General features: G+C 41.3%; 2 protein-coding genes across 8 annotated transcripts; both read right to left on the minus strand.

Moving 5' to 3' along the window:
- Positions 1–3,398: 3,398 nt before the first annotated feature.
- Positions 3,399–20,746, minus strand: abcc10 (ATP-binding cassette, sub-family C (CFTR/MRP), member 10; the record flags this gene model as incomplete). 6 transcript variants are annotated; one of them, XM_034205578.1, is given in 10 exon segments in its annotated part: positions 3,399–3,478; positions 4,271–4,428; positions 6,390–6,546; positions 9,095–9,322; positions 9,973–10,311; positions 16,831–17,097; positions 17,193–17,467; positions 18,647–19,137; positions 19,572–19,783; positions 20,685–20,746. In XM_034205578.1, coding segments are annotated over 9 exon segments (2,171 nt in total), but the record flags the coding sequence as incomplete, so codon positions are not given.
- A 6,073-nt stretch (positions 20,747–26,819) lies between these two features.
- Positions 26,820–50,939, minus strand: sp2 (sp2 transcription factor). Of its 2 annotated transcripts, XM_034205554.1 has the most exons (7): positions 50,656–50,933; positions 48,896–49,627; positions 47,436–47,654; positions 46,017–46,308; positions 33,535–33,712; positions 30,775–30,968; positions 26,820–30,307 (listed from the first exon to the last, which is right to left on the minus strand). In XM_034205554.1, the coding sequence occupies exons 1-7, from the start codon at positions 50,716–50,718 to the stop codon at positions 30,207–30,209; spliced, it is 1,779 nt and encodes a 592-aa protein (XP_034061445.1). In that variant the 5' UTR covers positions 50,719–50,933; the 3' UTR covers positions 26,820–30,206. The 2 variants fall into 2 exon arrangements, with proteins under 2 accessions (XP_034061445.1, XP_034061455.1); XM_034205564.1 differs by lacking the exon at positions 30,775–30,968 and having other exon boundaries at positions 50,656–50,939.
- Positions 50,940–52,284: the final 1,345 nt, after the last annotated feature.

A 52,284-nucleotide genomic window follows, 5' to 3' on the forward strand; every position in this document is an offset into this window, starting at 1 on the left:
ATAAGCAGGGAGAGGACTCTTTAAGTAGAGACACTACATACTGATATACACCTGAACATCAGCAGGAGAGGACTCTTTAAAGTAGAGGACACTACATACTGATATAAACCTGAACATTCATCAGGAGAGGACTCTTTAAGTAGAAGACACCTACATACTGATCTTACACCTCGAACCATTCAGCAGGAGAAGAGGACTCTTTAAGTAGAAGCACTACATACTGATATACACCTGAACATCAGCAGGAGAGGACTCTTTAAAGTAGAGACACTACATACTGATATACACCTGAACCTCAGCAGGAGAGGACTCTTTAAAGTAGAGACACTACATACTGATATACACCGGAACATCAGTAGGAGAGGTACTCTTTAAAGTAGAGACACTACATACTGATATACACCTGAACATCAGCAGGAGAGGACTCTTTAAAGTAGAGACACTACATACTGATAATACACTGAACATCAGCAGGAGAGGACTCTTTAAAGTAGAGGACACTACATACGGATATACACCTGAACATCAGCAGGAGAGGACTCTTTAAAGTAGAGACACTACATACTGATATACACCTGACATCAGCAGGAGAGGACTCTTTAAAGTAGAGACACTACATACTGATATACACCTGAACATCAGCAGGAGAGGACTCTTTAAAGTAGAGACACTACATACTGATATACACCTGAACATCAGCAGGAGAGGACTCTTTAAAGTAGAGGACACTACATACTGATATACACCTGAACATCAGCAGGAGAGGACTCTTTAAAGTAGAGACACTACATACTGATATACACCTGAACATCAGCAGGAGAGGACTCTTTAAAGTAGAGGACACTACATACTGATATACACCTGAACATCAGCAGGAGAGGACTCTTTAAGTAGAGACACTACATACTGATATACACCTGAACATCAGCAGGAGAGGACTCTTTAAAGTAGAGACACTACATACTGATATACACCTGAACATCAGCAGGAGAGGACCTCTTTAAAGTAGAGACACTACATACTGATATACACCTGAACATCAGCAGGAGAGGACTCTTTAAAGTAGAGACACTACATACTGATATACACCTGAACATCAGCAGGAGAGGACTCTTTAAAGTAGAGACACTACATACTGATATACACCTGAACATCAGCAGGAGAGGACTCTTTAAAGTAGAGACACTACATACTGATATACACCTGAACATCAGCAGGAGAGGACTCTTTAAAGTAGAGACACTACATACTGATATACACCTGAACATCAGCAGGAGAGGACTCTTTAAGTAGAGACACTACATACTGATATACACCTGAACATCAGCAGGAGAGGACTCTTTAAAGTAGAGACACTACATACTGATATACACCTGAACATCAGCAGGAGAGGACTCTTTAAAGTAGAGACACTACATACTGATATACACCTGAACATCAGCAGGAGAGGACTCTTTAAAGTAGAGACACTACATACTGATATACACCTGAACATCAGCAGGAGAGGACTCTTTAAAGTAGAGACACTACATACTGATATACACCTGAACATCAGCAGGTGAGGACTCTTTAAAGTAGAGACACTACATACTGATATACACCTGAACATCAGCAGGAGAGCACTCTTTAAAGTAGAGGACACTACATACTGATAATACACCTGAACATCAGCAGGAGAGGACTCTTTAAAGTAGAGACACTACATACTGATATACACCTGAACATCAGCAGGAGAGGACTCTTTAAAGTAGAGACACTACATACTGATAACACCTGAACATCATTCAGGTGAGGACTCTTTAAAGTAGAGACACTACATACTGATATACACCTGAACATCAGGCAGGAGAGGACTCTTTAAAGTAGAGACACTACATACTGATATACACCTGAACATCAGCAGGAGAGGACTCTTTAAAGGAGAGACACTACATACTGATATACACCTGAACATCAGCAGGAGAGGACTCTTTAAAGTAGAGACACTACATACTGATATACACCTGAACATCAGCAGGAGAGGACTCTTTAAAGTAGAGACACTACATACTGATATACACCTGAACATAACATCAGCAGGAGAGGACTCTTTAAAGTAGAGACACTACATACTGATATACACCTGAACATCAGCAGGAGAGGACTCTTTTAAAGTAGAGACACTACATACTGATATACACCTGAACATCAGCATGGAGAGGACTCTTTAAAGTAGAGACACTACATACTGATATACACCTGAACATCAGCAGGAGAGCACTCTTTAAAGTAGAGACACTACATACTGATATACACCTGAACATCAGCAGGAGAGCACTCTTTAAAGTAGAGACACTACATACTGATATACACCTGAACATCAGCAGGAGAGGACTCTTTAAAGTAGAGACACTACATACTGATATACACCTGAACATCAGCAGGAGAGGACTCTTTAAAGTAGAGACACTACATACTGATATACACCTGAACATCAGCAGGAGAGCACTCTTTAAAGTAGAGACACTACATACTGATATACACCTGAACATCAGCAGGAGAGGACTCTTTAAAGTAGAGACACTACATACTGATATACACCTGAACATCAGCAGGAGAGGACTCTTTAAAGTAGAGACACTACATACTGATATACACCTGAACATCAGCAGGAGAGGACTCTTTAAAGTAGAGACACTACATACTGATATACACCTGAACATCAGCAGGAGAGGACTCTTTAAAGTAGAGACACTACATACTGATATACACCTGAACATCAGCAGGAGAGGACTCTTTAAAGTAGAGACACTACATACTGATATACACCTGAACATCAGCAGGAGAGGACTCTTTAAAGTAGAGACACTACATACTGATATACACCTGAACATCAGCAGGAGAGGACTCTTTAAAGTAGAGACACTACATACTGATATACACCTGAACATCAGCAGGAGAGGACTCTTTAAAGTAGAGACACTACATACTGATATACACCTGAACATCAGCAGGAGAGGACTCTTTAAAGTAGAGACACTACATACTGATATACACCTGAACATCAGCAGGAGAGGACTCTTTAAAGTAGAGACACTACATACTGATATCAACCTGAACATCAGCAGGAGGGGACTCTTTAAAGTAGAGACACTACATACTGATATACACCTGAACATCAGCAGGAGAGGACTCTTTAAAGTAGAGACACTACATACTGATATACACCTGAACATCAGCAGGAGAGGACTCTTTAAAGTAGAGACACTACATACTGATATACACCTGAACATCAGCAGAATATAGGACCTTTAAAGTAAAAGTATTTACTACGCAATAAAATACAGTTTGTTAATATTAAATATGATGTTTTAGTGTTAATATTGCTGCTATATTATTGTATACTGGGGGCAGTTTACCTGTTCAGTTCTCCAGTCAGAGCAGCCAGTAAGGAGCTCTTCCCACAGCCGACCTTCCCCACCACAACCACCAGGGAGCCCTGAAGACACAATGATATAATCAGACTCATTAACTCCTCTGATGTATCTGGTGTGCTAAGTGAAAGGTGTCCTATCATGCAAAAGTCACTTTTTTATGTCTTCTCTACATCAACATGTGTCCCCGGTGCGTCGGGGAACTCACGCAGCGTCAGAAAATAAAACCCTCTCTCTTTTCCTCTGTACCCAAATCTCTAAAAACGGGGAACAACGGAGCTGATCCAGATTTGCGTCCGATATGACGTAATATCTGAAATGTGGACCCACGGCCCAATCAGAAACGTTGCTATCAGAAACAATGCCTGACTGTTTTGGACGAAATATGGTCGGTGTTTACATTAGCATCGCTAACACTCAGAGCTAACCTGTACTGGAGAGCATGTGTGTGAAGAAGCAGGAAGTAAAAAGGAACTCATTGTGGTATAACCGGCAAGAGAGAAAGCCTTTGAGCTCCAAATTGTTTCAGAGAGAATCCTTGAAGTGGTTTTGAACATGATATGGTGTTTAACCATTTAGCTGAGTATCTTTTTTTCAACAAAAAAAATGTTAAGCTAAGGACCCAGAATCAGCAGTTCTCTAACAGGGCTTATATAGAGGGATATGAGGGATGTCTAAAATGCACGATCTGTTTGGTATTTTGAGCACATACTGTAGGACATGTTTTTATAGATCCCCATAATATATGCCTAACAATAGCCTGATAGGAGATCTTTAAGAGCTGTCAGCATGAAGGCAGTACAGTGCGTGCGTGCGTGCGTGCGTGCGTGCGTGCGTGCGTGCGTGCGTGCGTGCACCTTGGTGATGTGCAGAGAGAGGCTGTGCAGCCGCAGACTTCCTTTGGACTCTCCAGGATCAGTTCCTCTGTCTTCGTTCTGGTCCGGACCGTCGGGGTCCTGCCAGGAAAAAGTCCCCTGGCTCATCAGGACGGACGTCTGACCGTCTTCAGGAGACACTACGACAGATGTGGAAGGACATTTTATTATATATAGTGATAGGTAATTGTAATAATAAAAACTTATATATTTTTGAAAGACTGATTAGTTTTGACTCTGATCGACAAACACATAATGGATAAAGGCTTTGAATCAGCACTTGCAGAAGTTTGTAACTTTCAAATTAGTTTTTTCCAGGAGCATCACTTCATACAGCTTTAAAATAACCACATTACTGCGTAGATTCTGGTGTTGGTGATCCATAAATGATCAATCAAAAGTGATGAACTAATGTGAAACTTCCTGAAAACTGCCTAAAGCAGGGGTGTCAAACTCAATTTCATCATGGGCCACATTCGCATAAAGGTTGCACTCAAAGGGCCGGTTGTAACTATATATATATATATATATAAAATAATGTATTATATGACATTATTGCCTCTGAATTGGATTATTATCGGATAGGATAATAACTTAGTAATTAACTACGCCTGAAAGCAAAAGTCCAGGGCAAATAATTGCAAGTCTCTTCAGTGCGCATGTCACAAAACAAGATGCATTGTGGGACATGTAGTTTATGGGCAACCTGCTTCTGTAAAGTGGCATGTAATCGTATAATAAACTTATTATATTCTTTGCTAGCTCTTGCAGGGCCACATAAAATGAAGTCGCGGGCCTGATTTGGCCTCCGGGCCTTGAGTTTGACACCCCTGGCCTAAAGTGACTTAAGAGACTATTATCATCATGTATTCATTCAAACCTATATAACCAGTCAATGATTAAAACACAATTATAGAGATGAGATATACCAAATGATTCCATTAGCTCATTTCCATCTGCAGTCCCTGGTTCACGTCATTCATCTAAACTCAAAACATGACAGAGTCTCTTTCACACTGACATTTATACAGACATGTTCACATACACATTATAAACTATAAATACTAGCACATTTATCAGTGCAACCAAAATATAACTAATTCATGTATTAGTTTAATTAATTTGAGCTCAAAATACAGTTTAAGTTGACGAGACAGGTTGCTCAATATCCATTACATTACTGCACATATTTTATTCCATTCTATTTCAGTGTAAATATTGCTATATTTTACTATATTGTTTTAACGTTATTATTGTTTTCTTAAAATAATTTTCTATCTGTGTTTTACATTTTAGTTTTACTCTCTTATATTGTACTTCTTAAATATATATGTTCAAATATATAACACAGTTTTCATGTGTTAATAAGCCCAATCTTCAAAGAAATTCAGTCAATTAAAGTTGAAAACATGTTCAAGTTGATAAGAAAAAGCCCAATAATAAATGTACATAACAACCTTCAAATAAACCCTTCATATCTCCTCTTATTGTAATCAATCTGAAGCTTCTGTTTTAAGGAATGAGCTGCTAACTAAATAAATAAAACCCTATTTGATGTAGGCTGTTTTTTTCCTAAAGCATTTTCAAGTATTAAGCATAACTGACCTACATTGGATTGATTTAGTTAACTTATAACTGAACTTATAAGGCAGTATACCTCTCGTGCAGTGCTTCTCAAAGTGTGGTCCGCGGACCACTGGTGGTCCGTGAGCGCCCCCAAGTGGTCCGTGAGTATATTGGTACAATTTCACATTTTAAATAAATTAATAAATTAAAGTTTTACGCACTCTCGCAGGAATATCTCCGCAATGGAGCGAGCTTAAGTTTCGATTGTAAGGCGATTTGTAATCTGTTCTAGAAAAACGATGTGATTTTGGATATTTGTGGCGTTAGGTGGTCCGCGAGTGTTTTTTTATTGGTTAAGTGTCCTTGGTATGAAAAAGTCTGAGAAACACTGCTCTAGTGAGTGGCCCAGCCCTTCGTATATTTTTCTGTATGTGGCCCTCTGTGAAAACAGTTTGGACCCCCCTGGACTAAATAAATACTACATTATGATCTATTTGAGGTAACCAAGCAGCACAGAGGTTGAGACGCAGCGCACCCAGAGCGTAGTACGCCTGCAGGTCCTGGTTGGTCAGTTTGAAGAAGCGCTGGATCCTCTCCAGAGACACCTTGGCCTCCAGGATGCTGTTCAGCACCCAGGGGAACGAGTTGAGGGGAATGATCAACATCCCCACCAGAGCCAGCGTGGTGAACACCTGCAGGGAGAGGACGTTTACTGCTTTAGGGTTTATTTGTACGATTAAAATACAAAGAAAGATATACAGCGCAGGGAGAGGCAGAAAGAAAAGCCTCCACCTTAACTACCCAAGAGTTCACAGTGTTATTAAGGCCATTCAAATGTTATTCTATGCTCTAAATATATATCCTTCATTATTGATATGTATATATTCACTGTTTTGCGTAATTTGTTTATCTTCTACTGTTGATGTGTATATCTTTATTGTTGTTGTTTTTGTATTTACCTCTTATTCATGTGCAATGCTTTTCTATGCTGACGAAAAAAAGTCCCAATTTATGACCAATAAATTATATCTTATCCTATCTTAGTTTTCGGTGATTATTTACTTATGAAATCATAAATATTACAGTCTATTCCTGGTAATAAATACAATAAATCCAACAAACTGGACCCTTGACAGCTTACAGGGTAAACCATGCTGCTAATGTACTTATTGTAAGTCGCTTTGGATAAAAGCGTCAGCTAAATGCAATGTAATGTAATGTAAATCCTAAAAACGGTAAAGTCACTCCCTACTCAAAGTATCTATAGTGTCCTATATGTGTAGAAAGACAGGTTAACTTCACTTTATGCATCAAAGCAATTGCAGTGTAAAGTTTCCCACCTTGGCTTCTTAGATTCAGGTGATTATTTACTTATGAAATCATAAATATTATATCCTATTTCTGATCAAATAATAAAAAAGAATCCAACAAACTGGACCCTTGACAGCTGTTTCATGGTAAACACTCACAAATCTGTTCATTCACTCCCTACTCAAAGTATCTATAGTGTCCTAAATGTGTAGAAAGCCCGTTAACTTGACTTTATCAGGGTATATGCAGGAATCCTGAAGTCAGATGTAATTCCTTTTAAGACCCTTTCCATACATTTTAAGACCTCATCGCCACTTGGAGTTCTAACCTTGGCGACACACTTCACCTCACATTGACTATACACAGTATTGATCGTCCTTCCTCCTTATCTTCCAACCATTTGGACGCAGACTTGCATTTCCCCATAACGATGTTGCTTAATAATAATAATACATTTAATTTATATAGCGCTTCTCATCTGCCAAGACAAATCTCGAAGTGCTTCACAACAAGGGATACTAATACACTTTGAGAGATTAAACAAATAATTGTAATAATAATAAGAAATCAAAAAATAAAATATAAAATATAAAATATAAAATAAAGTACAAAAATAAAAGTCGGTGATAGCGATAAAAATGGCAGTACTCCAGGTGTACCATGCTCAAAGTTTATTGGAAGGCCTGCCGAAAGAAGAGGGTCTTAAGGCCGGTTTTGAAGACCTCGGTGGAAGGGGCAGATCTCAGCTGATCTGGGAGGGAGTTCCAGAGGCGCGGGGCGAATGAGCAGAAGGCTCGGTCTCCCATTGTTCGGAGACGTGTGCGGGGGATGTAAAGAAGAGGAGCGTGGCTGGAGCGGAGAGAGCGGGTAGATGTCTGGGTATGGATGAGGTCACAGAGGTATTTTGGGCTTTGTCCATTCAGGGCTTTGTACGTGAGGAGCAGAACCTTAAACTGGATCCTGTAGTGGACTGGGAGCCAGTGTAGTTTTGCAAGTATGGGGGTTATGTGTGCGGACCTTTTTGTACCGGTGAGAACTCTGGCTGTGCTGTTCTGGACAAGTTGCAAGCGGTTCATGGATTTGGCTGGGAGACCGGAGAGGAGTGCATTGCAATAGTCTAGTCTTGAGAAGACGAGTGCATGAACCAGTTTTTTGATGTCATCAGTTGAGAGTGAGGGCTTCAGTCGGGAAATGTTTTTCAGGTGAAAGAAGGAGGTCTTGGTGATATGTTTGATGTGGGCTTGGAAAGACAGAGTGGGGTCAAACCTTACACCGAGGTTGGTGACAACGGAGGAGAGAGGAATTATTACTGTATTACTCAAAGTATCTATAGTGTCCTAAATGTGTAGAAAGCCCGGTTAACTTGACTTTATCAGGGTACATGAGGAATCCTGAAGTCAGATGTAATTCCTTTTAAGACCCTTTCCATACATTTTAAGACCTCATCTCCACTTGGAGTTCTAACCGGTTACCTTGGCGACACACTTCACCTCACATTGACTATATACAGTATTGATTGTCCTTCCTCCTTATCTTCAACCATTTGGACGCAGACTTGCATTTCCCCATAACGATGTTGCTTAGCAACCGGCGTAAACGGAGCTTCTCGCGCTATCAAGCAGTGAGCGTGCGATGTCCTGTTCAGATGACGTCAAGTCCAACGGGATGCCATCAATAAACGACACAGAATCACACTACACACCTACGCAATGATTACATTCAGGCAGACTGTAGAATACAACCTCTTTGGACCATTTATATACTTATTGAAAACAAGCTACAAAATGTAACACCTTGGAAAATGCCCTTTAATACTTTTTAATAGCCTTCATTTTCGCTAGATTGATTTATCAACTTTTAATACTTGTTAAGACCCCGCGGACCCCCTTATTTATGCATCAAAACAGTGTAAAGAGTAAAGTGTCCCACCTTGGCGGCAGTGAGCTGGTGCCCCAGCAGGGTGTAGGTGAGGAAGGTGAGGATGGAGATGACCACAGGTAGAGCCGCCCAGGTGTAAACACACATGGCGTCCAGGTACTTCAGAGCCTTCAGGTGGGACAGCTCCTCTTTACGGCAGGCGTTGATCTTCTGCGTGAAATGAGGCTCCCAGTTGTAGAACTTGATGACCCGAATGCCGAAGAGGACCTCCGTCATTAACTGGGAGAGAAGAAAGACACATTGTTAGGAGAATATTGTGGATCTCGAAAATGTTCTGGGGCAAAAACTGCATGAATCCTGCCTTGGATACAAAAAATGTTCCTTTATTATCTCAAATAAGCTTTTATTTTTACTATGAGGGTTTAATATTTCAATTGTCAATTATTACATTTCAAATTAAACCACTTTAAAAAGGTATTAAGTGTTGAAAAATGTGATTATATAATAACAATTGTCTGTTTCTTTTTATACAATTGCATTAACATTCGGATCCCTACAGCATGAGATAACTATTGATAAATATATATTGGCAGATATTTCCTTTCTACACACAAACTTCAGATTGTTGATGCTCAATTTATCTTCATTCTAAGTATTTCTTGGGCTTTTTTGCCGCCGTTTAATCCTAATAAGGTATAAGGGGATTAAGCAACAACAAAGGTCCCTGGTGGGCATCTAGCCAGTCCACATTAGGAGATCAAAGTACATTTTATAAAGTTCATTTCACTGGAAATCAATATATGTCACCATGAAAAACTAATTAATATTATTTTAAGCTCAAATTTAAAAAGAATTACAAGAAATAATTAAATGCATTAACATACACTACTTCTCCTTCCACAGCACTAATGAAAAACATCTTCTCCCACCTTCACGCGTGTGTCCTTGTGTCGGAGCATGTGTTGGTTGTTTCTGAGGAGTCTTGAGGCGAGGAACTTGTTGAAAGGCACGAGCATCAGAGCCACGCTGAGCCCCCCGAGGAACGACACCCCCACCTGGAGGTACAGCAGGTACAAGGTGATGATCAGCCTGAAAGGGAGGCTCCACAACTCGTGGAAACTGTTGAAGAAGTTGACCACTCGTCCGGTGTCGGTGCTCATCAGATTCACCACTTCCCCCAGCGTGGCTCCGGCCAAACTGCTGCCTCTGATCCGCAGAGATTTACCGTAAACCGCCGACATGAGAGCAGCGCGGGCCGAAAGAGACACCTGAGCAGAGAGTACACACATCCTTTACTCAAGTAGAAGTACAGATACTCGTGTTTACAAATACTATGGTGAAAGTAGAAGTACTGACTGAACTTCTTTACTCAAGTAAAAGTAAAGAGGCTTTGAAATGTACTTCAGTAAAAAGTACCCATAACTAGCAGCTGCTTTAAAGAGTACCTGACCTCCCTTTATATTAATAGAACAATAATGTCATTGTTAGCTAATGAATGTTTCCATGCTGAACAACGGCAACATGACAACGTTTCCATTGGTCCCTCTTCTTTAGAGAAGACCAGGAAATGATGGATACACGGATCGTGTTCAAATCAATAGGCACGCAATGACTCTAAAGAATAATGATCACGCATCAAACACACATTCAGACTAAAGGAACCAGCTGTTTGGGAAATGAGAGAAGTAGAAAGTACAAGTATTTGTGTTCAACATGTAAGAAGTAGAAAGTACAGGTATTTGAGTTCAACATGTAAGAAGTAGAAAGTACAGGTATTTGTGTTCAACATGTGAGAAGTAGAAAGTACAGGTATTTGTGTTCAACATGTAAGAAGTAGAAAGTTCAGGTATTTGTGTTCAAAATGTAAGAAGTAGAAAGTACAGGTATTTGAGTTCAACATGTAAGAAGTAGAAAGTACAGGTATTTGTGTTCAAAATGTAAGAAGTAGAAAGTACAGGTATTTGTGTTCAACATGTAAGAAGTAGAAAGTACAGGTATTTGAGTTCAACATGTAAGAAGTAGAAAGTACAGGTATTTGGGTTCAACATGTAAGAAGTAGAAAGTACAGGTATTTGTGTTCAACATGTGAGAAGTAGAAAGTTCAGGTATTTGTGTTCAACATGTAAGAAGTAGAAAGTACAGGTATTTGTGTTCAACATGTAAGAAGTAGAAAGTACAGGTATTTGAGTTCAACATCTGAGAAGTAGAAAGTACAGGTATTTGAGTTCAACATGTGAGAAGTAGAAAGTACAGGTATTTGAGTTCAACATCTGAGAAGTAGAAAGTACAGGTATTTGAGTTCAACATGTGAGAAGTAGAAAGTACAGGTATTTGAGTTCAACATCTGAGAAGTAGAAAGTACAGGTATTTGAGTTCAACATGTGAGAAGTAGAAAGTACAGGTATTTGAGTTCAACATCTGAGAAGTAGAAAGTACAGGTATTTGAGTTCAACATGTGAGAAGTAGAAAGTACAGGTATTTGAGTTCAACATCTGAGAAGTAGAAAGTACAGGTATTTGAGTTCAACATGTGAGAAGTAGAAAGTACAGGTATTTGTGTTCAACATGTGAGAAGTAGAAAGTACAGGTATTTGAGTTCAACATCTGAGAAGTAGAAAGTACAGGTATTTGAGTTCAACATGTAAGAAGTAGAAAGTACAGGTATTTGTGTTCAACATGTAAGAAGTAGAAAGTACAGGTATTTGAGTTCAACATGTAAGAAGTAGAAAGTACAGGTATTTGAGTTCAACATGTGAGAAGTAGAAAGTACAGGTATTTGAGTTCAACATGTAAGAAGTAGAAAGTACAGGTATTTGTGTTCAACATGTAAGAAGTAGAAAGTACAGGTATTTGAGTTCAACATGTGAGAAGTAGAAAGTACAGGTATTTGAGTTCAACATGTGAGAAGTAGAAAGTACAGGTATTTGTGTTCAACATGTAAGAAGTAGAAAGTACAGGTATTTGTGTTCAACATGTGAGAAGTATAAAGTACAGGTATTTGTGTTCAACATGTGAGAAGTAGAAAGTTCAGGTATTTGTGTTCAACATGTAAGAAGTAGAAAGTACAGGTATTTGTGTTCAACATGTAAGAAGTAGAAAGTACAGGTATTTGTGTTCAACATGTGAGAAGTATAAAGTACAGGTATTTGTGTTCAACATGTAAGAAGTAGAAAGTACAGGTATTTGTGTTCAACATGTGAGAAGTATAAAGTACAGGTATTTGTGTTCAACATGTAAGAAGTAGAAAGTACAGGTATTTGTGTTCAACATGTAAGAAGTAGAAAGTACAGGTATTTGTGTTCAACATGTAAGAAGTAGAAAGTACAGGTATTTGTGTTCAACATGTAAGAAGTAGAAAGTACAGGTATTTGTGTTCAACATGTAAGAAGTAGAAACTACAGGTATTTGAGTTCAACATGTAAGAAGTAGAAAGTACAGGTATTTGAGTTCAACATGTAAGAAGTAGAAAGTACAGGTATTTGAGTTCAACATGTAAGAAGTAGAAACTACAGGTATTTGAGTTCAACATGTAAGAAGTAGAAAGTACAGGTATTTGAGTTCAACATGTGAGAAGTAGAAAGTACAGGTATTTGGGTTAAAAATGTAAGAAGTAGAAACTACAGGTATTTGAGTTCAACATGTAAGAAGTAGAAAGTACAGGTATTTGGGTTAAAAATGTAAGAAGTAGAAACTACAGGTATTTGAGTTCAACATGTAAGAAGTAGAAAGTACAGGTATTTGAGTTCAACATGTAAGAAGTAGAAAGTACAGGTATTTGAGTTCAACATCTGAGAAGTAGAAAGTACAGGTATTTGAGTTCAACATGTGAGAAGTAGAAAGTACAGGTATTAGAGTTCAACATGTGAGAAGTAGAAAGTACAGGTATTTGTGTTCAACATGTGAGAAGTAGAAAGTTCAGGTATTTGAGTTCAACATGTAAGAAGTAGAAAGTACAGGTATTTGTGTTCAAAATGTAAGAAGTAGAAAGTACAGGTATTTGTGTTCAAAATGTAAGAAGTAGAAAGTACAGGTATTTGAGTTCAACATCTGAGAAGTAGAAAGTACAGGTATTTGAGTTCAACATGTAAGAAGTAGAAAGTACAGGTATTTGTGTTCAACATGTGAGAAGTAGAAAGTACAGGTATTTGTGTTCAAAATGTAAGAAGTAGAAAGTACAGGTATTTGTGTTCAACATGTAAGAAGTAGAAAGTACAGGTATTTGTGTTCAACATGTAAGAAGTAAAAAGTACAGGTATTTGTGTTCAACATGTGAGAAGTAGAAAGTACAGGTATTTGAGTTCAACATGTAAGAAGTAGAAAGTACAGGTATTTGAGTTCAACATGTAAGAAGTAGAAAGTACAGGTATTTGAGTTCAACATGTGAGAAGTAGAAAGTACAGGTATTTGTGTTCAACATGTAAGAAGTAGAAAGTACAGGTATTTGAGTTCAACATGTAAGAAGTAGAAAGTTCAGGTATTTGAGTTCAACATGTAAGAAGTAGAAAGTACAGGTATTTGTGTTCAACATGTAAGAAGTAGAAAGTACAGGTATTTGAGTTCAACATGTAAGAAGTAGAAAGTACAGGTATTTGTGTTCAACATGTAAGAAGTAGAAAGTACAGGTATTTGAGTTCAACATGTAAGAAGTAGAAAGTACAGGTATTTGAGTTCAACATGTAAGAAGTAGAAAGTACAGGTATTTGAGTTCAACATGTAAGAAGTAGAAAGTACAGGTATTTGTGTTCAAAATGTAAGAAGTAGAAAGTACAGGTATTTGTGTTCAACATGTGAGAAGTATAAAGTACAGGTATTTGGGTTCAACATGTAAGAAGTAGAAAGTACAGGTATTTGAGTTCAACATGTAAGAAGTATAAAGTACAGGTATTTGAGTTCAACATGTAAGAAGTAGAAAGTACAGGTATTTGAGTTCAACATGTAAGAAGTAGAAAGTTCAGGTATTTGTGTTCAAAATGTAAGAAGTAGAAAGTACAGGTATTTGAGTTCAACATGTAAGAAGTAGAAAGTTCAGGTATTTGTGTTCAAAATGTAAGAAGTAGAAAGTACAGGTATTTGAGTTCAACATGTAAGAAGTAGAAAGTTCAGGTATTTGTGTTCAAAATGTAAGAAGTAGAAAGTACAGGTATTTGTGTTCAAAGTGTAAGAAGTAGAAAGTACAGGTATTTGAGTTCAAAATGTAAGAAGTAGAAAGTACAGGTATTTGAGTTCAAAATGTAAGAAGTAGAAAGTACAGGTATTTGAGTTCAACATGTAAGAAGTAGAAAGTACAGGTATTTGAGTTCAAAATGTAAGAAGTAGAAAGTACAGGTATTTGAGTTCAACATGTAAGAAGTAGAAAGTACAGGTATTTGAGTTCAACATGTAACAAGTAGAAAGTACAGGTATTTGTGTTCAACATGTGAGAAGTAGAAAGTACAGATATTTGAGTTCAACATGTAAGAAGTAGAAAGTACAGGTATTTGTGTTCAAAATGTAAGAAGTAGAAAGTACAGGTATTTGTGTTCAACATGTAAGAAGTAGAAAGTACAGGTATTTGTGTTCAACATGTAAGAAGTAGAAAGTACAGATATTTGAGTTCAACATGTAAGAAGTAGAAAGTACAGGTATTTGAGTTCAACATGTGAGAAGTAGAAAGTACAGGTATTTGTGTTCAACATGTGAGAAGTATAAAGTACAGGTATTTGGGTTCAACATGTAAGAAGTAGAAAGTACAGGTATTTGAGTTCAACATGTAAGAAGTAGAAAGTTCAGGTATTTGTGTTCAACATGTAAGAAGTAGAAAGTACAGGTATTTGAGTTCAACATGTGAGAAGTAGAAAGTACAGGTATTTGTGTTCAACATGTAAGAAGTAGAAAGTACAGGTATTTGTGTTCAACATGTAAGAAGTAGAAAGTACAGGTATTTGAGTTCAACATGTGAGAAGTAGAAAGTACAGGTATTTGTGTTCAACATGTAAGAAGTAGAAAGTACAGGTATTGTGTTCAACATGTAAGAAGTAGAAAGTTCAGGTATTTGTGTTCAACATGTAAGAAGTAGAAAGTACAGGTATTTGTGTTCAACATGTAAGAAGTAGAAAGTTCAGGTATTTGTGTTCAACATGTAAGAAGTAGAAAGTACAGGTATTTGAGTTCAACATGTAAGAAGTAGAAAGTACAGGTATTTGAGTTCAACATGTAAGAAGTAGAAAGTACAGGTATTTGTGTTCAACATGTAAGAAGTAGAAAGTACAGGTATTTGAGTTCAACATGTAAGAAGTAGAAAGTACAGGTATTTGTGTTCAACATGTAAGAAGTAGAAAGTACAGGTATTTGAGTTCAACATGTGAGAAGTAGAAAGTACAGGTATTTGAGTTCAACATGTAAGAAGTAGAAAGTACAGGTATTTGGGTTCAACATGTGAGAAGTAGAAAGTACAGGTATTTGAGTTCAACATGTAAGAAGTAGAAAGTACAGGTATTTGAGTTCAACATGTAAGAAGTAGAAAGTACAGGTATTTGTGTTCAACATGTAAGAAGTAGAAAGTACAGGTATTTGAGTTCAACATGTAAGAAGTAGAAAGTACAGGTATTTGTGTTCAACATGTAAGAAGTAGAAAGTACAGGTATTTGAGTTCAACATGTGAGAAGTAGAAAGTACAGGTATTTGAGTTCAACATGTAAGAAGTAGAAAGTACAGGTATTTGTGTTCAACATGTAAGAAGTAGAAAGTACAGGTATTTGTGTTCAACATGTAAGAAGTAGAAAGTACAGGTATTTGGGTTCAACATGTGAGAAGTCAAAGTAAAAAGTCGTCAGAAAAATAAGTAGTGGAGTAAAGTACTGAGAAACATGTACTTAAGTACAGTAACGAAGTATTTGTACTCCACTACTTCCCACCTCTGTACCTTAGACACCTCGAAGACGAAGATGTTATTGAGATAACTATTGAGTTTTTAAAATTCTGATAAATACATATTGGCAGATATTTCCTTTCTACACACAAACTTCACATTGTTGATGCTCGATTTATCTTAATTTTAAGTATTTCTTGGGCTTTTTTGCCGCCGTTTAATCCTAATAAGGGATAAGGGGATTAAGCAACAACAAAGGTCCCTGGTGGGCATCTAGCCAGTCCACATTAGGAGATCAAAGTACATTTTATAAAGTTCATTTCACTGGAAATGTATATATGTCACCATGAAAAACTAATTAATATTATTTTAAGCTCAAAATACAAAAAATAAACAAGAAATACATATAAATGCATCCTCTCAAATATGAAGTGCTTGAATGAAGGACTTTATTAATTAATGTTTTATGGCTGTTGATATCATTATTACTATCACTACTATCTTTGTTGTGTTTGAGTTTTGATCTAATTTGATTCTATTGTATAGAATATATATATATATATATATATACAGGGTTTCCCACACATAGACTTTACTTGGGCGGGCCGCCCAGGTATATTAACGGCAACCCATTTAGGTTTTTTTTTCGTCCGCGACCACGACGCCATCTGCGATCGATTAACTTTTGGACAATGTAATAGTAAATAGTGGGTAGTAGATTTAAACTAGGGCTATCACTATGGGCCCTGCTTGCACCTGTTCGCTCTGCCATCGCGTGAAGGGTCTGCTAACAAGCGACCAACAGAAAGGTTAATGTTGTTGCACGTCACCTCAACCCCCCCCCTCTACCAGCACCCCCCCAAGTATATTTCAGATCTGTGGGAAACACTGATATGTCTACCTTTACTGTTATTATAGCTTGTACATGTATTTTACTGTACCTTAGACACCTCGAAGACGAAGATGTTTCCGAGGAAGGAGGTGAGGAGCGTGGTGATGAAGAGTCCCACAGAGCACCAGACTCCCAAACTGATGGGAGCCTCCTCGTCCTCCATGAAGTTCACGAGGCTGCTGAGCAGCAGCGGGCCGGAGAAACTGAGCATGTTGACCACGACCTTCAGGACGCCCAGCAGGTAGTATCGCAGCCCGAAGGCTTTGTGAAGAACCTTCAGCAGGCGGACGTCTCCCTGCAGCTCCAAGGGTTCCTCCTGAGGAGAGAGGACAGAATAATATGAAATACTGTACAGTGGATAATAATTCTGCTTGTTGTATAAATAAATAAGTGCATGAGCTGCAGCCCCACCTGGTAGTTTGAGCTCCAGGTGCCGTTGAGCAGGTTCCTGCTGAGCGGCGGGGGCCACTGCTCCTCTCCGTCACCGACCTCTGCTCCGCGTCTGCAGGACTCCCAGCACTGGTGGAAGTTTCGACAAACCACAGACGTCCGAAGCTTCCTGGGGAGGTGATAAACATCTGCTGGTCTGCACAGATCCCCTCGTTCCCCCCGTCTGAGAAGAGGGTTCAACCAGAGGAAGAAGAGCCAGGAAACACAGCCGCTCCCATCCTCCGCCACCATGTCACCTGGGAGAAATGATCAATATATTGTGCCGGAACTTTAAGGGACATAATTTACTGTGAAAATACTGAATGTCCTCTTCCAATATGAGAGTAACATGATAACAAAGGTATCCCAACTGTAGCTGTGAACATGACAGGATGTGTGATTACCTAGAAGAGCATCAGGACTGTTTGAGGCATATGATAGCTATGTGATTAACATGATGATTCAGCCTCTATGGAGAGAGACATATGACAAGCATGCTCATTTCTGACGTGGAGCTAATCTGGAGTAAACATTGAATACTGCTTTCTATTCCTCCATCTTGTGACGGTGTAACTCCCTCTCTTGGATATCAGCATGTGAAGGACACTGTTCAGGAACTAGTTGATGCTCTGTATGTGATGACTACTTTCAGATTTTGAGAAAAAGTAAGAATTTCGAGAAAAAGTCATTTTTTTAAGAAAAAGTCAGATTTTGGAGATTTTGAGAAAAATTCAGAACTTTGAGATTTTTTGAAAAAAGCCAAACAATTTAGAAAAAACTCAGTATTTTGTAAATGACAGGATGTACGATTACCTAGAAGACCCGGTGTTCCTCCATCTGGTGACTGTGTAACTCCCTCTCTTGGATATCAGCATGTGAAGGACACATTGAGAGGATCACAAATACATGGATCCTGAGATTGAACCTCAAGCCGGTGACCAGTGATATTTTTCCTAACAATCGTGTATGTGAATATAAGGAGAATGACGCGTGCAGTTACATACTAAACACAGCATCTCCAACTCTCACTCATCGACGCTGCATTACTACTATTATTATGTGTTTAATGACCAACAAACATTAGAAGAATTGTATAATAAAATATCATAAGAGATGGCTACTCATCAGAGGACTACAGAAGAAGACGAAGCAGGACACGCCCCCGTTGACGTCAGCCAATAGGAAGAAGACTAAATACGAGAGTGGGAACATATAAATAAGATGTTAAATGGAGAAACGTTCTCTTTTCATTCAGGCAACTGGTAAACAGCTAACTGCTTATGTGGACTGTGGATCAGTGAATTGAATGAGAGGAACCACAGCTGTGTTCCCTTGTAATCGTATCATTGTATTAATAAACGCAGTTAACTTGACGAGAAGCTTCCTGGATTCCTTTCAGCTACTCCTACCTTAGGTCGTAGAAAAACCCAACTCACCCGTATCCTGCTCGTTATCCTCCGTGATGAGAGGGGATCCATCGTCAGCGTTGATATTCAAAGAGTATCCAGCCTCACTGATGCAGGGGAAAGCAAACGCTAAAAGATAAACCAGAAGAGGCAGCGTCCGGGTGGAAACGAGAACAAAACGTGCAAATACAAGAGGCTCCGAGAGGTTTAAGTACTCCCGATTGTCGCAGGAATTGATCAAGGTGACGACCAGGTTTGGGATGGAGAGAAGGACCAGCAGGAGCAGAAGTGGAGGTCCTCTGGTTCTCCTGAAAGAGGTCCTCTGGAGCACCATCAGGGCACTGAAGTGGACCAGCCAGGCCAGGATGGAGCAGCCGTCAGAGAGGAGGTCCAGGAGGAGGAGGTCCCGCTGCAGGAGGACCACCAGGAGCAGATCTGAAGAGAAGAGCAGCGCCACCAGAAGAGCAGAGAAACACCGGAGGGTCCAGCTGCAGGGAGCCGGCGTCTGAGGGGGGGCGTGTCTACAAAACAGGAACATAAACACTGAAATATATAACAAATAAATATCATATTTTTCCATAGTGGCCATTATGTTAAACACCTGAACTCTTGAAAGAACATCCATAACATTCATCTGTTTGCAACTTATATATCAATATTCCAATCACTTGTATATAAACTATTCTGCACTATTTCCATTATATTCTATTTTCTTTTATTTACTTGCACTATTATCTGTTTTATTGTGTTGCACTGTTGGAGGAGCCTGTGACCTCAGATTTTCATTGACATAACTAAGTAAGTACATTTCAAAGCCCTCTTTACTTTTACTTGAGTAAAGACATTTAGTCAGTACTTCTACTTTTACCAGAGTATTTTTGAACACGAGTATCTGTACTTCTACTAGAGTAAAGGATGCGTGTACTTTTGCCCTCTCTGCAGATATTAGACGTACCTCTGCATGCTGAGGTAGCAGGCGCTGAAAATGGCCATCCCTGCATGAGGCAGCGCTCCCAGGACCAGTTGGTTGAAGCAGGGGCTGATGTTTCCATCCTGAAACACGGGGAAGGGGTTCTGCTCGTCTGTACGACACAGACCTGAGACCAGCTCCGCAGGACCAAAGAGCCCCATCCCTAAAACTATTTAACTGCTGTCATTTTAAAATACCTGGAGAGCAAAAACAATACGAGTTAACTGTAAGGGGGAGATAGATGGATAAAGATATATATCGACAGACTGACAGACGGACAGACAGACAGACAGACAGACAGACAGACAGACAGACAGACAGACAGACAGACAGACAGACAGACAGACAGACAGACAGACAGACAGATAGATAGATAGATAGATAGATAGATAGATAGATAGATGGATAGATGGATAGATAGATAGATAGATAGATGGATAGATGGATAGATGGATAGATGGATGGATGGATGGATGGATGGATGGATGGATGGATGGATGGATGGATGGATGGATGGATTCTAAAGCACCACATGCGTCAGGTTTGGGTACATATTTAACCCTTTATACAAGATAATATCTAGAAGGAGAGAGGACTTTCTACAACTTGAAAGCATGACAGACCATTCAAACATAGAGTAATCTGACTGAACCAAATCAAGCAATGGAGCAGGAGATTACAAACTTGTCAAGAGTAGTATACATTAACTGCTCTCCAAATGTCTTATAACACTTTTCTAGGAAAAAGCCAGGGTTACAAAGTAAGATAACACACTAAATCATACTTTACTTATATGTGTTAATAGTTTCCCATCATACATGTGACTCAGCATTGGTCTTCAACCACTTAAGTAACAGAAAAACGTGTTAAAACGACAGAAAGATGGAGGTGTTTCCGAATGAAAGATGAATCTACACATGTAAACAAATGAGGCTAGCTAGCTAACAGTTAGCTTAGCATACAGATTATCACTCTGTTTAAGCGACACTGTAATGCTAACACACACAATATTTACATGAAACACTAACGAATCTAACCACTACTTAATATAACTTAAATACACTATCGATGCACTATAATTAAGATAAGAAACCTTACATATTACCGGCTGTCATCTAGCTAACAGGAAACACTTCTGTCCCTTCTGATGACGCACTCTATGGGATTTTCAAAATAAAAGTTGTTTTTTTGCAAATGTAAGCAGCATCAGTACTTGTTATTTTATGTATTTATGTGCTACAAAAGTATAAACACCATGTTCTTAAAATTGCTTTATCATTAGTTAAAGTCCAGCAGTGAAAATCCATTGAAAACCAAAACCAAAAATGTACTAATTCCTAACTAAACTGTGCAATATGTGCTGTTAATGTAATACATGTATTTTTCTTTGCTTTTTCTACTGATGCTTCCCTATCCTATTTGCTGTTGTGAGACCAATAGATGATCGTATTTTGAGTTAATGTACATGGGTATTATCTTCAAAGTATATACTATACTATAGTATCAAAAGTAAAAGTATGCATTATGCTCAATGGTTGTAATATTATCGAATATAGTATATTGTAGTTGTATTACTTTTAAGATAATTTAAGATACTTTGTGTAATACTCAGTAGATGAGTTGTATAGTACTGCATGATTTCATACAAAGGGTTTTTTGTTTAAAGGTCACCTATTATGCAAAATCCTCTTCTTCATGTCTCTTCTACATCAACATGTGTCCCCTCTTCTTCATATCTCTTCTACATCAACATGTGTCCCCTCTTCTTCATATCTCTTCTACATCAACATGTGTCCCCTCTTCTTCATGTCTCTTCTACATCAACATGTGTCCCCTCTTCTTCATGTCTCTTCTACATCAACACGTGTCCCCTCTTCTTCATGTCTCTCCTACATCAACATGTGTCCCCTCTTCTTCATGTCTCTTCTACATCAACATGTGTCCCCTCTTCTTCATGTCTCTTCTACATCAACATGTGTCCCCTCTTCTTCATGTCTCTTCTACATCAACATGTGTCCCCTCTTCTTCATGTCTCTTCTACAGCAACATGTGTCCCCTCTTCTTCATGTCTCTTCTACATCAACATGTGTCCCCTCTTCTTCATGTCTCTTCTACATCAACATGTGTCCCCTCTTCTTCATGTCTCTTCTACATCAACATGTGTCCCCTCTTCTTCATGTCTCTTCTACATCAACATGTGTCCCCTCTGTGGAAAGAGACTCTGAAAGTTTCAGGAACAAAGATTCTCTCTCTTTTTGTCCTGATCCATTTATAAAAACCTATCTGAAAATGAGCTGATCAGATTTTGGCCACTTTATGTTGTGGCTTCAATCAATAGGATACGGCTGTAATAGGCCTAAGGCCTTTTAGTCGCTCATAAATAAGTAGATCACTGTTCTTTATATACTATGGATGCTGGCAACAGTCACATAGTCCAAAGTGAAGGGGATGTTTGACCAGTAGTGGTCGAGGCGGGACTTGAGACAGTTAACCGTCTTGGATGTGACAACGCTTTCTGGCAGATCATTCCACAAGTCAACCACACGCAGGCTGAAAAAGTTGCAGCAGATAGCCAGTCTTGAGTAGGCCTACTGTTTCTTCAACTTGAGGCAGTGTCCACGAATCCTGGTGTTATAATGCCGTTGTAGTGGGCATGATGTTTTGTAGATGTTGTGGAGATATTTGAAAACTTCGATCATATCTCCCCTCGCCCTTCCTTAATACATACTCGGGATCTTAAGACTTTGCAGTCGTTCTTGATATGGTAGGTCCTTTAGTTCTGGAACCAGCTTCGTTGCCCTTCTCTGTATTTTCTCGATGAGCTCAGCTTGTGTAACCATTAGCCAATCACCAACAAAGGTAACAGACCTTTAATGTAAAAAGTAACTTTAAGTAACGCTAAGTATCAAATAAATGCAGAAAGAGCAATATTTCCCTTTTAAATTGAGTACAGTACCACAGAATGGAAATACTCAAAACGTCCAAAATGTTAATAAAGCGACCACTAAATAAGACCTAAGGAACATCGCCAGGATCAGACAATTTTTTAACTCTGCTGCTAAAATTGTTTACTGTAGGCCTACATGCTTTTATAACTAGTCACTTGAAATTCTGCGATTCTCTTTTTACTGATCTCCCTAAAAAACATTTTCAAAAATTTCAATTAATTCAGAATGCTGCAGCCAGGATTTTAACAAACACAAACAATGGATCATATGTCCCCTCTACTGGCATCGCTGCACTGGTTACCGGTGGCTTTCAGAATTGATTTAAAGTGTTTCTAATTATTTACAGCACCTGACCCCTACACACATCAGTGACTGCCTTTCATTGTGTAACCCGACAAGGACACTCAGATCCTGCAATGCCTTTCTTTTGGAAGTACTGATAGTATTTCACAAGAAATCTGGGGAGGCTGCTTTATGAAGCTCAGCGCAAGTTCAACCAGCCTCCTCCCCCCCTTTTCACCTCCTGTCCCACTGAATCCAGGGTCAAGCTAAGCCCCTCTCCTTCAGACCGACCCCAACTATCCATTCACCACCACCAGGGTCAAGCTAAGCCACTCCCCTTCAGACCGACCCCAACTATCCATTCACCACCAACAGGGTCAAGCTAAGCCCCTCCCCTTCAGACCGACCCCCAACCATCCATTCACCACCACCAGGGTCAAGCTAAGCCACTCCCCTTCAGACCGACCCCAACCATCCATTCACCACCACCAGGGTCAAGCTAAGCCACTCCCCTTCAGACCGACCCCAACTATCCATTCACCACCACCAGGGTCAAGCTAAGCCCCTCCCCTTCAGACCGACCCCAACTATCCATTCACCACCACCAGGGTCAAGCTAAGCCCCTCTCCTTCAGACCGACCCCAACTATCCATTCACCACCAACAGGGTCAAGCTAAGCCCCTCCCCTTCAGACCGACCCCAACTATCCATTCACCACCACCAGGGTCAAGCTAAGCCACTCCCCTTCAGACCGACCCCAACTATCCATTCACCACCAACAGGGTCAAGCTAAGCCACTCCCCTTCAGACCGACCCCAACTATCCATTCACCACCAACAGGGTCAAGCTAAGCCCCTCCCCTTCAGACCGACCCCAACCATCCATTCACCACCACCAGGGTCAAGCTAAGCCACTCCCCTTCAGACCGACCTCAACTATCCATTCACCACCACCAGGGTCAAGCTAAGCCCCTCCCCTTCAGACCGACCCCAACCATCCATTCACCACCACCAGGGTCAAGCTAAGCCACTCCCCTTCAGACCGACCCCAACCATCCATTCACCACCACCACCAGGGTCAAGCTAAGCCACTCCCCTTCAGACAAACCCCAACTATCCATTCACCACCAACAGGGTCAAGCTAAGCCACTCCCCTTCAGACCGACCCCAACTATCCATTCACCACCACCAGGGTCAAGCTAAGCCACTCCCCTTCAGACAAACCCCAACCATCCATTCACCACCACCAGGGTCAAGCTAAGCCACTCCCCTTCAGACCGACCCCAACTATCCATTCACCACCACCAGGGTCAAGCTAAGCCCCTCCCCTTCAGACCGACCCCAACTATCCATTCACCACCACCAGGGTCAAGCTAAGCCCCTCTCCTTCAGACCGACCCCAACTATCCATTCACCACCAACAGGGTCAAGCTAAGCCCCTCCCCTTCAGACCGACCCCAACTATCCATTCACCACCACCAGGGTCAAGCTAAGCCACTCCCCTTCAGACCAACCCCAACTATCCATTCACCACCAACAGGGTCAAGCTAAGCCCCTCGCCTTCAGACCGACCCCAACCATCCATTCACCACCACCAGGGTCAAGCTAAGCCACTCCCCTTCAGACCGACCCCAACTATCCATTCACCACCACCAGGGTCAAGCTAAGCCCCTCCCCTTCAGACCGACCCCAACCATCCATTCACCACCACCAGGGTCAAGCTAAGCCACTCCCCTTCAGACCGACCCCAACCATCCATTCACCACCACCAGGGTCAAGCTAAGCCACTCCCCTTCAGACAAACCCCAACTATCCATTCACCACCAACAGGGTCAAGCTAAGCCACTCCCCTTCAGACCGACCCCAACTATCCATTCACCACCACCAGGGTCAAGCTAAGCCACTCCCCTTCAGACAAACCCCAACTATCCATTCACCACCAACAGGGTCAAGCTAAGCCACTCCCCTTCAGACCGACCCCAACTATCCATTCACCACCACCAGGGTCAAGCTAAGCCCCTTCCCTTCAGACCGACCCCAACTATCCATTCACCACCACCAGGGTCAAGCTAAGCCCCTCCCCTTCAGACCGACCCCAACCATCCATTCACCACCACCAGGGTCAAGCTAAGCCACTCCCCTTCAGACCGACCCCAACTATCCATTCACCACCACCAGGGTCAAGCTAAGCCACTCCCCTTCAGACCGACCCCAACCATCCATTCACCACCACCAGGGTCAAGCTAAGCCACTCCCCTTCAGACAAACCCCAACTATCCATTCACCACCAACAGGGTCAAGCTAAGCCACTCCCCTTCAGACAAACCCCAACTATCCATTCACCACCAACAGGGTCAAGCTAAGCCACTCCCCTTCAGACCGACCCCAACTATCCATTCACCACCACCAGGGTCAAGCTAAGCCCCTTCCCTTCAGACCGACCCCAACTATCCATTCACCACCACCAGGGTCAAGCTAAGCCCCTTCCCTTCAGACCGACCCCAACTATCCATTCACCACTACCAGGGTCAAGCTAAGCCACTCCCCTTCAGACCGACCCCAACTATCCATTCACCACCAACAGGGTCAAGCTAAGCCACTCCCCTTCAGACCGACCCCAACTATCCATTCACCACTACCAGGGTCAAGCTAAGCCACTCCCCTTCAGACCGACCCCAACTATCCATTCACCACCACCAGGGTCAAGCTAAGCCCCTTCCCTTCAGACAAACCCCAACTATCCATTCACCACCAACAGGGTCAAGCTAAGCCACTCCCCTTCAGACCGACCCCAACTATCCATTCACCACCACCAGGGTCAAGCTAAGCCCCTTCCCTTCAGACCGACCCCAACTATCCATTCACCACCACCAGGGTCAAGCTAAGCCCCTTCCCTTCAGACCGACCCCAACTATCCATTCACCACTACCAGGGTCAAGCTAAGCCACTCCCCTTCAGACCGACCCCAACTATCCATTCACCATCAACAGGGTCAAGCTAAGCCACTCCCCTTCAGACCGACCCCAACTATCCATTCACCACTACCAGGGTCAAGCTAAGCCACTCCCCTTCAGACCGACCCCAACTATCCATTCACCACTACCAGGGTCAAGCTAAGCCACTCCCCTTCAGACCGACCCCAACTATCCATTCACCACTACCAGGGTCAAGCTAAGCCCCTTAAATAAATTAAAGACCTATCTTTTTTAATTTGGGGCAATTTTAGTGGTATCACTGTTTATGTTTTATGGTTCTGTGATATAACTATTTCTGTTTGTTTATAAATTGTATTTGATTATGTCCCTATCTTGTCTTACTCTGTAAACTAAAGCAATACATCTTGCATGACAGATGCTATATAAATAATGTATTGATATTATAATTATTAAATGTGTGTGTTCTATAGATTATCTAGCATTTCAGTCAGACAACTCACGTGTTTCTAAAAGTATGTTTATTAGAAGCAGCATAACGTTTAAGTTTGGCGTCTAGCCTACAGGTGGAAGCTGGGGTGGTGGTGGGGCAGGGGAGCAGCAGCAACATGGAACACAGCAGCAGGAACATGAACGTAGCAATAGCAAGTGAACGCAGCAGTGGCAGCAGCAGGTACATGAACGTAGCAATAGCAAGTGAACGCAGCAGTGGCAGCAGCAGGTACATGAACGTAGCAATAGCAAGTGAACGCAGCAGTGGCAGCAGCAGGAACATGAACGTAGCAATAGCAAGTGAACGCAGCAGTGGCAGCAGCAGGTACATGAACGTAGCAATAGCAAGTGAACGCAGCAGTGGCAGCAGCAGCAGCATAGCGAGGCAGAGGCAGGAAGACCTGGCAGCTTAAATAGAGCGGCATGTTTAGGAGAATGTGATTGGTTGGTTGTAAGAGGGACGAGGTGCGTCACGTGTTAATGTATGATTGGTGCTCGAGTTGACTGCCTGAACTAGCTCGCAGGCTTCGCCCCCTTTATGCTAAAATGGGACTAGGAACAAATGAAAGCAGCAGCAGAAATAGTTGGAGTTCTTTATTAAGGGAGGTGACTGTAGAAAAGGAGCAACATTTATTTTCAGCAACTTTACAGAAGTAACAAAAAAGGAATTGCTGGTTCTCTGGGTTCTCCAAACAAACAAAACACATGGCTGCAGAACAATGTACAACATACAGGCTTGGAGAAGGAGACGCATTTCATTCACCGAAACCAACCAATAGAAATGTCTCAATTTGGAACAATCTCATTAAACTGAATTACAATGAAGATCAAATTTACAAATTTAGGAACCTGGGATTTTAAATTAGTGCACATTACATTAGCATGTAACAGAAGTTAAAAAACATAAAATAATTGTACAAATGTTGTTACCTGGAATTAGACTACTTTTGAATACTGGGAGCAGCTGTCTAAGGCATCTTTAATTCAATAGAAAAAAGATCTCGAAGTCCTATACAAAGCAGGAATGAAGCTATACAATGTCACATTATATTTTATTCCTTACACACTGTACAAAGTCTGTTTCCTTCAGGCCGGCCACGCCGACCACAACACTAGGCAGCTTAACTTTTGGGTTTTTAATATCCTACATTTACGGTGTCTACCAGACACACACTGTATTTACATTATGCAGACATGAAATACAAACATAAATATGAGCACGCTCTGTCTATCCGTCCCCCGATAGCATGTCTTCAGACACATTCTTGAAAAAATACACCAAATATTGGCCACCTGCATGTAAGCTTAAGTTTATCTGTCGCCCCTTGTGAAGCACTTTGAGGAAAATGCTTCAAAGTAAATAAATCTGACTTTAGCTTTTTGGTCAAAGCTGTTTAGCATGTATTGAAACAGTGAAAACTCAAAGCAGAGGTACCTGCTGTCCGATGGCAACGTGCTAATTTGACCAAAAAGCTTATTTTACAATAGCTTGGTGTATTTATCTAAACAAAAGGAACCCCCGCACACATTTGACTTCAAACTGTCAGGAAAAAGGTCAGTTAATCTTCAATATCTCAAAAAAAAATAAGCAACAATGTTTTCTGTAAAGCACGAGACATTAAAGTAAATGATGTGAATACTGTACAGTAGGTCTAATGCTGGTCATCTGTTTATCAACAAAAAGTGTTAATTTAGAATTAAAGCTATCACATAGCTGGAATAAAGGCATGTATAAAGCAACAAATCAAAGGCCTGAGAAAGATAACTTTTTCATCTTGGCGAGGGATTGTCAAGTTAGGCCAAATCATTGTAAAACTGATCGTATATACAGCAATGCATAGGCTACAAATCCTCAAATCAAAATGATACCATGAGTGAAGCAGAATAACAGTTACCCTAGTTATTTATTAGTACACATAGTGTAGGTAGGGCTGGGTATCGTTCTTTTTTTGATACCTAACAAGATGAAGTAGAAACATTTGAATAAAAAAACAAAAAACATTTCCGGTCCGATGTTAAAATAAAATGTCTAAAAACACAAGCAGCCATTCAAGAACCTAACAGAGAACTGTGTTAAAACCACCCAAATATGTGATAAAGAACAAGTTCTGAGAACGAACTCTAAGCCAAATATTAGAAATCTCAATAAATGACAACTTCGATACCCAGCCCTAGACGTACCTTTTGTAATATCGAAGATGGAAAACCAACTCATATTGAACTGAATTAAATCCTTAGCACCTGGAGACTTAAGAGACCTCTTTGACCGTATTTCTCAAACTTTATTATAAAAGTTGTTGTGATAGTTTGTTATTATTAGTTTATATACTTAATTATTGTTTCAGGGTTTACAACTCAGCCCCTTGACAACCCAGGGAATTAAAAAGTATTCCAGAAATGTGAACGTTTTTGCAGTACTTCTCTAAAAAAGAAGATATTTCTAGGTAGTTACATTGATTTATATGTGAAATAATGACATCAAGTTATTGATTCAGTCACAAACTCCTAAAAAACATGATACTTAACAGTTTCCTCTAAATTAATCCAATAATAATAAGAGTTTAATTTCCTTGAAGTTGGTAATAGATTACATCCTGCTTTTATATCATTAACATACTGACCAATCACTCAGAACATTTGGTATAATCATAGTTGGTGTTCCACAAGGATCAAGCCTGGGTCCTCCATCATTCTCTAATTATATGTTTGAACTTTGTGACATTACACCTAATCATAATAGAAGACTTAAGCCCCTTAACCAGCTTTTCTTTAAGTCGAAATGTTCCTTAATCTTGACCAAAATGGTCAATACTTGAAATGTAATGTTCAATCTTGCATATCTCAGACTAAGCCAAATGTATTTAATTTATTTTGTAACGTTTTCTGACATTGATATGTGTCCTTAATGTTGTATTTGGACTACAATATGTATAATTTCCAGCTGGATGTTCACCAATATATTACTAAACTGCTCAGATTTCCCTATTTTCTTTTGAAGTTGATTTTGAAATATCCATTTTTTTTTTTAAAGGCTCAGTGACTTCTGGTCCTCGACTGCATATGAAAACTTTTTCTAAGCCAGAGACTGAAAGATTTCTGCTGTTTTGTTTTAGTCCTTGTCTTTACATAGTCTTCTGCGTCTCATTTCTTTTTCTATGTCAAGATCTGTTTACATATTTGTGAATGAATTTCTAACAATTGTATACAAAATTGTTAGTTTATTATCATTAATAATGTTATGTTTATTAGTATGAATACACACACTTTAAAAAATAGCCAATGTAAACTTCTAAAGGTTTCCAAAAGTCTGTAAGGGGAGTTCATTTTTTGTGTTTAACTGTTTTTTAGGGGGATTTACAGGTTTTAAATCAGCAGACACTCCTGCTAAAACACAAATAACTTAAACATCTTAAACACCACTTATTACCATTTCAATGAGGTAAAACATATTTCTATGAAATGTACAAAACAATTGTATTATTTTTGCCTTTTTTGGTGCTTTAAAGCCAATTTTTAGGAGCTCTTACTCACTACAAACAAGTGAAAAACCAAGTGGGGGAAATAAAAAAATACAAAAAGAGGGGAACTGTATATAGAGTCTTGTGGTCTTGGCGTCTGAATAATAACATGTATGATCTTCATCCAGAGAGGTTTATAAATAAGCAAATAAGCGTCTGAATCCCCATCATTTTTTGCACGGTCAGTCGGAGCTCGAGGAAAAAAAGATACATAAAACTATTATTCAAACGTTTGCTGGATCCGTCTGAAGTCCACTAGGAAGGTTTTATTTGTACACCACGCTACACAGTGTCCAGAGTGAGAGAGGATATAGGGACTTTTTTTGGAGTATTTCCCATAACGGGAGAAGTCACAGACACTCCCTTGGTATCGTCTCCTCTGCCCCTCCGTCCTCTAATACAGTCTTTAGTTTCATAGAGTTTGTCTGTGTAAACGTTGGGCAGCAGCTCACAGGTTCTTGGTGTTAATGTGAGTCTTATAATGCTTCGTCAGGTGGTCACTCCTCATGAAGCGTTTCTGACACTGGGTGCACTCGAAGCGCTTGTCTCCTGTTGGGGAAACAAACAGAAAAAGGTTGTGATAATGTTTTTAATGTCACAGAGAATATAGGGACAAGCTTTCAAACACATTTTCATAAACGTTTTACCTTAAGGGTAAGCAATAAAACCAATATTATCATGACATTTTTGAGGGCCTGTGTCCACATAGAGTCTTTTCCTGAGCAGTAACATTGTTTTTTTACTAATTCCAAGAGAACAGAGTTTAATCAATCATATACTAACAGATATTGAGTGAATGTGTGTATTCACGTGTGTGTTTCAGTGTCTCCAGCAGACGGACCTTTGTGCATCCAACTTTCTTTGAGCATATTAACAAAACTGATTTGACCAGCTATATGTGCTTAGCGAGATTTTAAACAGTGTAGCATGGTTTACACTCTCTGTATAAGAGATATTGTGGAGTGAATGTTTGTATTCAGTGTATTCACAAGTGTTTCAGTGTCCAGCAGACGGACCTGTGTGCGTCCTGGCGTGCCGCTGCAGTTCGTCGCTGCGTGTGAATCGTTTCCCACAGAAAACCCAGTTGCAGACGAAGGGTCTCTCTCCGGTGTGCAGCCGGACGTGAGCTCTGAGAAGCGACGTTTTCCTGAACGTCTTCTCGCAGCCTATAACGTGACAGATGTGCTTCCTCTTCCCAATCTCCCCCGGCCTGCAGAGCGTAAACACACGGTGAGAAGTGAGATATATTTACAGGTTTACATCAGGGTAGAGCTGAGCATTCAAAAGGTGAATGGATTTGAGATAAAAATGGACATAAAAGCGTAAATTGTTCTGTTCGTGCAAAACATTTAGATTTTTAGTACCTAAACTTAACTTACAAGGAATAAGATTTGTAGTTATGTTTTGTTTTTGTCAGTAGATCACTAAGATATGACTTTATCGGAGAAATCTCTGTACCTTTCATTTTTTTGGTGGGACAACATGATTGTTATTCTTAAACAAGTTCACAAAATGTTTTTTAGCAGGTAACTTAAAATCTGTCCATTATAGCCATGCCCGGCGCCGTGGGAGGGCCAGGGAGGGCCAGGCCCTCCCATTTGACAATCCTGCCCTCCCCCAATAAACACGTTTTTTATTATTTATAAAAATAAAAAAATATATATATTTAATTTTTTTAATTATAAATAAACTGTGAACTTTTATGCTACGATGTATGTGATGTCAGAACAAAACAAAAAAATCGCAGGCTACGTCAAATAAATGCATGTGTCTGTGATTCGTCCCCATTTAGACCAATCACAGCGTCACACTCTGCCGCCTATTCTGGATTTGTTTATTGTGCATTCTGTAGACTCCCATTTCTGTTTGCATTACAAAATGGACATCAGAAATTGGCTCCAAAGGTCTAAGGATTTATTAAAACGAAATAGCGATGAAAGAACTGCAGCCGATGGTGCTGCTGGCGACCCTGCACCTGCCGTTGCAGCAGCACGCCTTAATGTCACAAGCTTGACCTCGACAAACCCCGGGGTTGAGTTAGCGATGATCTTGGGGTTAATAAACCCAAGCAGGTGAAGCTGGATCGTTATCCAGGGAGATTGTTTTCAGGAAAGAAGCGCACTTTTGCCGCTGCATGGTACACAACAGACCATGGTTTGAATATTCGTTAAAAGCAGACGCAGCCTTTTGTTTCCCCTGTAGACAGTTTAAAGTGAATACGTCTTCATCTGATGCGGCTTTTACTGTCAACGGTTTTTGCGACTGGAAACACGCATTACAGACTGATAAAGGACTGCTAAGGCATGCCGCATCAAAAGAACACATTTCATGTGAGAGTTTGTGGAGAGACAGATACGCGAGGAAACAAATAAGGAAATGAGTACTTTGGTGCAGATCAGCTGGCACGGAGCCGTTATTACGTGTCAGCTGTCGTTTATATTATAGCTTTTTTAGCTGTCAACCTTGCTCGTGATTTACCAGTGTCTGTGTTGCCACGCACACAATGTTTCAAAGTGGTTGCTATGTTGCCCTTTATTTGTGTATGTTTGCGATAAGTGTGCGTCTTTACGCAATGCTGTTGGCCTTGCTGTCTGATATATATTGTGCCGCAGGCCCGCAGCACGTGACGGTTTTGTGTGCCCTCCCATGAAAATCATAGGCCCTCCCTTTAAATTTGTTCTGGCGCCGGGTCTGATTATAGCCATGTCCAGTTGGTAATGTTTTTACTTTATAAATTACATTTCATAATTTAGCTAATTATAATTATTAAGTTAAGTATCTCTCCCAAGCACATTTCGACAGGTTGATCAACTCACTGACTCTCTAATTGGACAGGACGCCCATTTATCCCCTTAGCCCCAGACACCCTTAAATCCATATTATTCTAAAACAGTTCAAGGTTAGTTTATTGTATGATAATAATAATAATAATAATTATTATACATGATACTTGTATAGCGCTTTTCTAGACACTCAAAGACGCTTTGAAAGAGGAAAAAAAAACAAAGAAAAATACAAAAAGATATCCAGAAAATAGGGGGGGGGGGGGGGGGGGGGTCAGTGGTTGGATGCAGTGTTGAACAGGTGGGTTTTGAGTGATGTTTTGAATGCGGTGAGGGAGGAAGAATCTCTGATGGATTGGGGTAGTGAGTTCCAGAGGGTGGGTGCAGCAACGGAGAAGACTCTGCCGCCCCATGACTTGAGGTTGGTCCGGGTGGGGGGGGGTGGACAGGAGGTTGGCAGCAGCAGAGCGGAGGGAGCGAGTGGGAGTGTGTCTGCGGAGGAGGTCAGTCAGGTAGGATGGGGTCAGGTTATGGAGGGCTTTGTACGTCATCAGGAGGATTTTGTACTGAATGCTCTGGGGGATGGGGAGCCAGTGGAGCTTGATGAGGACGGGGGTGATGTGTTCACGGATTCGGGTGTGGGTGAGTAGGCGGGCGGCGGAGTTCTGGATGTATTTTTGCAGGTGAACCATAGAGGAGGCTGTTGCAATAGTCCAGACGGGAGGTAATGAATGCGGGGATGGGGGTTTCTGCGGCAGTGGGGGCGAGGGATGGACGTAGATGGGCGACAAAGACACAGAGGCAATTCAAAGTGCTTCACATAGGCATTTAGGACATAATAATTAAAAACAAAACAAACACACAAACAAAAACTAAACAAGACAATTCATAAAAGCGATAAAAAGTGATGTATCTTAGATTAATGTTTCCCCAAAAACAGGCAAGGTAAAGTGTAATTCAAGCACATATTCGTCCGTCTCTTGACTCTCTCACCTTTTCTCTGCGTCTTTACAGTTGGGGCAGGTGCAGGCCATGCGTCTCTTCTTCTCTCCCTGCTGTCCGGGCAGCTCCAGGGTCAGCGTCTGCTCCATCTGGAGGGCGGGTTGTCCCGGAGACGTTGCCAGCTGGAGGCCTCCACCCTGTATCGCCTGAACTGTGAGGTGCTGCTGGCCTGACAAACACAAACACACACACACAGTTAGAGACACCTGAATCTGTTAGAAAAATCTCCCTGGTCCCCGGCTTGAGCTTCAACATCAGGATCCATGTATTTGTGATCCTCTCCAGAATGGAAGTAGTCATCACACACAGAGCATCAACTAGTTCCTGAACAGTGTCCTTCACATGCTGATATCCAAGAGAGGGAGTTACTCAGTCACAAGATGGAGGAATACTGGTTCTTCTAGGTCAGGCCTATTCAAATGCCGGCCCGTGGGCCAGATGCGGCCCAGAACCAACTCCCGAGTGGCCCAGCCTCCCGTGGCCAAATTCCTACACTAGTACAGACCATGAACGCAACACTCCGCGTTGCATAGAAACCACCAAACCACAACGCAGCACGTTTTTTGAAAGTGCATCTAGTGGTGCTAGTAACGGTGGTCATATGATAGCAACTCTAAAACATGTCTCTCTCAACTCTGAAGCGTTAACAAAGACAAAACTGTCATTGATCTTGTGGAGCAGATGCGCGAGTCATTGCCCAAGTCAAGCTGGACCTTTTCGCGACCGACTTGAGTACGGGTCGGATGCTGCATTTTCCGACGCTCCACAAACACATCACATCCCCGGCACAAATCACGGATGTGATGACAGATTTCATTGCGAGGTTGAAAGAGAACTTTGCCGGTCGATTGGATGGACTTGCTCTGCCCACAGAGGTGATGGGCTTTGCCAGAGACCCCTTCACTGTTGCAATAGAGGGGGGCGTATCAACCAGAGCAAAGGAAGTGGTCCCCTCCATCGACGAGGGGAAATTTACACTGGAACTTATTGACATGTGTAATGACATCCAAGGTTTCCTTTTGCCACTATAGAGCGGGGTTGACGACACGCAATCCAAGACAATAAGCAGCCGAAGGTTTTCAGTCAAAAAATGTCATTTATTAACAAAAAAGTATTGACTTAAATAGTCTCAAAATAACAAATCTAAATCAATATTTCGGCGGTATGCTTTCCTATATAAACTATACTTTGCAGTCCAATTTGCAACACTAATCTCTGTTTACAATTTGCGGTAGAAAAACTGTTCCGCTCCCCGTCTCATCAGGTCTCCGAGCACGCCGGCTGTCCTCAATTACCTCACTTAAATACACACCGGAAGGTACAAGGAAACAGATCATATTTACGATGTAAAATTAACAATCATTTCCTCAAAACATATTCACCATGGCAATATAAATCATTTTCCATCATTAAATCATTTATCAAATTATGAATCGAAATAATAACTTTGTGGCTCTAACACACCGGCCCCTAATTGTTGACGCAGTAGCAAAATAATTAATACATTATAATAGAGCCAAAAAACAAGCAGTTACTCAAAATGTAACTGTCATCAATATACAATCATTGTCATAGTTCACAGTCCAATGTTTGTGTTAGGTGTGTTTGCATGAGTTCAAGAGGAAAAGGGGGGGGGCATGTGTGTGTGTGATACTGGGTGTCAGAGGTTACTAGCACATGACACCTTGTGTTCAATCAACTGCTTCCAGGAGCAGACAGAGCTTGTCAATTGGTCGCTTCGGACAAGCCCTTTCGACCCTGACAGTGTCTTTATCACCCGGCCCAGTTGCCAGGAATTTCTTGGTGCAGTGTTATCCACGATGACGACGAGATCATTGGGGCAAAGGTTCCGTTTGGGGTTGTGCCATTTGACTCGCTGTTGCATGATTGGGAGATATTCTCTTATCCATCTCCTCCAGAAGAGATCTGCGAGGTATTGTGCCTGTCTCCATCTCCTCCGTGAGTACAAGTCCTCCTTGTGAAAGAGTCCAGGTGGCATAATCGGTTTTGTCTTTAGCAGAAGGAGGTGATTTGGCGTGAGGGGTTCAAAATCGTTTGGGTCACTTGAAACTGTAGTCAATGGTCTGTCATTCATGATGCTCTCAACTTCGCACAACGCTGTCTGTAGAGTCTCATCATCCAATCTCTGTTCTTTTAGAACGGAACACAGAATCTTTTTTACAGGTCTGATGAGCCTCTCCCAAACTCCACCATGGTGGGCTCCATATGGCGGATTAAAAGTCCATTTTACTCCGTCCCCGAGTAATGCATTTTGAATCTTGTGTTGATTCAGGTCTTTAAGAGCAGCTCTTAGCTCTTTCTGTGCTCCCACAAAGTTTGTGCCGTTGTCGGTCCTGATGCTTGTCACCTGCCCTCTGCGACATATGAATCTGCGCAAAGCATTGATTCAGGAGTCAGTGTCCAATGAGCTCGAAACTTCCAGATGTATGGCACGACTCACAAGGCAGGTGAAGATCACTCCCCAACGTTTTACATTTGCTCTGCCTCGTTTAACCTCCAGGGGTCCAAAGAAGTCGATACCAACATGAGTAAAGGGTGGTAGATCTGGAGACACCCGATCCTCTGGGAGGTCAGCCATTTTCTGCTCTCCAACTGTGGCTAGCATTCTTCGGCAGAAAACACAGGCTCTGATTATCTTTCTGGCTGCCGAGTTAGCACGGAATCAGAATCTTTGATTTAGTCTTGAGAGCATGTGGCTTCTCCCCGAGTGTCCAATCTGCTGATGGATGTGGCCCAGGATCAGTTTGGATACAGTAGAGTCTCTGGGCAGGATAATGGGGTTCTTCAGATCCATTGGCATTGCTGATTTGCTTATTCGTCCTCCCACTCTTAGCATGCCTTCAACTAAGATTGGGTCCAGCTTTCTGATAGAGCTGCTTGCTCTTACTTGCCTTCCCTTCTCCAAAAGTGCAAGTTCCTGAGAGAAGTGACGTCTTTGCTCAGAGAGAATTATTGACCTTTCAGCTTCTCTAATGTCCTCCACAGACAGATGTTGTGATCCAAATGTCAACTTTAGCTTGTTCATTTTGTCCTTTAAGGATTTCAAAAGAGTCCAATCTGGGGCAAGGTCAGCCTTTGCAGATTTCCTTCTTTGATTTAGCAGAAGAAGAATTCCCCTTAATTTAAGTATCCAAGCAACCCCTCTCTGCAGTCTGCTCCATGATGAGTAATACTCAAACAGTTTGCTGGTTGGGTTGGTTTCGTGGACACTCAAACTGTTAACTGCTACGTCCTTTCTAACCTCTGGGTCCTCCTTGAGTTCTACTGAGCTTGATGCTATCTCCATGAACCTTTTGTCTTCACCTGACATTTCCTTCTTCTCTTCATAATCTTTTTCCGAGAAGTCCTGATTGTATTGTGTGATGAGGAGATCATTCAGGTTGGCTACTGATATTCTGTTGACCATTGTGACCACAGGTCCGGATTCCACAGCAGTACAAGCGTTGAGTGGTCCATTTACCACCCATCCAAACACTGTCCTGACTGCATATGGTCCATTTCCTTGACTTCTTATTATGTCCCAAGGTTCCATTGCCTTGGGAACATCAACTCCTATTAGAAGCTCTATGTCAGCATCAATTTCTCTCAGCTGTATGTCACTTAGATAAGGCCATCTTTCCAGATCCTTTTGGGTAGGTACATTTTCTTTTGAGACAGGAATCTTACTCTGTGTGTACACCTGAGGTAGGTCAATGTAAGTACTGCCATCTAAATGTCCTATCTCCAATCCTTTGAGTTCGTAACTCTTTACAAGTCGTTCCTGACCCATTGTTCGTAGAACGACTGTCGTTTTTCGTGCTTTGGGATTCAGCTGTCTCATTAGATTCTCTGTGCAGAATGACGCTGAACTACCGGGATCAAGAAAAGCATAGGTTGAGATAAACTTATCTCCTTTGTGAACCTTGACTCGAACAGGCACTATGGCTAGGGCACAATCCCTACCGGCCCCCAGTAGCTTCACCAGCCGAGACAAGTGCACTGTTGACCCAAGCTCCTTTTGTTTCAGTAGGGGGAGGCTTTTGTAGAAGTGGACTGTCAATGTGAAGTATTGTTGGGTGACTCTTTTGACATGTCAGCCTTTTCCTACAGTTCCTGCTCATATGACCCCTCATCAAACATCCAAAACAATAACCATTAATCTTCAAAAAGTCAACCTTTTCCTTGTGTGGATGATGTTTGAACTGATGGCAATCAGTCAGCACATGCTTGCCTTTACAAAAGTAGCAAAAGAGGCAGGACTGCCCCCTTGTGGCTGTTTGAAGGTGTTACGCTGCTCTGTGTTTGATGGTGCAGCGCTGCTCTCCTGATCACATGCTGCTGCGATGATGGTGGCGAAGCTGCTGCCTCTACTTTTAGGTGTTCTGTGGCTCATGGGTTGGCTCCTAGTGGCCATCCTTGGGCTAGAGATGTGGCGATCCTGTATATCCCCAAATAATGGGTCCAGGAGTATTTTAGCTTGTTTTTCCATAAGCTCCACAAGGTCACGAAATCTAGCTCTCTTCTTTGTTCTCTGTAATATCTCATAAGCCACTGTCCGCCATTTTTCTCGCAGTTTGTAAGGGAGTTTAGATATTATCGATCTTAGATTGGAAGGAATATCTAGTTCCTCCATGTACTTTAAATCTTGCATAGCATTGCAGCATCCTCTCAAATACATTGCATATGCCTGAAGCGCTTTGCCATCATCCGGTCTAATTGATGTCCAGTTCATTGCCTTTTCCAAATAAGCGCTGGTTACTTTGATCTCGTCCCCAAAGTGCTCCTTTAATAGCTTTTTGGCTTCTGTGTAACCTCTTTGGGTATCCATATGCAGGCAGCTGCGAACGAGATCTTTGGGCTGGCCGGAAGTGTACTGGTCGAGAAAGTAGAGCCTGTCATGACTGCGAGCTGTTTTATCCTCAATAAGGTGTTCGAAAGCATAAAGGACTGATATTCAAGTGGATCACCATCAAACACTTTTATCTCCATTGTTGGTAACAAGGTAAGTTTCTGCTGCATAATGATGAGGTCAGCAATATCTCTCTGTCTCTGTATAACAGTGTCCAGGTTATCATGGGTTTCAGTGCGTTGGGTGGAGCTATGCATTGTGGGCATTTTGAAAGGTCTAAACTGTATTGTGGGTTGCTGAGGGCGGCGAAGATTAATGACAGTCCTCTGAAGTGGTGTTTTAGGCACTGCACCACTCCATGAACTCCATGGCTGAGATTTCAGGATCCAAAGTGTCTGTGCTTTTTTCTTTGCTTTCCTCCAGATAAGCATTCATTCCATCTTGAATTTTGATCCTCCATTTTTCCTCCACGTCAATGCTTTGCAGAACCTTTATTTTAGCAGCAGATGCTGCAATTTCTGTGTCCAGTTCCATTTGTTCCAGTTCAGCTTTTAGTGTTGCTTGTTGTAATAGCAGTGCATGTTTGCCCTTTAATCCAGCTGCTCTGGCTAGCAGGGCAGCCTTTTCAGCAGACGCTCTTCTACATGCTGAAGAGACTGAAGAGGTTTTTGAGCTCCTTGACTTGTGTGAAACATTAGAAATGGTGTCATGGGGATGAATCTTTGATTGTGCAATTTTTTCTCTTTTCCACACATCCACATCTTTCATACAATATTCAAAATGTGTCATTTTTGGCTCAAACCAGTCCACATGATCCTCCTCTCTCTCTTCCTCTGATAAAAGCTGCTGTACGGATCCATGAACACTGCACAAGTCATTTATATTTTGTTTGAACATTTCCAAAGCTTCATTCACATGTTCCACATTCCCATCCTCCACAAGCAAGGCCTTCATTTCGTTCATTTTCCTTGTGCATGCTCCTAATTTCCCACTGCGGGAGGCTTTGAGTGATTTTAACAATGTTTCTGCGTTAGCAGAAGTCCTGGGATCGTCCGACATTATTTATTTGTTTGTTTTTAGGCCGTGCGTAAAAGACGTTGCGCTCCTGTAATGAGTCTCACAGAGCACGCCTACTGGCTTCCTTTGTTGCACAAACAAATTCAATCACATTCTTTTCACAGACGATCCACAGGTATTTACAATCCTCCTCCAATGTGTGCATCGCTGTTATGATTTCCTTTTAGACATTAACACGTCCGACATTCCAATCAATGCGTACACGGATTCATTCCCTTTATTTACTCACGACCGGCCCAGTCTGTCCGCTCCGGTGTGTCCCTCTTTTCCGGGGATCCAAACGGTGTGTGTCTCTTCCTTACGGAGTTTTTCGACTTGATGTAATGGCATCCAATGTTTCCTTTTGCCACTATAGAGCGGGGTTGACGACACGCAATCCAAGACAATAAGCAGCCGAAGGTTTTCAGTCAAAAAATGTAATTTATTAACAAAAAAGTATTGACTTAAATAGTCTCAAAATCAATATTTCGGCGGTATGCTTTCCTATATAAACTATACTTTGCAGTCCAATTTGCAACACTAATCTCTGTTTACAATTTGCGGTCGAAAAACTGTTCCGCTCCCCGTCTCATCAGGTCTCCGAGCACGCCGGCTGTCCTCAATTACCTCACTTAAATACACACCGGAAGGTACAAGGAAACAGATCATATTTACGATGTAAAATTAACAATCATTTTCTCAAAACATATTCACCATGGCAATATAAATCATTTTCCATTATTTATCAAATTATGAATCGAAATAATAACTTTGTGGACATGCATTCATCCGTAACCATGGCACAAGAGCAGCGCACTAACGGGCCAGCGAAGTTTTGGAGTGATGTCACACATGAACTCAATAAAAAGTAGCACTCGCTGCTCCCTGACTGACAGCACTCTTCACCAATGTCTTAGGATTGCATTGACATCCTATGAGCCAAAAATCACTGCTCTTGTTCAAAACTAAAAATGTCACTTCTCCCTTTGAGAAAGTCAGCGATGACAAATCACAAATGAGGTGATAGTAAGCACCTAGTTTACTATAGTAGACGTGTAGTGTTCATTCATATGTTAGTTACCCTTATCCCTTGTTATGGGTTTGTGCACTGAAGGGTTTGACAGTTATTTTTGTATTTAAATGCACTTTGTAATGTGTCAGGATAAATGTGACCGAAACGTATGATTTTTTTGTTATTACTTGAAAAGTGAAAAAATAGTATTGCTATAGTACTACCTCTTTTTGTCACATTGGAGCTCTTTAACTGTTTGTTAATGATGTGCATGTGTCATATGTAGCTATCCAATTTTATTTTGTTTGTGAGGACATTTATTAAGACTGCTATTATTGTGTTCAGTTAAATGCACTTCGTGATGTGCCTGGTTCAAAAAGAAATAACCTGAATATTTGACTTCTAAAGCAAACAAATGCTACAACTGTGCACTTTTTTTTTTATGCACTTTGAGATGCCTCAGATTCTGTTAAATGAATGCTAATTTGTTCTGTTTTTATGCACTTTTTGACGTACCTTTGTTAAATGAACAATTAATACAAATGGCATGTTTTTCATCGCAGTAATAAAGCTTTTTACAGGCCGCTGAATGTCTGGCCCAGCTGAATTTTGTAGTTATAAAATCTGGTCCAACTGAATGTGTAATTGAATAGCCCTTCTAGGTCATCATACATCCTGTCATTTACAAAATACTGAGTTTTTCCAAATTTTGACTTTTTCTCTAAATTCTGACTTTTTCTCAAATTCTCTCAATTTTGACTTTTTCTCTAAATTCTGACTTTTTCTCAAAATCTCAAAATCAGTCACAAGATGGAGGAAAATAAAGCAGTATTCAATGTTTAGTTCATGTCATGTCACTTGTTAGACGCTTTTATCCAAAGCGACTTACATACATTCAGTACTGTGGGCGATCCCCACAGGAGCAATTTGGGGTGAAGTGCCTTGCCCAGGGACACAACGACATGCTGACTGCAGTGGGACTCGAACTTGCTACCCCCTGATTCGAAGTTCAGCGCACTACCCACTGAGCCACAGCCTCCCAGTTCATATTAGCTCCACGTCAGAAATGAGCATGCTTGATGTCTCTCTCCATAGAGGCTGAATCATCATGTTAATCACATAGCTATCATATGCCTCAAACAGTCCTGATGCTCTTCCAGGTAATCACACATCCTGTCATGTTCACAGCTGCAGTTGGGATACCTTTGTTAGCATGTTACTCTCATATTGGAAGAGGACTTTCAGTATTTAAATCTGATGAACGATACCAGCTGTTCTGCATATTACAAAACGGCAGGCGGTACCGTAGCATCCGGACCAAAACCACCAGACTCAGGGACATATTTATCCCACAGGCAATACGACTATTAAACACCTGAGCTCTGTGAAGTGCCCCGGTAAACATTCATCTGTTTGTCATCTTGCTATCTACTTTATTTGATTATCTATGTTGCATTGTTGAGGAGCTCAGGTCAGAAGAATGTCATTGCCATTTCTACACTGTAGCTTATGTGAGCTGACTGTCATGAGGCAACGTGGACTGAACTTCTAATTAGGGATTAATGGTACCATGAATATAGTGACACGAGAAAGCAAAGAGTTTAAACATTGTATTTGTTTTCGTCAGCCATGACTGTTTCTCTTTGTTTGAGCAGACTACACTTGTTGTGCTCCCTATCTCTGTTTCTTATCTATATCTAATAGAACTGCTCTTGATAGATTGAGTGGGGAAGTTCATGAGATCTTTCTAGAGGGTTATCAAGAATAACTTGTATCCAATGACCTTTTCCCTCTCTGTCTGTGTCTGTGTATTCTCTTGTTCCGATTAACCCAGCCAAATCTTTCTTCTTGTTTTGTATCTATATCTACGCCGGGATCCGGAGTCGAGGCTGATCCTCTTGCTGTAGTCCTGTGTCTTGGATCCTCTATCCTGAGTTCTGGATTAAGTCGTGGACTTCGGGTCGTGGCTGAACCTGTCTCTGCGGTCCTGCCTTGGGTCTCGTCATGCTGCTTCCCTGATGGCTTCCACAGGATTGTAGCTGACATCCTCGTGGATTCATCTTCTTATTACAGACACATGCATTTCCTAACATTCGGTCTATATGCTGTAAAATGTATTATCTCTTCGATTTACACACGGCATCTATTGCACGTCTGTCCGTCCTGGGAGAGGGATCCCTCCTCTGTTGCTCTCCCTGAGGTTTCTCCCATGTTCCCTTTAAACTGTGGGTTTTCTCTGGAAGTGTTTCCTTGTACGATGTGAGGGTCTAAGGACAGAGGGTCTAAGGACAGAGGGTCTGAGGACAGAGGGTGTCGTTTTTCTCATACTGATATTCTGAACAATCTGTGCTGTTGTATTTGCTGTAAAGTGTCTCTACTGTAGGCTATTTTTATTATATGTACAGCACTTTGGCTCCACCAAAAATCGTTTATAAATAAAACTTGATTTGATTTGATTTGATTAGATACACAAGATCGCCTGAGGAATAAAATGTTCCACTGCTGCATCTCGTGGGATTGATTTCAGGGAGTTTTCCTTTTGTGGTTTTGATGATACATATGTTTTTCATAACTTTATTGTGCAAGCAACATCAGCTGTAAGTAGGGTTGGGTACCGAGAACCGGTTCAACATTTAGATTCCAACGGCATCATTTAGAAATGTGAATTTCGGTTCCGCTTTTCGATACCTGAGGAAATGTTTCTCGCCGCTCTCCGTAGCCTACTGTATGACTTCGGCGGGGCGGGAAATGTAGCGTTTGACCTACGCTTCCTACAGCGTAACCTGGGACCAGGGCCGGCCCGTCGCACTGGCGTTATAGATGTTCGCCTAGGGCGCCAGATCTGGGGAGGCGCTGCGCTGACAGCTCTGGGAGGGAAAACAAATGTTTTGACCGTTGGTGCTCATCCTAATGTTCGGCCTTGATGTAACAACATTCACAATTAAGTAAATGTAACACCCTTTTCACCCCGGTTACACGTTTCATTCGCCCTGTACGATGGGCGCTGTAAGTGATGAAAATGGGGGATGTTGGCTTATCTGGCGCCCGCAGCTCACAGCCAAAGTGCGAGTGAGAAAGGGAGGGTGCACTGGAACCGGCGCTGTTGTTATTAGAATCTGGTGCTAGCTGCTCTAACGGAAGAAGAAGATGTTTCTACAATGATGTGGAGGGAGAGTCCTCTCCAGTCAGACTGAGAGGCTGATAACTACAGCTCAGTGAGGTAAAGGACTCTGAGTGTTTAGATAGTTCACTTTAGTCTAAGTTATCTCAGTGGGTCTCAAACGGTTTGATCACAATTTATTTCCAAGGCACTCCTTTATAATTATTGGGATAAACAGGTTTGAAATCATTCCAATGTATACTATAGGACAGTAAACCAGACATATCCTTTTAAACTGGAGAGATAAAAAAATATGCATAAATAAAATAGTAAAATAAGATATGAATGAACAACAAACATAAAATAAGTTACATGTATTTGTTATTGGCTATGGTAGGTTATTGGTTATGTTCACATACTTATTTGGAATTAAAATGTAAACCGATCTTTTTCATATGGGTGTTTAGAGTTGTACCCCCTAGATCTAGTCTCTAGTCATTCTGCTTAAAGTGCACCAGATTGAAGCATTTTGCTTTAAAATGTTCAAACATTTCTTCCCGGTATGCCTGAGAGGCAGATATGCTTGTTTTTCTCAACAAGAACGTAATCATTTTTTTTACCCTGCCCCTCAAAGAATCGGAATTGAGAACCGTTAAGAACCGGAATCGAAAAGTAGAATCGGAATCAGAATCGTGGAAATTAAAACGATACCCAACCCTAGCTGTAAGTAGCAAGAAGAGAATCAGACAGATAACCTCAAGGCAAAGTATCAAGGGAGTAACATTTAGGGGAAACATGTAGATACTGTAGCTTTAAAAATACTTTCTATATGTATACAATCTTAAAAAATAACATGTTCTACTTGATTGCTTTAACCCCAATATTGAAACAGCATTGGCATAGTAATCATTATCTCCGTAGCTTCTTGATCCATGTAAGCCGTTTCCATTTACAACCACGAAAGACAATCTAAGTGAAAAACTGACACTTGTTCTGTCCATCTGTCTATCTCCTCCATCCTGTGGTCTCAGTATTATGGACAGTGGCGCATCAGCACAAGGACCCTTCATTATTATTTGTCATTATTTGTAATAATATGTTTTATTTTATTTCATCCTACTGTAACGAAACCATATATCCCCCCAGGATAAATACATGTTTTGAGTCCAATTCTGATTGATTCTAATGAAGCCCTGCTCACAGACTCACACTGTACATTTCAGATTTATATTTAATTGAATATTTCATTCCATGCGCACTTTATGTAAATAATATCCTGCTTATGTTGTGTATATTGTGTTAACAGAAAAGTGGCTCTTCAATAGAGTTTTTATTTGTCAGAGTTATCTTCACGGCAGCGTTTCCGCCAGGGGGGCGTCTTGCCGTCATTTGACGCCCTTATTCAGCTCGGGACGCCCTGAACTCGGGCCGAGGGCGTCCAACAATATTAATAATTCGAGAGAAGATCGAGAGTTTTTATCGCTTGAAATAACGAAAAGGAAAAAGGACAAGGACATCCCTCTGTTGGAGGGGCAAAGGAGTCTGGTGGGATTATTTTCAGAGTATTGAAGATCGGTTCCCCGACATCGGCGGTGCCTGCCATCGGACAACAACACGGAACGTGCACGATTTAGACGCGGAGTGGAGCACGCGGAGTGGAGCACGCGGAGTGGAGCACGCGGAGTGGAGCACGCGGAGTGGAGCACGCGGAGTGGAGCACGCGCGTGAGCTGCGAGCGCCGGAGCCTCGCAGCGGCGAAACTGAGGCTCCGTGGTAAACTGTGGTAACATGAAGAGCCGCTTGGGAACCGAAACAGCCGGCGCTTTAAGAGAGCCGAGCCAAATGATCCGGCTCACTAACGTAAAAAGACAGTATCTATAAGGGACGGCTCAAGCCAAACCCCCCCCCCCCCCCTCGGGGTGGACGCCCTCTCAGCCCTGGTCTGGCGGAAACACTGCTTCACGGTCATCTGTATATTTGTCTTACTCTCTAATGCTGGTTTATTGTTTTGTTTTTACATCTTATCTTTCTGGAATGTCACTTGTTAAGATAGAGAACTAGTACTTGTTATATACAACCAGAGAGGGCACAAGTACACATCCTTTACTCAAGTAGAAGTACAGATAGTCGTGTTTAAAAATACTTGTAAAAGTAGAAATACTGACTAAACTTCTTTACTCAAGTCAAAGTAAAGAGGCTTTGAAATGTACTTCAGTAAAAAGTACCCATAACTAGCAGCTGCTTTAAAGAGTAGTAGAAAGTTCAGGTATTTGTGTTCAACATGTGAGAAGTAGAAAGTTCAGGTATTTGGGTTCAACATGTAAGAAGTCGTCAGAAAAATAAGTAGTGGAGTAAAGTACTGATACCAGAAAAATGTACTTAAGTACAGTAACAAAGTATTTGTACTCCACTACTTCCCACCTCTGTATACAACAAATAGAAGATCATCAGCTCACCTCCAGCGTTGGTGATGGTGACAGGAACTCCCTGCACCTGGACCCCATTGATGCTGATCGTCTGCACGGCCTGCGTCGCTGAAGTCAGCTGAGACGTGTTTAACGAAATCATTCCCCCCGCAGGAGCGATTTTAGCCAGAGTTCGTTCCTTCTTCCCGCCCTGAAGCGTCCTCTTGATGCTGGCCTGCGGCGGGGAGTTGGTGACGACCGCAGTGGTTTGGGTCGATGAGGTGGAGACCGAGTCCTGGAGATGAACCGTCTGCCACTCACCTGATGCTGTTTTGAAGAGGAACTGACGGAGAGAAAAAAATCGAGTTTTATTTATTTACTGGATTCCACATTGTAGTTTGTGCTTTACATCACTGTGTGTCTTTTACTCGGGGAAAACATGCAACCATGTGCAACCAGAAGAAGGTAGCGGTTCATTTGGTTGCTCATATTTTAAGGAAGAATAGGCCACAATGAAGTCTTGACAACAAATTCAAAATGTAACGAAAATAATCCATAAAACAAGTGGATAGTGATTTTTGTAACTTGAAAAGGAGAAATATAAATTACATACAATTGAACATGGGTGAAAGAGCTATGGAAGGTGGAAGAAGGACATTTTAATATATAATATCTTAAGATGTATAATCTTTTATCCTGGTCTTTCTCCGTTCCCATTTGAAAAAAACAAAAAATCTACCATCATGCAGTGATACAGCCAGGACGTACGTGATTAGGTTGTTTTCAAGTGAATGGCCACTGTTTTAAACAGCTGTTCTTCTGTATCAGTGTATATTTATGTATTTTATTTTATATACTGTGACTTAGTAAGGCAGAAAACCATGGCCAGGATTGTCCATACAAGAAACGTTCAATCTCACTTGGGAGTTCCTGGTCAAATAAATGAAAAATGTAAAGCAACTTAGCTTCAAACCTTTAGTAGAATTTCATATCAGGGTCTAACCGGGTAACAGGGGCGTGCCCCTCAAACCAAAATGCCAATTTCCCGTGAAATGTTAAATTGATGCCAGAAAACAATATTTCTTCTGGTCAAACCGGCATTATTACTCCAGAAATAGGACAATCGTGTCCAATAGACAGCTTGGTTTTTACGGAGCCCTGAATAATAATAATAATGCATTACATTTTTTATTAGAGCGCTTTTACAGGTGCTCAAAGCGCTTTACACATATTAGACATGTAAGAGTCATTACTGCGGACATTACCCACAGGAGCAAATGTGGGTAAAGTGTCTTGCCCAAGGACACAACGGCCTGACGCAGTGGCGGCCGAGGCGGGATTCGAACTGGAGTTCACCAACGCCCCTTGATCTGATGACCAACGCTCTAACCACTGCGCCAAAACCGCCCCAATGAATGAATAGAAAGTGCCTCCTTATACTATATTTTTCTAGAAAAAAAACCTGGTTACCTGTGTTGGCGTTGGCTCTGATTGGGTGACCTGCAGGCTCGAGGGGGCTGAGTGTCTCTGAGGGATTGTGGGTAATGTGGCGGATGCAGCCTGCACCACCTTCAGAGCCTGCTGGGGGATCTGAACCACCTGAGACTCCGGTTTGGACTGAACCAGCTGGACCTGCTGCACCATGGCCGGCTGACCAGGACTCTGGACGATCAGGAGGTTGTTTCCCGCCTGGAAATACAGAGGGGTTAGTCTGGGAGGCGTTTAGCCAGTGGAGCGGCGGGGCCATCATCCCTAACCACCAACTGAAGGGGGACACATTCAGTGTGTTTGGATCAAGGCTGCAGATTTATAAAAGGGATGTTGGGATGGAGTTCAGTTATGGCATCTCTGCCACCAGTAAACCACTTTTAATCACGTCTTTTGGAGGTCTGAACAAGCTGTAAATACACTGGTGTGTATGTCATAATAGAAGCATTTCAATTCTATATTCACTCTTCTCCTTCTAGCTTTGTTTTTCCCAATTCAAGAGGATAATCTCCAAGTCTTTAGTGGCTTAATATTCCGTTAACTTCACATTACATACAGTGGGTTTACGGTTTAGTTTGTGCTAACGCAGCTGGGAACGATGCTTTTCAGGGAGGAGAGTTTTAACCAAAATAGTTGTACAGTAGTTGCCATGGTAAAGACGCAAAGAAAGATAATGTATATTATAACTTTAATCCTATTTTTCTTCCAACAGTTAAATAGAGTTATGTTTGGTCAATTTGTTGATTTGCTAATTAACAGAAAATGTACAATAATCATATAATAATAAAAGGAAATATGTTACATCAAAGTTATTTTGTTTCATATCATCGTATAATGCAAATTTGTGTTGGACCAAAAACGTCTTCTAAACTCAGGGTTCACTTCCTGGCTTTGTCCCACATTTTCAATTAAATGTCACAGACGTATTCAGTCCTTTAGCTCCACCAACATTTAGATATTGGCTAAATACACATCGTCTCCCAGGCGAGTGAACCTGGAGTTAATCATATGCTATCAAAGATACTGTTTGTGTTTCGTTAAGATCTCACGGCGAATTGTAAGTGGCTACTGCCGAGATCGCATGCTGTGGTTTTATTAAATGTGCCAACTGCTAGGACTGTCTTAGGGAAGATAGCTTTTAGATGCTGTCTTGGAACAGTCTGCAAAAGGAATGGAAGCAATTTGGTTCCACTAAATGTTTTTAAAGCACGGATAGATGCTATCCAATCGGAAACTGTTGGAACCTGTAAATGTTACTAGCTATGTAAACTGTAGTCGCTGTAAATATACTGTATGATGTCCTTTTTGTTTTTCTGTTATGTATATGTATTCATGTGGAACCTACTTGCAGCAGGTCACCCTTGAAAAAGAGATCAATGATCTCAATGGGATTCACCTGCATAAATAAAGGTTTGAAATGAAAGCTTCTCTGCCACATGTACCTGGATGATGTTGTCTCCAGCTTCGATCAGTATGGTCTCCATCTCTGATGTTGGAGAGGGAGGCTGAGCAGGAGGCGGAGCATAAGCATTCAGAACTATCTTCTTCTTCCTGCCTCTTCTCCCCTTCGCTGGAGCCGCTGCTGTCTCCGTGATAAACTGAGTCCCGCCCATCTCTCCCGTCGCCACGCTGAGCGGCAGCGTGATCCCGCCGGGCAGCTGCACCACGTGGGAGTTGTTTGATTTCCGCGATCTGGGGGAGGGTTTGATAGCTAAACTCTTCTGTGGTGTGATGGGAGTGTTGGCAGCGTTTTGGGAAGGTACCGTCATGGGAGTGGTGATTATGGCCTGGTTTGTGCCCGGTATGAGTTGGATCTGACCTCCTTGTGGCATCATCTGGATGGTCTGAGCCCCTTGGATCTGAGGCATCATCTGGTACTGGATATTGGCGGGTGCAGAGTTGTTACTTCGGGCCGGGCTCTGCTGGATTGTGAGCACGATGGGGCTGCCGGGCGCCGAGGAGCCCAGGCCGGCAGGAAGCTGGATCACATTGCCCTTGGCTGAGAGGAAGCCCAGGTTTTTGGGAGGAGCGGGGGCGATGGGAGCAGGTTTTATGGGGAGGAGGCGGCGAGGCTGAGGCTGAGCTGGAGGAGAAGTGACGGGAGCCTGAGCAGCAGGAGGGCCGATTTTACTACAGGTGGCGGCAAGGAGGGCGAGAGGAGAGGGCTGGTGGTCCTGCAGGGAGACAAACACTTCCAGTCAGACATAACACACACAGCAGGCAGTAAAACCAGCATGATTAGACACACTTACAGAGAGATAAGAGGCTAAAAGAATCTCCTACAGCACTGTGGGAAAGAAAGATCTGTTGATGCCTTTAAAATAGGCCAAAAACACCTCAATCTTGTTATGGTGTTACTGAATGATCTTTGCATTGAAATTATTAACCTTAAACTTGTTATATATAAGAAAACAACTAATATTATATAATTTACGATAATCAAAAGCTCAGATTATATTGAAGTCTCACTGCCATATGCACTAAAAACAGCTTGAGTAGTATCAGAGAGATAAGGGGAGATAAGAGGCTAAAAGGATCTCCTAAAGAACTTTGTGGATGCCTTTAAATCCTGACTGAAAATGTTTTGATCTTTCCTGATCACCAGCCGGGTACACCAAGACCCTCTTGTTATTTTAAATGAATAACCACAGCCTTAATTAATATACTCTACTTATCTTCAATATTAAATGACATTTTATTGATAGCCTCACTGCCGTTTGAACACCTAAAAAAAGCCAGGATTATTTCGTTTAACACATATACTGTTTCCTAAAGCCCAACACTCAGCTCAGATATGAAATATTACAACATTGATTGTGTATTATCTTCAAGTCATCATTAAAAACTCACCTGCTCACCATGGCCTTTGACCCCTAACCCATCACAGTCGCCCTGCTTCCACTCCTACTGCTATTTATTTAATGTGTACTTTATTATTTGCCCTTCTTGTTTGTTCACCATGTGAAGTAGCCTTGGGTCCCTTAAAGGCGCTATACAAATGTAATCTATTATTGTTATTATGAATCTGTTTCTATCATTTAAAAAAGGGGGACATCTATCACTCAGTTGGATCCTGGCAGGAACACGTCCCTCTAGTTGTTCAGCGTCATGAACGCATCGTGGGTGAACTGAGGTAATGACGTCAGCAGAGAGAAGCCAGAGTGTAGAGGGAAGTGGGACTCTACATCTGGACGTTACTCACTTGTATGGAAACGTTGGAGGGCTGAAGGTATTCACTGGGACTGACAGCAACAGTGGTGGCCATACTGTCCTGTTGTTCTGGAAAACACACACACACACACAGTCAGATTCAGGCTGACTATTTTCAGTGGTTAGTCTGTCCAAGGACATCGCAGGAGGACATTCCTACAAAACAGAAACACATCGAAGGAAGACAAGCTCCATGATATCCTGCTGTAATTACGATGAATTCAACATCATCGGTTACACAAAGGCTAAGCCAGTGGTTCCCAAACTTTTTCAGTCGGGCCCCCCTTGGGTAATTGGAAATATTTTCGGGACCCCCCCAACCCGGTTCCCATCTATATTGGTAGGATTAATTGTATATTGTTGTAAAAACATAACATTTTCTCTGCTAATAATAAGAAGATACAAAGATCCAACTATCATTTTATATTTGATTACGGATTAGACATGAACAAAAGTGCTTGTAAGATACTGTGAATTAATTTGGCCTAATTAAAACTGGTTTGCTTTCTTCCCTGAGTAGTAGATTTTAAATTCAAATTTCTTTAAGGAAAATATATTACTATTTCTACTGCAGGTTGCAAACGATCACTTGACCATTCCTATTCCACTATAGCTCATCAATGACTTGTGTGCGCTTGCTTTCCCTCGCAGGTCTCCTCAAAGCGGGGCTGCTGTTTTCAGACACTCTCAGTTCATTCTCAATGTTCAGCTTTGATCTGTGTTTCGTTTTGATGGCAGCAACAGCAGAAAAGCCTCTCACACAAGTAGGATGTTGCAAAAGGCAGCAGTATGCCCACAGCTCTCGACCAATGAGATACTTTCGAGCAGTGTTTGTTTACAATTGAATAATAATAATAACAATAATACATTTGATTTATATAGCACACTTTAAAAACAACGTCATCTCAAGGTGCTTCACAAAGCTAAAAGGAGACAATTATTAAAAAAAAATCTTCCCACGCCCCCCCTACAGTACCTCCGCGACCCACCAGGGGTCGCGCCCCACAGTTTGAAAACCACTGGGCTAAGCAATAAGCATAAAACGTGTGTCAGGGTGTAAGAAAATAGTTGCCCTTGTAAGACATTAAACTTACAGCTGAGAAATATATGAATATGTTATTCTTTCTATTTCTTCCGTTATTTGCCGTCACCAACTTAGTCAATAAACCCACAATGTTGAGGATTATTTATTAAAATGGTCGTAGCAAAGTTAGCAAACCCTCCAATATTTGTTTTAATGACGATATTGATATGACACTGACTATTACCCACAACAGAACAACATTATACATTAATGCACTTTTTAAAATGATAAGTCCTGCACACGTTGCACATTTCTTCTCCACACTACCCATTTTAAATCAGCACAGCTCTCCACTTTAAATATGGTATATAGTGTTTGTCATATTTTATTATATTTGACTGTACTCAGTTTCTCACATAATTATATTTTGAGTTAATATTGTCTTTATTTTTAATTGGTTAGAAATGTCTCAAAATAGTTGTTTTTTTTAATAGCTGTCATAACGGCTCTATTTTTATTTAATTTAGCTACGTATTATTCTTTATCGTATGCACCACATACACCAAAGCAAATTCCTTGCATGTGTAAACCTACTTG

Source organism: Gymnodraco acuticeps, unplaced genomic scaffold (genome assembly GCF_902827175.1).
Source record: "Gymnodraco acuticeps unplaced genomic scaffold, fGymAcu1.1, whole genome shotgun sequence".
Lineage (NCBI taxonomy): Eukaryota > Metazoa > Chordata > Actinopteri > Perciformes > Bathydraconidae > Gymnodraco > Gymnodraco acuticeps.

Excerpts from the sequence above, each read along its gene's own strand:
- sp2 (XM_034205554.1), bottom strand. The coding sequence starts at position 50,718 with ATGGCCACCACTGTTGCTGTCAGTCCCAGTGAATACCTTCAGCCCTCC. Across the intron at positions 46,309-47,435 it reads CAGAGCCAACGCCAACACAG|TTCCTCTTCAAAACAGCATC; the intron begins GTAACCAGGTTT and ends TCTCTCCGTCAG. Across the intron at positions 30,969-33,534 it reads TGTAAAGACGCAGAGAAAAG|GCCGGGGGAGATTGGGAAGA; the intron begins GTGAGAGAGTCA and ends TACGCTCTGCAG.